Consider the following 72089-nt stretch of genomic DNA (forward strand, 5'->3'; position numbering starts at 1 on the left):
ATTTGTGGGGACACTGTGATGTTTGGGGGGGTTTCTCATTTTTTACCTTCTAATCAAAATCAAACCATTAAGCTAATGTGAGACCTAAAACCCTCCAAATGCTTCTATAAAGAAAGAAGCAGAAAGTTTTAACTTGTACACAGTGTGACTGTAAGATTTATTTACTTTGGAAATAAAGCTTTATATTCTTTCTGCTATAAAGTGAGTAATTTAAGTGTTATACAAGCAATTTTAATTACATTGGCATTTATTAACAAGTTAAAAACATACACATTAAAAAACCAGAATGCAGGTGTGTTCAGCCTCTTAGAGCATGACAGGAAGGGCTCCAACTTTCTCCCTACAACACTGAAGTGGATAAGCAAAGATGAGTGGATGGATGCAGGGGTTAAAAAACAAACAACAGTCTGGACTGTATCAGTTTTGAAAAACAAGCTACTGTGGCGATGTCCTTTCTAGACCTTGAGGTTCCCGTTAGATAACACACCACTACATTCACTGACACTTAGAATCTCACCTCCTCTACTCACTGAATACTGAACAGCCAGTATTGAGTCTATCCAGCCATTTCATTTATACAAATGTTTTTAGCCTTCTGATTTTTTTTGTCAGCTTTTTCATTTTTATCATGTAAATTTTTTATGAAAGGAAAAAATATAACTGCCATCTGTTTAACAATGCAAAACCTCCTCTAGCTCGCATTCTCATTGTCAAAACATCTGGGTTTTAATTGATTCCTGTTTTGTGGTATTCACAGTTACTCAGCTTCCTACTTAGACCACATGCATATATACTCAAAGGTGAAGTCATACTAATGTGTGCGAGCGCAGCACTGTCACACTAATTGCTGGGCTCATATACGTGATAGGGTTACAAGCAGCGTGGAGCCAATTTTTTTTCCTCAGTTAAATAAAAGCTGCAGCCTATCTGCGTCCTTCCTCTGAGGGGCGCTGCTTATTGTTTAAACATCTGTCTTCCTATTGCCCCCGAGTATTCAGCAATTTGGCAGCAAGGCTGTGTGTGAGTATGCATGTGTATACAGGCAAACTAGACGTGTGTAAATGTGGTTTGAGCAACTAAGTTTCTGAGGAAAAGAGGTTCTTGATATAACTGTTTCAAAAAGTGAAATATAGTTGCGCCTGTGCATGTGCACGAGTTGCCAAACATACATTATGCAATATGAAAGAGAAGAATTTAAGTATATCTATAAAGTGAGCTATTGGTTTTCTATCTTAATCGGAAATTTAATGACTTGACCCTTTTCTAAAAGAAAAAAACTACTTCCACATGTACACACGATTACAGTAAGCTTGCATACAACCAGTAAGTAGATGCACAATGTACGTGCTCACTCATGTTTCCTTTTTGCCTTTGTTTAAAATGCTAAAACACATCCTGGGTAGAAGCATGCTCTCCTCTGCAAAGGCTAATCATTCACAAGCCTAATTTTGCCTGATCAGTGAAGCAAAAAGGAACCCATCACTATTTTCTCCAGTAGTACCTTCTTGACAAGACATACTGCCACATGTAGGATCATAGAGATATGATGCGCTGTTTTCCCATTGTCTACTTGGTAGAAATGAAGACTTAAAAAAAAAATAATAATAATAACTGCTTTAATTTGTTTGGTTTACAAAGCTAAGAAATCTCAGTTTGTAACAGAGTTCCTCAAACTTTTCCAGAAATAGTGACCTCTAAGAACAAAAAAGTTTCTGGCTTTGGAAGTAAACAGTGACAATTATTTTTCCTGTAATGCTTTGCTTAACATAGTTACAACAGCACTGGCAATCCATGGTTTTCACATGAACTCAAAGCTACTGAACATGCCTACCTATTGATGAACAACATATACATAAATGTTTGGTGGTCAGATTCTGATGGCTCATCCCAGCTGTGAAGGGGATTAGAGCAGGACCCCCGGAGCCTAGACACTGGTGGTGGAGATGAAGCTCACTTGAATAGAGCTTGAGTGATGAGAGGTGTAGATGGGGAGGAAGTGGGTCGCACAAAGGCGTCTGCGAAGGAGAAAGACAGATGTGCAGTGAGATTTAAAGTAATGCTGATTGGCCTGGAGAAGGCCGGAAGCAGGTGATTGGACTAGACCAGTAATGACACAAACAGTTTGACAGCGTGGGAAAGTGGACGTGAAAGCTTTGATTCAGCCGACAGCATCTGGGAGCAGACAGATGTTACGCCATAGATCTTCCTTATTGAACCCATTAGATCAATTTTGTTGTTTTTCACCTCACTATTTTCCCCGTCATTCTGTCCTGTCTCTCTCCATCCTCACTAGAATTGTATTCTCTGGAAAATAACAAAAATATAATCTTATGATAATTATTATAAGAGCAGATCGGGGGATCCACAATTGATATCAGTACAGCACACTGGTTAGTTATGTGAAATTTGGACTACATCTCCACTCTTATTGTTTTGGGGTTTTTTTTGCTCTCTCCCTCTCTGCTTTTGACTTGCTGTCACTTGGATCTTGAACAAGTACAAATAAGCAGAAACTTTATAAGTCACACCAATGTCTCTGCATTATCAGAACAGTTTGAACTTTTGCTATACTTCAGTTAAAGTGTGTTTTAAATCTGCATCATCATCGTTGTGTCATGAAATTACCTCTTTATCATGTTTCTGCTGCAGCCTTATTGAAATAAGCCACACTGTTGAAGCAGCAAGACCTCTGCTAGTATACTGTAACCTGTTTTCATTCTGTCCTGTACTGTTGGCATAGACAAGTTAGGAAAATACAACATTTGAATACGATAAGCAGAAAATAATAATAAAATGCGTTATTATTACTGCTATTAATATTGTTATTTTTAGGGGTGCTCTGATGAAATTTGCTTAAACACTACCAAAAAGGGTCCAAACTCACATATGGCGTAGATTATGAGACTTACATGTGAGCACACACCTGCTAATCCAGGCTATCTGTGGCAGTTCATTTAAACTGAAAGAATGATTTACTTGACACATATACTTGGTCAATTTTACTATGACACAACATTAATGTGACAAATTAATGCTGCCTGAACTTTTTTGGTCCTGCACTGTACAGTTTTTGTCCAATTCAACAAAACGTAAGATCATTTACTTTTATTTGAACTATGAACACCTCCCACACAGCAGCATCATTCACTCATTTCGATTGAAAATACATGTAGCTGTCCTCACTAGCTTTCAGGGATTTACATAAAGCTCTGGGGCAAAATATGGATCACAAGTCCCCAAAATGTGTCGTTTCTCTTCTATCTTTATTTTTCCAGCATGGATAGATGTCCAAGTAGTCTTTGCTCGAGACAGGTGAAAAAATGTATCCTGCAATACTACCGGCTGTCTGCTATTGGCCATCATAATGGATTAATGTTTTTCCCACTGGGATCATACAGTTCATTTCTTGCGTACATTTGTAGGGTTGTATACTGATGAAACTATTTGTCTCACACTGGTGCCACAGTTTCTGACATGGGGGCTGGCTGGAGGGAAATTAAGAAATTACGGTGGCTAAGCTGATACTTTAAGGAGGTGGTGCACTTGACTGACCTAATGATGTGCTGATTACTTGAGTCTGATAAATGAAAGGCCAAGGCAAACTTTCCTTTTTTTTTAGCCAGTCTTATCTGGACGCTTTTGCAATCACAACTGTGATCTGAATGTGATGTAGTGCACCACATTTGCTTTCCAAGATGAGCTTTATAAATTCTGTCCGTCCACACTTTAGAGGGTGGGGTAATTTTGGACGGATGTGTGTCTCTGTGCAGTTTCTGTCTGTGTGTTTTTCCTTTATAAATGAACTGAGTTAGCTGGAACTACACTTCTATTTGAAGCTGTGGTTTTTAATATATTTTTTCTCTTATGAACCACTTTTTGTTGAGTTGTTTTTTTCCTTATTGCATGTTATTTAATAATCTGTCGAAAAACTCAGGGGCCATGTGACTAAGTTATGCATGAATCTATTGCAGGAGTTGATCTGAGTGTCTAACGTGATTTCTAAAGATAGGTCAAACCACTACAAGGTGTTGTATGTCATTTGAGTGTGCTTTGTTACAGGCGCAGCAGTTAAAGACCCAGCATTTTTGTTTTTTTCATCCTCGACTTCCCCCCACCCCCATTCTTTTCGCTCTCTTTTTCTATTCCTCCACTTTCTTCTTCCATCCTTTGCCTTAACACCCTGTCCACTCCAGCGCAATATTCACACAGACAGTAATGTGAATAATAAAATAAAATAAATAAATAAAATAAAACCATTAACAAGACAAGCCTACAGAGAGTCTATGGTGATCCTCTTGGAAATCAAATATGTTTGGCACAACGAAGCATTCAGACCATTATTCTGCTTACTACAACTGCTGAACAGGGCCCTATTTCAGGAAGCCGGTTTAGTGCAAACTCTGAGTAAGTATACCCTGAGTTAACGAAAACTCTGGGTTTTCGGTTTCACAAAGCGAGTTTAGATTAATTCTGAGTGAGTTACTATGACGACACACTCCGTGAAGCTAACCTGCCCCCTAGCAGGTTTACTTCAACTAACCCTAACTTTCTCCGCCTCTTTGTCGGAAACCTGACTGTAGGAAGTGTCAGACATGGCGTGCCCCTTCCTTGAAGAGCCAGTAGATGTTGAAGCCCAAATTCTCCGCAGAGCTCTCCGCCGGGAGAGAGTGATTAGAGCGCGTTTGGACATTTTATCATTTCCTGATGATTTCCTGTGTGAACGTTACCGTTTTTCAGCACAATCTACAATTTATTTGAATAACATCCTCAGGCCTAATATTGCTCATGTGACACATCGCGGACATGCTCTCAGTTCATTACATATTATTTGTATCGCACTTCGGTTTTTTGCAAACGGGAGCTTTCTGTATAATATTGGTGACGCTGAGCACGTTTCCAAGGCTACCGTCTGTCGGGCAGTCAGGAATGTTACAGTTGCACTGAAACGTCTCCTGCACTCGTCTGTGGTGTTCCCCGGTCATAGACCCACAAGATTTATCAAAGAGGGATGCCACAAAATTGCAGGTAGCAGGATGAACAAAACTTAATTCATGATGTGGTGATACTTGGACTACTACTTAAATTTTACATTTATTTTCACGGTTCCCAGGCGTGATTGGCTGTATAGATGGCACTCACATTCCAATCATTGCTCCTTCAGTAAATGAAGGAGACTATGTGAACAGGAAGTCTTTCCACAGCATTAATGTACAGGTACATAGTTCCCTGTAGCATTTCAAACTAACAAATTATTTCATTATAGTAATGGATGCTAATTTGTGTTCTCTGCACTGTGAAGATCATATGTGATGCTGCCAACATTATCACAAATGTGGAAGCCAACTGCTCAGCCTCTGTGAGTGGTGGTGGTGGACGACCTCCACCTGTTTTTCGGGCCTCCGCTTTTTTTTCTGTTGGCTATAACGGGTCACATTTGAGCATACAGAGTAAGCAAATATGTACTTGTAATGTGCTCAGATAATTTCAATAAGTGCTTACAGAGGGGAAATTAATGTAGCCTCTAACTGCAATTGATTTACATCGGACAAACAGACCAAGCACTATGGCTCATAATACAATTACACCTTACCTGTTTGGACTATATTTTTATATTTCATTTTTACTTGCTGCCAGGAACGTTTGGGGCCTGTTGGGTTGCACCTGTGCTCACATCACATCACAAAATAAAATGTATGAAATAAAAAATAAAATAAAATATAATAAAATAACGTGTTAAATGGGTGGAAATCCCTAGATCAATGTTTAAATTAACACTCACGCATTGACTCTGTCGGCTATGTTTTGCCATGCATGCTCCCTTTCTTTTGCAGCTGAGGCTGTGTTACTTTTTTTCTGCAAAATTTGCATGTTATCGGCATATACTGCCATCAGAATTTTGGCCTCAAGCGCTGTAAAATACATTGACCGCGCCTTCTTTCCCTCCGTCTCCATGGTGACTCGCTTAATCTGTGCTCCACTAATCAGGGCTTTGTGTATCCTCGTGCGTGCGCTTAACTTGGGGTTAAAGCAACTCCGCGTTGATTGAACTAATTGTTATCAGCCTTTCTGAAACCGAATATTCCGAGTTGGACAGTTCGGGGTTACTCAACCCTGAGTATCGTTTTTCACTCTGAGTTTTCTAAACCGGCTTCCTGAAATAGGGCCCAGGACAGGTAAAAAAAAAAGACAACAAAAACAAATAAAACTAAATAGAAACTCACAATGGATCACAAACAGCTGCATTTGTAAGAAAAAAAAACATAACCATACAACACCTGGAACACAAAAAAATAATGAAAAAGCATACACCAATCAACAATCTTGTGTTTTGTGCAAGTATGCGTGTGTATTTGTGTATGTGTCTGTGAAGCCCCAGATGCAGCGCCCGTGGCCAGATGGTGAGATCGCACGGTGGCAAAATCCAAGAACTGGGCGTCAGGTGCCCAAGAACTGCCCGGCATCCGGCAGAGAGGGTGAGAGCAGGCGCACTCGCAATTCAAAATATTTCTTTTCATCGTGCACTTTCACTTTATTTCTAAAGCACTGCATAACAGCTGGCCCAAGTACTGTACCAAAATAAAAAAATAAGAGAACAAAAGAATAAATCAGTACAAGTACATACAAAGGGTAATAAGTTAAACACATATGACAACTCACACTGGGTTAGCCAAGGAGAAAAGGTGTGTTTGTGAACTAGTTTTAAAAACAGCGAGGGATGGAGCCTGCCTGACCTCCAGAGGCAGCTTATTCCACATTTTGGGAGCCAAAGGTGAAAAGGCTCAGTCCCCTCGGGATTTATAACATGTCAAAAGCACCTGGTTAGCTGATGTAAGAGCATGTGACAGCATGTAAGGGTGATGCAGCAGCAGTTAATGTTTGGCAGTTACCTCAACAGAAAGAAGGACTTAACAACAGTATTGACATGTTGGTCAAGTTTTAGGCTGGGATCCATTTTCACACCTAAATTAGTAAAGCTAATGTTAGTCCCACACATCATTTGGGAGGGAAATAAGCAGATGGACACAGTCTCAGACCAATAGACCAATTGTTTGAATGGACTTCAGTATCAATGAAGGAAATCCTTCAGCGATGCAAGGTTTTGTTCCCAATCTGAAAAAAATTCCTACAATGAGGCTCCTGGGCTGCAGGCTGCTTAATCATGACACCACGACACGGCTGCACTGAGTTAAGTGATCTATAGCTACAGTAACGCCTGTTTCTTATTTTCTCCTTTCACTCTCATTTTCCACTAATCTAACATACTTCTATACATAGAACAACTAATGTTGTTTAACCCTTTAAGACCTACCATAGAACCAAGTCCGCCGGAGCTTATATTATATTTTTACATGGTGTGGTGCCATTTTTGGGGGCATTTCAAGTTGCTATACATCAATACAACAATTATAGCCCAGATTTTAATAATATGTATTCATTAAGTGCATAGTAATTACATAAATTGCAAAAAAGTGCAATAAACTACAAAAAAATTGAAAATCGTTTTTGCTTTTTTAACATATATTTCTAGTTAGAGAAATTTAAGAGGCTTATCCCTCAAAACTGTAAATACAAAAAAGTTGCACAAAATAGTTTCCTACCACAGGAAATTTATTTTGAGTGTCTTCATAGTTTTATTTTTGAAATACACCAATTTTTATATACTGCAGGAAAAACAAAAATAAATATTATACTGCAAATTTGCAAAAAAGCAGCATATGCATCAAAATAAACTATTTCCAGCAGTGCAATATGAGTCCTAAGCATCCCAGAAAAGACACAGAAAGTCATAAAGTCAAAAATAACTTTTAAAAACACCAGTATAGGCCCTGAGGCCCTGATGGTAAAAAAAAACTACATTTCCGGGAAAATGACGTCACTTCAAATCAAATCAAATCAAATCACTTTTATTGTCACATCACATGTGCAGGCACACTGGCACAGCACATGCGAGTGAAATTCTTGTGTGCGAGCCCCACAAGCAACAGAGATGTGCAAACACAACAACACAAACGAGCAAAATACAAGAATGGCCAACCTGAAACTAATAAATATATGTACAATATATAATAGTGTATGCATTTCTGGATGTGTATACTAAATATTTTCCTACGTGTGTGTGTGTGTGTGTGTGTGTGTGTGTGTGTGTGTGTGTGTGTGTGTGTGTGTGTGTGTGTATACACATTTTTACAGATTAAATAGTAAAAAATAAAAATAATAATAATAATAATAATAATAATAAAATATATAAAATATACAGAGTTGAATATGTGCAAAACAAGTGGCATTTATATACAGTGTGGAGTGCATAATGTTGAAACTTCCAGTTTCGGGCAGGTAATGGCGGACATGCAAAAGTTCGTGCTGACGTCTATTCCAACGTAGGAAGTGTTATGAACAGCTGATCGGATCGGCAAAGCGTGTTTCTGGAATATTATGTTTTTGTTGCTGCAAGTGCTTTTTATGCAGTTTTTGCAAAGCTATATGTGGAAGGAAACTGTGACCTAAGACAAGCTGATGGCATAAGATGTAAGTACAATTCCTCCGGTTTCATATGCAAAAAAAATTATTGCGCTAGCTTACGTGGTTGCAGAGCTACCGGGATTTAAAAATAGTTACGCAAAACAGAGCGTGCCTGCTCCGACCGGCTCTAAAGGGTTAATCTGTTTTTTCCTGTTGATTTTAGGTCACTTCGAAATGGTTCTTGGTCACTGTCTTATTTCCCTTGTCACAATTCTGTTTACATTATACAGAATTGTACATTATACATTATATACCCGGTTACTGCGTTTACCAGATATCAACACGATTCCGATCCACTCCTCACGTGTTAACCTCATCGACATGTCAATGGCTGTGAACAAAGAGGAACTTGTAAATAACTCATGAAAGAATAAAGTTACGTTGAAACCAAGCACACCATTGTTTTTCTTGTGACATTACCAATAAGTTTGATGTGTCACATGGCCCTCTTCCTATTGAAAAAAACCAAAGTTGTATCCAAGATGGCCGACTTCTAAATGGCCACCATGGTCACCACCCATCTTGAGGAGTTTGCCCCCTCACATATACTAATGTGCCACAAACAGGACTTTAATATCACCAACCATTCCCATGTTATTACTGTGTATCCATATAAATGGCCCACCCTGTACATGCTTCCCTTAGGCAGTATCATACGATCCGGCCCCTAGACGGATCCTAGGCCCCTAGTGGACATGAGTGAAGCTCTCGCTCCCCCCCAAGACCCAAGCTGTGACAGGAAACAAATCAGTTCGTTACAATGTCATTTATTTACAATGTGATAAAAAAGGGAGTATCAACACTTCAGGGTGAACGAATCTACACACCCCTTACCAAAACAAAAGTCAAAAATAAAGACATAGTCTGACCTCCTTAACTTACTCAAAACAGGGGAAAATGGGTGATCAAAATAAACGGTAGCTCACCCCTACCCGCTCCACTTCCTCAACTGTCACAAAGTGACGGCAGCCAGTGGCTGTCACAGGCATACTGCTCGGACATGGGGAGAAACGCGAGAACCTCTCTCGCCACGGCACTCCAGCCTCCATTTAACAGGCAGGTCCTTCAGATGGAACCAGTCCCTCCGGAGCTGTGCACCAATCACACTAGGGCCCCGGCACAGCTGTATTAACATAACTAGATGTGTTGATTGCACAAAACAAACACATACAATGCAGAGTCGTAACAGCATAGCATACATTTTCACTGCTATGCAGATGACACCCAACTCTATCTACCCATGAAGTCAGATAACACACACCAAGTTAAACTGCAGGAATGTCTTAAAGACTGTCACGGCTGGGGCAGCAGTCGTGTGGTGAAGTAAAGGAGGACCCAAGTTGCAGACAGTGGCGGTGATGCAAGTGAGTTTATTTACAGTAAACGACAAATAACAAAGGCGAGGGCAGAACTAAACAAACCTAAACTGGGGGAAACTAATAATAAACAAGATCCAAAACCATAACTCACAAAGTCACATACAGGGAAAAACATAAGGAGGTTACGCAGGGGATGAAGAGCTGGGAATGGAGAGCAGAATGTGGAGCAGAGAGACGCGGAGATGAGCAAATAACACAGATGAACCAACCATGAGCACAGGTAGACACGCACTATAAATACACACGGAAGGGAATAAGGAATTGCCCAAACAGGAGGGAGACACAGCTGATGCTAATTGACATCATGAGACACGAGCCTCAGACGTTCAAAGTAAAACAGGAAATTCACAAACTGTTCTACACACTAACTTAGGGACACGAACAGAGCACAGAAGGGAGAACACTAAAACACTAAACACAAGAACCAAACCCTAAGAACTAATACAAAATAAGAATTAACACAAAACACAAGGTGATACCAAAATGAAACACAAAACGCTGGGTCAAACGAACCAGGACCATGACAAAGACATAAGGACCTGGATGGCCTCTAACTTTCTGCTTCTTCATTCAGATCAAACTGAGGTTATTGTACTCTTAGAAAATCTTAGAAATATGGTATCTAACCAGATTCTTACTCTGGATGGCATTATCTTGGCCTCCAGTAACACTGTGAGGAACCTTGGAGTGATTTTTGAACAGGATATACTCAGTGCAGTGACCCACAAGCTAGGCAAGTGTCTCCAGCAGATCTGAGGAACAACATCCAATATCTCTGTCCAGAAGAGTCCAGTCCTGGGAACAACAAAGATACTGGGCAGGACCCATAAGCTCCCAGACCTCTGGTAGAGGATCCAAGCTTGAAGGATAGACCGGCCGCAGGGGCGAGAGGGGAATTTTATGCAGCTTTTTATTGTGGAAAAAAGTTATGAGAAATAACATTTCTGGTTGCACACTGGCACAAAGTTTTACTAATAGCTACACTGTACTTTCACATAATATCTGGACATTTACTTGCAGTATCTTCTTGTGACAATTTAAAAGGAGGTTTGTCCCCTTTGGAAAACCTGTATTAGAAGACGTAGATGGGGGAGTCGCGCTGGTGCGCTGGTGAAACTACGTCGGCGAGGAGTCCGCACGGCACTCCCCTCCATTCACCTCGCGAATCTCCGCTCTCTTCCAAATAAAGTTGACGAATTACTGCTCTTAAACCGGACTAACAAGGACTTTGCACGCTCTGCTGCCCTCTGCTTCACTGAAACTTGGCTCAGTGAGCGAGTCCCAGACGCTGTCTTAAATCTGCCGGGCTTCCAACTTCACCGTGCGGACCGCGAAACAGAGCTCTCAGGGAAAACAAAGGGTGGTGGAGTCTGCTTCTACATTAATGAAGGTTGGTGTACTGATGTCACAGTGTTACAGAAACACTGCAGCCCACACTCGGAAAGTTTTTTCATCAACTGTAAACGTTTTTATTCACCGCGGGAGTTTTCTTCCTTCATGCTAGTCGGAGTTTACATCCCTCCACAGGCCAACGCGAACAACGCACTGTGCGAGCTGGCTGACCAGATTACTACCCTGGAGAGGAAATTCCCGGATTCCTTTACAATTATTCTTGGGGATTTTAACAGAGCAAACCTAAACTACGAACTCCCTAGATACAGACAGCATATAGACTGCCCCACCAGGGACAACATCATACTGGATCACTGCTACACTCTAAAAGATGCCTATCACTCTGTGCCCCGGGCAGCTTTGGGACATTCTGATCAATGCATGGTCCATCTTATTCCAGTTTATAGGCAAAAACTCAAACGTGCCAAGCCTGTAGTCAAAACTGTGAAGAAGTGGACTAACGCAGCAAAGCAGGAACTGCAGGACTGTTTTGACTCCACTGATTGGACTGTTTTTTAAAGCTGCATCTGAGAACCTAGATGAGCTCACGGACACTGTGACATCATACATCAGTTTCTGTGAAGACGTGTGTGTGCCAACAAAGACCTTTTGCACATACAACAACAATAAACCATGGTTCACTCCTAAACTCCAACATCTTCGTAAGGCCAAGGAGGACGCCTACAGAAGTGGTGACAGGGCCCTGTACAAGCAAGCCAGGAACACACTGACCAAGGAGATCAAAGCAGCTAAAAGCATCTACTCCCAGAAGCTGGAAGAACGGCTCTCAGCCAACGACCCTGCGTCAATGTGGAGGGGCCTGCAGGAAATCACCAGCTACAGACGCCCCCCACCCACTATTGAAGCAAACAAAGACCTGGCCAACGAGTTAAACACTTTCTATTGCAGGTTTGAGACGGACAGACTCCCACGCCCCACCCTCCCCTCCCCAGGGACATTGCTTCAGACATTGACCCCCAACACAGCTTCCACCTCTCCTCCCTTCACCCTCCCCCTCCCCAATCCAGTCTCAACGACCACCCCCACCCTCCCCAATCCAGACCTAACGACCACCACCACCCTCCCCAATCAAGACTCAACGACCACCCCCACCCTCCCCAATCCAGACTCAACGACCACCACCACCCTCTCCAATCCAGACTCAACGACCTCCACCACACCTCTCACCCCCCTTTCCTCCTCCCTGAAACTCAAAATACACACTCAGGATGTGAGCCGACTATTCCAGAAACAGAAGCCCAGGAAAGCCCCCGGACCAGACGGCGTCTCACCCTCCTGCCTCAAAACCTGTGCTGAACAGCTGGCTCCCATCTTTACTCGCATCTTCAACAGATTCCTGGAGCTGTGTGAAGTTCCCTCCTGCTTCAAACGCTCCACCATCATCCCTGTTCCCAAGAAACCCACCATCACATGACTGAATGACTACAGACCTGTCGCCTTGACGTCTGTGGTCATGAAATCCTTCGAACGACTGGTGTTAACCCATCTGAAAGACATTACAGGCCACCAGCTGGACCCTCTGCAGTTTGCCTACCGGGCAAACAGGTCGGTGGATGATGCAGTGAACATGGGGCTGCATTACATCCTGCAACACGGGGAACTTATGCCAGGGTCCTGTTTGTGGACTTTAGTTCGGCTTTTAACACCATTGTGCCTGAACTTCTTTCCTCCAAACTCTCCCAGCTCAGCGTGTCACCAGCTACCTGTCAGTGGATCACCAGCTTCCTGACAGACAGAAAGCAACAAGTGAGGCTGGGGGAGATCACCTCTGAAACTCGGTCCCTCAGTATTGGTGCCCCTCAAGGATGTGTCCTCTCACCACTACTGTTCTCCCTCTACACTAACGACTGCACCTCCAAGAACTCGGCTGTCAAACTCCTAAAGTTTGCAGATGACACCACTGTCATTGGCCTTATTCAAGATGGTGATGAGTCTACATACCGGCAGGAAGTTGAGCGGCTGGTACTCTGGTGCAGTCAGCACAATCTGGAGCTGAACACTCTTAAAACTGTAGAGATGACAGTGGACTTCAGGAGACATCCCTCAACTCTGCTCCCCCTCACCATATCAGACAGCCCTGTGTCAACTGTGAAGACCTTCAAGTTCCTGGGTACAACCATCTCCCAGGACCTGAAGTGGGAGACCAACATAAACGCCATCCTCAAAAAGACCCAGCAGAGAATGTACTTCCTGAGACAACTGGGGAAGTACAGTCTTCCACAGGAGCTGCTGATCCAGTTCTACACTGCGGTCATTGAGTCTGTCCTGTGCTCCTCCATCACAGTCTGGTATGGAGCAGCCACTAAACAGGACGCGCAGACTGCAGCGGACTGTACGGGCAGCAGAAAGGATCATCCCCCTGCCCTCCATCCAGGATCTGTACCTCTCAAGAACCAGGAAACGGGCAGGGAAAATCAACACAGACCCCTCACACCCTGGACACAGACTTTTTGATCTGCTGCCCTCTGGCAGACGGTACAGAAGCCTGCAGACCAGGACCACCCGACACAGGAACAGTTTCTTTCCCCTCGCCATCTCCCTTCTTAACAGTTGACCTGTCACACTGCTCCCACTGCCAGACTGCAGCTGCACCTTATGTACATTTTGTAGTATTCATTCCACCTCATTCATTTCTGTATTTTATGTATATAAGTTTAGATTCGTTATTTATAGTTGATTTACACAGCTTTGTGTATGTATGTGTAATGTGTATATATAGACACGTGTGTGTGTGTGTGTGTGTGTGTGTGTGTGTGTGTGTGTGTGTGTGTGTGTGTGTGTGTGTGTGTGTGTGTGTGTGATTTACATTGCTGTGCTTGAGAGCCACCATCTACCGGAACCAAATTCCCTGTATGTGTCTGCACATATACTTGGCCAATAAACACGATTCTGATTCTGATTCTGATTCCAATCAGAACCACAGTGGAAATTGATAGCATATCGTGATTAAATACATAGTACTTAATATCCTGTGAACAGTATGTCAGAGAATCTGAAAATGAAGTGCAATGGATAATAGCAAAAAGATAAAGATGCTGGGAAAGTGGATTAACTCAGTTTGTCCTTTTGAAGACAGCCTCTTGTTGAGCATTAAAGAAAAACCTTGGTTTGAGATCCTGAATGCTCTCATACATGCTGGGTCTCTGCATAGGAAACAACCGTGGTGTTATATTTTCATGTGACACTGTCAGCTGCCCAGATAAAAGACTAAACTTGTTAAGCGTTACTGTGGGGAATTTCACAAGTCTGATTGACTGTGTGTCACTGCAGAAAACTTAACATGAGCTTCAAATGACTGTCTGTTAACTGGCTTTCTGCTTCTAAACTGCTTTTTTTTTTTTTTTTTTTTTTACTCCTTTAAGATCTTATTAGACATCACATCAGAGACTCCAGACTTACTCAGCTGTGTCACTCCCACCAGGATAGCCACTTATCCTGTCAACCCCCCCTGCCCACTGGACATGGCAGGACCCTTATTAACAGGCAAAGCTCCAGTGGGTCATACCAAAACCCCCAAGGGGGGGTGGTGGTCATCAACACTGTGCTGCTGTGCTGGTGAGTGACAACTAAACGGCTTAAAATGTCACTTTGAATACAAAGCAGGCCACACACAAGGGCTCACATGTAGTGCACACAGGAATGCACACACACACACACACACACACACACACACACACACACACACACACACACACACACACACACACACAATTTGTTTTGTCTGTCTGCTGTGCGTGGTTCCTGCGGGGTGTGCACTTGTCTTTGTTCAGCCATGGAGTTCATTATTAAGTATGTAAGCAAACCACAAAGTCAATGTAAAACTAAACAGCTCCGATAAAAGTTTAAATCTCACACATAAGAAGCAGCATTTTGCTGCTTCCATTCACATGTTTTGGTTCCATGCGCTTGAGCTCTACTCACCGAACTCCATGAAGTGAGACTTCCTCTGCTGCACATTCTAAAAAGTATCCTTACTTCTCCTTGTGTTATGGCACGGTTAACCAAAAACTGGTCTTCGTTTGTTTAGTGAGTCTTTTTTTTTTTTTTCCTTTTTATGCCTTTTTTTCTCCCAGTATGAGTTCAAAAAGAAAAAGGAATATGAATGTTCCTTTTATTAGACAAAGAAACTGGAATGACAAGCAGATTTGACTGCAGAAGGAGAGGTTGAGGAGAGTAATTCAGGGAGCAGGGACGATTGGTACAGGTTATATGCATTCACTTTTCTGCGTAGTAGCTCTGGATTTTGTATGTATAAGAACAATTTATCAACAACAACACCTCTCTCAGCATGTTTATATTGTTTTAATTTAAGTAATGCAAAATAAAGCAGAAAAATATTTATAAACATGAACATTTATTATCACAAGCAGGATGCTAAATGATGTAAAATGTATTGTAAACAAGTTGCTAAAGTAGAAAAATAAATGCTTCACGGGTATAATTACTTCAATTTAAAAAAGTTGTGTTTGTTAGGATGCCTGGGTCGTTGACCCAGGGTTTTGAGTTTATTGTATTATTTATCATTTCTATTCTTTGGTTTCTTCATTAGAGTTATGTCTTATGGTTTGTCTCTGTGTAATCCTTAGTTGCTGTCTCCCCTGTCTGCTATATCCCCGTGTCCAGTCAGTGTCTGTGTCTGCCCTGGTCCCACGTCTCTGTTCCCTCTGTTGCAGTGCGTGCATGTTAGTCTGTGTCTTTAGTTCAGTCTGTGTCATGTTTCCTGTTTTATTTTGAAGGTCCTTGTCTGATGTTAATGTATCTGGTTTCGCTTCCCCTTGCCTGATTTGCCCCAGCTGTGTTTCCCTCCTGTTACCCATTCCCTGATTGCTCCGTCTGTGTATTTAAGCCCTGTGTTTCTCTGTGTCCGTGTCGTGATCTACTGTTTATCTAGCTGTGTGTTCTGTCAGTCTTCCGGTGTAAGTTTGTTTTGATATATCCAATTATGTTACATTTGAGTTTAGCATTAAAGCTGTTTTGAGTTCAAGTTTTGCCTCCGAGTGTCTGCACCTTGGGTCCTATTCCTGCCTGCACACAGCCGTCCCATAACAGAAGATCGCGACCAGAACATGGACCCAGCAGACGTTGAACTGCACGAGCGCCGGCAGGTAGCTCTCTCCCAGCTAGAGGAGGAGCTCCGGTGGAGGCCATGGCTCACCCCCGACTATGGGCACATTTTTCATGGGACTCGTTTAGCTCTGGGGGGTCCCCGGAGATGCCATGCGGCTTCACCTGCTGCTTCGCCTGCACTTGTGCTACCTACACTACAAGTGGGAGGTCTTCGTTTAACTTCGGACACGCATTCCTTGCTGGAGCCACAGTGTTATGATGATTTCTGATATGAGGTTCAGTTCTACGGTGGTGATCGCAGGGTGTGCACAGGTCAAGTGCCATTATGACCCTCCAGAAAATAACGAGGACAGGGGATGATCGTTCAGCTCTTTAATGGCAGATTTAGCGTGGGTGTGGATATGTGTGTATGTGTGTGGTTCTACAAACAGAATGGAAAAACAGAACACAAATTACAATCAAATTATAGACAACAATAATCACCATATAACATATTACAGCCACATACTTGTCTTATAGGCCCTACTACTAAGCTGGCAAACTTTACTTATAGCCTGAACCATATTTGGCAACAAAGAAAATAAACATCTTTCCATCACTTAACTCTTGTGCCCCACTCACTTATGATGCCAACTAAAGAAGGCAAATACACATAACAAATCACCAACTCAAACCGAACTCAGTATGGCCTAGGTGAACTTAGCTTAGCTTAGCCCGCTTATCTTAGCGATAACTTAGCTTATAGAAAATGTACAAACAGAGGATGTCCAGAGCGATAAAACATACAGGCTATCCTTCTTACACAAGAAATATCCTGTAACTCACCAGTCTTATGGACGCACACTCTCATTGAACCCACATAAACTGCTCCCGAGCATAACTTGTGATTCACACTGCCTTCATGAACACCATTTTCCATCCCAGTCAAAATATTACTCACAAAACGCCCGCGCCCTCTAGTGGCGAGGCAGAAAACTGCATCACAGGCTTGCCTTCAGAACACACAGCGTTGCTCCTCCTGAGGAAAGCGGCGCCAACGCCGCCGTCATATGGACAATTCTGAGCAACTTGTAGTGGTGAGTCGAAATGACAACATTTCCCACACTCCTGAGCCAATACACAGAAAGGTCTATAATCTCACCTCAGACACCTTCGGGATCTCTTTTCTCGATGATGATTTGGATTGGGAGGCCAGTTTTGGTTTAGCTCCTAACAAGCTAGGTAATGACAATATACATTCCTCTGAGATTTTTAGTCCTAATACTGTTCATCGTGGTGGAAATAAGCTAAAACCCACTTTTGCCAAGTCTGTTTTTTCTAAACCTGGCCATGTAAAGTCTGAGACTGTGAAAACTGTTAAATCAAAGACTGTTGAGACTGTTGAGACTGTTAGACGTGGTGGTGGTGGTAGGAAGCTAACAAACATTTTAGATGAGTCTGTGTTTGCTGAGCCTGCTCTTTCGCCCCGTTGTGTTCCTGCTCCCAGGGCAGCTCGGGCCCAGCATTACCATGCACCTGTTTCAGTGCTTCCGGTGAGGGAGGCTGAGGTCCAGCTCGTCCCTGCTCCGGTGTCCAGGCCGACTGAGGCTCTGCCTGTCGCTGCACCCGTACTAGCTCCTCGGGTGGGGACAGCAGCGGCCCAGCCGTTGACGGTGCCTTTCCCGGCTCCCAAGGTGAGGATGACCGGGAACCAGTTAGCTCCACCACCCATACCTGCACCTGTTTCTGACCTCGCTGGAGGCTCAGGTGAGCCCGTCCAGCAGTTTTCTTCAGGTTCTGGAGGCTCAGGGGAACTAGCTCAGCTTACTGCTAATCCACCACCTTACCCACCATTACTACCATCTTTACAACAGTCAATACATCTTAAACTTCTCTCCATAGCTCAGACTTTAGCTCACCTATCAGCTCAGTCACCTGCTCAGTTCTCACCTCAGTTGTTTACTCAGCCGCCTGTTCCGGCTGGGGGGTCCGAGGGGCCCGTCCAGCAACCTGCCTCCACTGGGGGGTCCGAGGGGCCCGTCCAGCAACCTGCGGCTCCCACGCCATCGCCGGCAGTGCCACCACCTGCGGCTCCCACGCCGTCGCCGGCAGCACCACCACCTGCAGCTCCCACACCGTCGCCGGCAGCACCACCACCCTCGTCTGGTCCAGCCTCCGAGTCTTTACCCTCATCTGGTCCAGCCTCCGAGTCTTCACCCTCGTCTGGTCCAGCCTCCGTGTCTTCAGCTTCGCCTGGTCCAGCTTCAGCCTCTGCGTCGCCTGGTCCAGTCTCCGTGTCTTCACCTTCAGCGTCGCCTGGTCCTGCCTCACTCCGTCTAGCTTCGTCTGCACCTGAGGTCTCCATGCCGTCTCATCCTGCCCGTTCTGTCCAGCCTGCTCGTCCTGTCCGGCCTGCTCATCCTGCACGTCCTGTCCAGCCACTTTCCAGGCCGATGACTGGACGTCATTGCCGTCATGGACGGCCCCCTGAACTACGTCGCCGCCGGTGCCTCCCGCTCGGCCGGCCTCCTGACCTGCTCCGTTGCCGCCGGTTGCTCCCGCCTGCCCGGCCCCCTGAACTGTTTTCTGGGCTCTTGGGCCATCAGCCTCCGGGCCGGCCCCCTGAACCTTGGGTGAACTGTTTTTCCTGGCCGCCTGCGCCTGTCGTGAGCCTGTTTTTGTTCTGTTGCTTTCCGGGCTCCAGTGTTTGCAACTTTTTTTTGTTTCTGGCTCCTTGTGTTTGGTTTGTTTTGGTTTCGGCACAGATGTTCCTGTACACTATGTCGGCCACTTGGTTATGGCGTTCCATGTATGCCTTGCCTGCTAGCATCTTGCACCCTGCTGTTATGTGCTGGATTGTCTCTGGGGCATCTTTACACAGCCTGCACCTGGGGTCTTGCCTGGTGTGATAGACCCCAGCCTCTATGGATCTTGTACTCAGAGCTTGTTCTTGTGCTGCCATGATTAGTGCCTCTGTGCTGTCTTTCAGTCCGGCTTTGTCCAGCCACTGGTAGGATTTCTGGATATCAGCCACCTCCGCTATCTGCTGGTGGTACACACCGCCTCCTAGGGTGGTGGAGAATGACCGAGCTAAGATCCTGTGAGACTTCCAGATACAGACGGACAAAATGGTGGTGGCTAACCAAGCAGATATAGTAGATAGATAGATAGATAGATAGATAGATAGATAGATAGATAGATAGATAGATAGATAGATAGACAAACTGAAGAAGACAGCCATAGTGATAGATGTAGCGGTTCCGAATGACGGTATATCATGAAGAAGGAACATGAGAAGCTCGAGAAATACCAAGGGCTCAGAGAAGAGCTTGAGAAGATGTGGAGGGTGAAGGTAACAGTGGTCCCAGTGGTAATAGGAGCATTCGGTGCGGTGACTCCTGTTAAGATTCAAAATTGAGGAAGGAGAGTACACACCACCCATGGTCCAGTAGGTCTTTGGTCAAACAATGATTTTAATGAACACACGTGTGGGAAGACACTCTGTACGCAGACAGCCAGTAGTCCTCGACTTAATCAAAGCATGAACAGATATTTTATAGCATCAGGGTTTGTTTACTGACGCCCCTTCATGCGTCACCGGTACATTTTATACATAGATCAGATCAACATCATCATGACTTTTCACCCAGAAAATCATCTTCTATTTTCATGGCTTGGTACTTTCCGTTCTTATCTTAAAATGAATTGTTCCTCTTTCTTGCCGAGACAACAAGGACGGTTCCTCTAAATAAATTTAACTCTATGTGTGTGTGTGTCACGACCTCACATGCTCTTTCTCAATTCACCTGTTGCACTTCTGACCTTTTACCAGACCAGAAGCTCACTGAGACTATGTGTATGTCTTCTACTAAATAAATGTTTTAACCAAGAACCTCTACTAAAACCTTAATATAAAATGATCTGATATATAAGTGTTTTGTAAGCATGTATTGCAATTCCTTCTATGGCTCCAAGTCACTTGCACAATAGATTGTCCGAACATCGCGCCGAACAAAGCTTCCGACCCCCAATTAATTGACCGAGCTCCAACTCTTTAATAAGCACAGATATGCATTGTGTATAAAATAGTCATAACTGCTTAAGGCCTTCTTAAAGCTATCTGTTACATTGTTAAAGCCTCGTCTTAGCCTGCGGCTCAAAATAACTATCTGCTTTCACTTCTGCATACAACTTCCTGTCAGCCTGCAACTCAGTCTTTCTGAAAGAGACACTGTTTAACCCCTGAATGCAATATAAACTCCAGATTTTATTATTAATGCAATGGTAATGATGACAATTATTTAACAATAGCAGTAAAATAATTTCCCTGCTCCACACTCCCAAGCTAGGCAAGTGGCTCCAGCAGATCCCAGGAACAACATCGGAGATCTCTGTCCAGAAGAGCGCAGTCCTAGAAACAGCTAAGATACTGCACAGGACCCTCAAGCTCGAGCTTGAAGGATTGACCACCAGCAGGGGAGAGCAGGGAATTTATAGACCTTGAATAAAATCACACATTTCAACAAAGCTTTAACAGAGGTATGCATTTTTAAGTAAATGATGAATTATTTTCATTACTATTTTTAAAAATCTTGGTTAATGGATGTTAAAACAGCTATGCATACACAAGGCTTTAAATAGCAGACCAAAAATAGTATTTACAAATTTAGCTCACAAGCCAAATCTCACTTTGTTAATCTTCTCTTGATGTATTGGATTGATGTATAAAAAAGGCCTATACCAACCATAGACTGTTTAATGACAAACATATATTAGCTAATACTTTATTGATGATAATAACAATAATGATAACAATATTAATAATAAAATCGGAAAGTAAGTTGACATTTACAATTTAAAAAGGTGAAGTGAAAAAAAACATTTATGATAACATCATATGACCCCCTATGAGCAAGCACTTTGGCGACAGTGGGAAGGAAAAACTCCCTTTTAACAGGAAGAAACCTCCGGCAGAACCAGGCTCAGGGAGGGGCGGCCATCTGCTGCGACTGGTTGGGGTGAGAGAAGGAAGAAGAAGTGAGTGAGAAAGGTGACTGAAGAAGAAATACTCAATCCATCATGGGAATCCCCCGGCAGCCTACATCTATTGCAGCATAACTAAGGGAGGATTCAGGGTCACCTGGTCCAGCCTTAACTATATGCTTTAGCAAAAAGGAAAGTTTTAAGCCTAATCTTAAAAGTAGAGATAGTGTCTGTCTCCTGAATCCAAACTGGAAGCTGGTTCTGCAGAAGGTTCTTTAAAAAAACATTTTAAAGAACCTTTTCTGAGTGGTTCTTTAAAGAACCATTTTAAATCTTTCAAAAGAAAATGTATCAGAAATTGAATTTGAGTAGGGTAAAATAAATACGAGCACAGCATAGACATATATTAATGGTTATTGCCATTTCGTAATATACCAAAAGACAAAAAGGCATTTTAACCCTCAGCACAAATCACTACTAATACATGTCACATATTAGTCATTTAAACAATAATAATTAAATATTTTTACTACACTATAAATAAATATATATATATATATAAATTCTATATCTATAGATAACACAACAATTAATATATGTATTGTTAATTAATAAAACATCAGAAAGTGATAAAAACACATTAGAAGTATCAATAGCTTCATAACAGACCAATAAATCAACACATTTTCATCTGCAGAGGTTTGCATGTTCAGTAAAAATATTGAACTTCAGCCTTACATTATGTAAGATAAGTTTCATGTTGGACTCATGGTCCTTTGTTTGTCCAGTTTAGGACAATGTCTCTGACATATGTATCATATCAAATATATGTCATATCAAAACAACCCCACACCTGCCATTGTTTCAGTTTTTCACAGGTGTTTCCTGTCAGCTGGTCAACCTCACTCAGGTGGACATCCATATCAGCCAACCAAACGACAAGCTCCTCCATTTGTGCTTCAAACCCCTCCCACTCTGAGACAAGGAGCTGAGAGAGAGAAAAAAAGAATCAATTATGAAGAAGAGAGAAAACTGAAACCCTCCTCACAGGGTCTGACTCGCATACCTGCAGTTGACCTGTGATGGACTCCGGTTTGGCGTTTACGTCATCCCAGCGGCGGTTGCACTCCCTCGCCAATGCCAGCAGCCGAGTCTGCAGGGTGCCCTGGAAGAGCCGAGTTAATGTTCGACTCCTCCTGGTCAGGCTCTCCAGCTGGTTGAGCCGAGGTCTCCCCTCTTGCCGCAACCTCTAAACACACAAACACAAATTGCATCTGAAGCAGGAGGTGCAGATTTTTTTTGCTATTCTTTTCTAAATCCAAGCTTGATCATGAAAAAGAAAACTTTTTTTTGGCCAGCGGCCAACTGTTGTCTTGCAGAAAGTCAAATCAAATACATATGATACACCATCAATTCACAAGAACACATAAAGAAAGTTCCGTTTTTGCCTCATTTCAAGTGAATTCTGCATCAAAACAGGGTGACAGAATTAAAAAGAGTATTTGCAGGGGAGTCCTGTGACGTAGGCGGTCAAGATGGCAGCTTGAATGGGGAAGCTCCGTCGCAGCGGCAGCTAATTTGCATTGGACTTAGAGCATTACGCTACACAGCACTTACAAAATATAACCTCAGGACAGTGGGAAGCTTGAAGACTCTTTGTGAAAGCTCAGAAATGCCGAGTCACCAACAAAAACTTATGCTTCGACGGCAAGAAGGTGCTAGCAAGGAAACCTCGGTGAAAGCTAATGTGCACCCGCCCTCACCTCCAATGTCGGATACTATTCAGACTGCTACAACTGAACAAATGGCCAAAGACATTGCAAGTATTTACGTGCTACTTAAGGAAACCTCCGAGACACAAGAGAGCAAGCTGAACGCTATCCAAACTGCTACGAGGGCAGGGGAGGCTAAGCTAGCGGATATGGCTACTCGAATAAGCAACACTGAGTCTCGTTTAGATTTCCTTGAGGATGCTAGCAGAGCGCTAAAGGAAAATCCTCCTGCTACTAGTGACGAGGTGAACGCTCTACGACAGAAATTAGACGACATCGAAAACAGAGGACGGAGGAACAACCTGCGCTTCGCCGGCTTTCCAGAAGGCTGCGAGGGATCGGACGCTCTAGCATTCGTGCGCAACGCGATCCCACAACTCCTGAAGGTCGACTTCCCGGGCGGGCTGGAGATTGACCGCGCACACCGCAGCCTGGTGAGACGCAAACCTGACGGTCATCCCCCGAGGGTCATCATCGCCCGATTTCTGCGGTTCCAGGACAGGGAAGAGATCATGGAAGCTGCGCGGAGGCTGGGACAGCTGAACTGGAACGGCCACCGCATTATGATCTTCCCTGACTACTCCAAACTTGTCACGGACAAACGAGTGGCATTTAATCCCTGTAACCGGCTGCTGCACGAAAGGAAGATAAAGTTCTCCCTACTGTTCCCAGCAGTGCTGGTGCTGAAAATGACGGAGGGCAGACGTGAGTTTACTGACCCCAAAAAAGCCCAGGACTACATTCTGTCTTTACCTTGAATTATTTACAGTCAGGGCTTGGATTTAAACACTACCCTTTTTTTTTTCTATTTCTTTTCGCCCTAGCGTTAATTAACACGCTATACACGCTATACTTTGCACCTCTTAACTGTTTAGTTTCAATATTATAGAGCTTCACAGCTTTATTTGATTTATTCAGTTGTGCTACTTTTGAGAGTACAACACAATCTGCTTGGTAGAGAAGCTCACTAAGACTGTTAAATTCCTCTTTTAGTAATTCAGTTGTCATAAAGCCCTTTTCAGTTTGTCAGGGGACAGTTCTAACCAACCTGCATAGAGGTCTGTTCAGTTAGCTAAGTCCCAGAATGACTGTTTTCCTCATATTACGATGACTTAATATGCTGCTGCTGCTGGTGACGGGTCCTGTTTATGACTGTTCGACTGGTTAGAGTCACGGACCATAAAGTTTATGTTTTGCTTTCTGGGGCTCATAGCCCACCTGAGGGTGACTAGTGTTCTCGGTTGCCCCAGACGTATCTGTTTAAATGTTTATCAGTTGTTATTTTTATTTACTTCCAAACCCCCCCAATTTTTTTACAGCCAGCCTTCCAAATATTGTCCACTCGGTACTGAACTCCTGGTTCTAATAATAAGTTTCCCCACTGCTATGCGTCTGATACGTATTGCATGATGGCGAATAAGCAACAAAGGGCCCTTACTTTGATGACCTGGAATGTAAAGGGCCTTAACCATCCAATCAAAAAAAAGAAGATGATGACATTTATCAAATCAAAAAAAGTTGAAATTGTCTTTCTTCAAGAGACTCACTTGTCTCCCCAAGAGTCAGATAAACTTTGCCGTGATTGGGTGGGTCAGGTATTTTTTTCGTGTGGCAGCAGTCAGAGTAGGGGTGTCGCAATTTTAATTCATAAGCAGTTACAGTTTAAATGCTCCCGGATGGTTAAGGATGAAGATGGGCGGACATTGCTACTCTTGGCTGAGATTCAAGGCCATAGGATGATTTTAAGCAATGTCTATGCACCAAGACTACCCAATCCTGATAGCAGGGGACTTCAATTTGGTCATGGATGATATACTGGATCGAAGCACTCCCTCACAGCGACACTCTAGATCAGCTTCGGTCGCTATAAAAATGTGTAGGACCTTGGGTTTGGTGGACGTATGGAGAGTATTCAACCCATCCGCAAGAGATTACACCTTTTATTCTGCCCCCCACAACAGTCTGTCAAGAATAGATTATTTTCTTGTGTCAAATTCTATCATGCCCTCAGCAATGTCCTGCTCTATTGGTAGTATACACGTTTTTGACCACGCCCCGGTGCTCCTACATCTGAGCTCATTTGGTACCCCCCCCCCCCCCAAGTCTCCCAGATGGAGGCTAAACTCAAGCCTTTTACATGATCCCAACTTTTTCCACTCCTTGAGAGAGCAGATCAATTCTTATATAGAAATGAACCTCTCTACAGCTCCCAGTGCGGGTGTAGCATGGGAAGCTTTGAAAGCTTTTATTAGAGGTTTCATCATCCAGCATGCCTCATATAAGAAAAGAACTGCTCTGTCCAAGCAGATAGACCTGGAGAGGAAGATTGCTATAGCTGAAGCCGCTTTTAAGGCAGACATGAGCTCGGCAAATCTGACCCACCTAACTAGACTTAAATATGAGTTTAACTCAATTTTGACTCAGAAAATTGAGTTTTGTCTATTTCGGGCTAGGCAGAAATACTTCGAAGATGGAGATAAACCTGGCAAACTGCTTGCAAGATATATTAAACAAAAAGAAGCTCAGACTATCATAGCAGCAATTAGAGCACAGGATGGCACTATGGTGTCAAAACCCTCTGAAGTGAATGAAGCCTTCAGAGATTTCTATATGCAACTCTACTCCTCAGAAATACAAGCAAACTCTCAGGAAATTAACAGTTTTCTCTCCCCCCTCAACCTCCCAACTCTCTCTAGGACACAGGTGGACTCCCTGGACGCCCCAATTTCAAAGGATGAGATCTTAAGGGTAATCAAAAATCTCCCAATTGACAAGGCCCCTGGGTTGGATGGGTTTACAGCAGAGTTTTACAGGAACTTTGCAGAGGAGCTCTCCCCTTTACTCCTGCAAATGTTTGAGGAGGCCCTGGATAAGGGCAGCCTGCCACCAACACTGTCAGAGGCACTTATTTCCCTTGTCTTAAAGAAAAACAAAGACCCGCTTGACTGTAAGAGTTACAGGCCAATAAGCTTGATCAATTGTGATTGCAAAATTTTAGCCAAGTTACTAGCAACCAGATTAGATAAGGTCATGACTTACTTAATACACCCCGACCAAGTTGGTTTTATTCGGACTCGCTGCTCTGCCGATAATATTAGACGCCTAATTGATATTATGTGGGCAACCCAGAATAAATCCCCTACGGGGGACTTTTCTCCAGCTATAGCCCTCTCCCTAGATGCAGAGAAAGCATTCGACAGGGTAGAGTGGTGTTTTCTATTTTGTGTAATGGAAGCATTTGGCTTTGGCCCAAAATTCACAAGGTGGGTCAAACTTCTCTACAACAATCCAAGAGCATCAATACTTACAAACCGTATTATATCACAGTCCTTCGACCTCCACAGGGGTACAAGACAGGGCTGCCCACTGAGTCCTCTGCTTTTTGCTTTAGCTTTAGAGCCTCTGGCAGCGACAATACGTAGAGACCCTGATTTTCCAGGTATCCAGGTCCACAATAATAATCACAAATTGATGCTCTATGCTGATGACGCCCTGGTCCTAATATCACAGCCAGAACGATCTCTACCTGCTCTCTTAAGAATTATTAACCGGTTCTCTAATATATCAGGATATAGAGTAAATTGGTCAAAGTCTGAAGCGCTCCCTCTGACAGCCTTCTGCCCCAAAACCCTGTTTCAGCCAGGGGATTTCAGCTGGCCTCAGACTGGTATTAAATACTTGGGCATTACATTCCCCCGTTTGTTACACAACATAGTCCAGGCTAATTTTGAACCTCTATTGGACAAGTTCAGAACCGACATAATTAGATGGTCCCCTTTGTTCCTCACCCTTTGGGGTAAAGTTAACATCATCAAAATGAATTGTGCTCCAAAATTTAATTACCTACTACAAACACTCCCGCTAAAAATCCCATTAAAATATTTCCATCAATTTGACAGATTATGCAACCAATTCATATGGAATAACAGACGCCCTAGAATAAAGCTTAAAAAGCTACAGCAACCAGTGGAGTCGGGTGGCCTGGGGGTCCCAAATCTACTATTTTACCATTATGCTTTCAGTCTGAGACACATGGTTCACTGGGCTCTCCCTCCAGAATGAGCCCCCCCATGGCTTAGTCTGGAGAGTACTTTGTGCTCACCACTCCCTCCGATGCACACTTTAACCACCAAGCTCCCACCAGATATACAAACCCACCCCATTCTTTCTTTCCTGCAGACGGTCTGGAAGAAGGTGGCCTTGCTACTAAATTTTGACTCCCACCTTCATACTGAGGCTTCCATATGGCTCAATCCCAAACTCTGCATTAATAAGTCGCCGTTTTTCTGGAGACTGTGGGTCCAGAGAGGGATACTTGTTCTCGGAGACCTGTATCAGGGGAGGATTCTCAAGTCCTTCAACGACCTTAAAGCACAGTTTCAGTTGCCACAAAGTCAGTTTTGGAGGTACTTGCAGCTCCGGCACTTTTTGCTCAAAACCTTTGGATCCTCCTTCACACCACCTCCAAATATTGAATATCTCAGCTACATCAAAAAAATCTTTGGGGGGGGGGGGTCATGAAGTCTCTAAATATTACTCAATGCTTGTTACGGGCACGAGTAAAGGACTACCCGCCCTCCGGTTAGCTTGGGAATCTGACCTTGGTGTGGCTTTTACAGATCAGGAATGGACTGCAATTTTGCAGAATAGTAAAAAGGTGTCCAGGGAACTTAGAACGAGACTAATCCAATTCAAATTACTACACCGAATTTACTGGTCGCCACACAGACTGTATAGGGCGAACCTCATTCGGTCCCCTGAATGCTGGAGATGTCAGACTGGGGTAGGCACATTGACCCATATGATTTGGAGCTGTCCTAAAACCCAAATCTTTTGGACTGAGATACATGACTTTATCAAATCAACCATACGATGGGATATTCCTTTTTCACCAAGACTATTTGTTTTGGGAGACCCATCACTCCTTAACTATGCTCCACCTAAGGCTGCTGAGTGGGTACAGACTGCATTGATGCTGGGGCGTAAACTCATTATTTCCCAGTGGAAGGCCCCTTCCACCCCACCTGTCTCTGTATAGCATATTCAACTAGGGAGACTTGCTGCACTAGAACAACTCTCATACAGGCTCCTGAATAAAGTGGAGAGTTTCCATCTGAAGTGGGATCCATATCTGTCCAGAATAAAACGAACAGACTAGACCTTAGAGTGGGATAGTCATTGGAATTCTGATGAAGCACTCTCAGGGATGTCAGAGTGTGGCATGCAGTAAGACCCACATAGTCAAAGGCTGGCTGTTTTTGTTTCTTTCGTGTGTTTTTTTTTGTTTGTTTTTTTTTGTTTGTTTTTTTTGTTTGTTGTTGTTATTGTTGTGGTTGGTTTTTTTCCATGCTTTTGTTTATCTCTTGTTTTTTTGCCCCCCCCCCCTCATTTTGGTTTGGTATTCTCTACTGTTCTGCTGCTATGCTGATGTTTTTTTATGTGATGTAATCTGTCTCCGCAGTGGACTGTAGTGTTCTAAAAGTACAATAAAATATTAATCACAAAAAAAAAGAGTATTTGCAGCAAATGTGAGCACAAAGCCTCACTTTGTAGAAGCCTGCTATTAAAGTTCTCCTCTATGCAGACGACTTTCCTGTTGTCAAGGCACAACTTGGCTCTATTGTACAAATCTTATGGATACACACTAAACGAAACAATAGTGTGCACAACTCCAGATTCTGATCCCTCATCCTACCAACATAGCAATAGCAATAAAGCAAATGTTGAGGCTTAAAAATACAAAGTCCATAAAGCAATGGCTGGCATGGGTTTTATCATAAGGGTGATAAATGTACAACATATGGTCTTAAGACTAAAAGTATAATACAGATTTTAGTCTAAGAGATTTTATGTTCATTTACCTGCAAATGCACTATACGTGCCTGCTCTGTGATCTTGCACAACATTTTGCAAATCGCTATTTAATACAAGAAGTAGGTGAACTAAAACATGGTCATCTTTCTTTGTGAGAGGACAATATTAATTAAACAAATCTCAGTGACATCATAGAGATTCCTACAGATTGTCCTGAGGAGGGGTATTAGGCCCCTTATTTCAAACAGAGTGATTTGTGGCCCCAATAACTTATTCGCCCCGCTGCCAATCACATAACAAGTGGGCGGCTCCCCTCGCACCCCGGCTAGCCAATCAGATACAGGTCCGATTTTTATGATCTCCCGCTGAGGTTAAGACTGGCACGGCGCTCCCACAAGACGTCTGACTTCAGCCACATCAACAACTGGCGCCGCTTAGGCTGCTTGTGAGCTCGCATAAGGACCAGCCGGTTTCAACAGCAACTGGCGCCTCTTGCCTCATGTGCATATCAATCGGTAAGTGTTAATCTTCCTTTCTAACTACATTTTGCACTTTCCTTTTTAACCATTCTCTCAAGCCTTTCATCTTAAAAAACCATGTAAATAGGGTTTTTGTCACACTTCGAATACACTTTTTAAAATATATATAAGCTCGAGTTTAACACTCGGAGTTAAAAGTGCTTTAGTATACTATACTGTAGCAGCAAATCATGGCCTCGTCAGGTACCTCATTTCTTACTCTTTGTTCATTTTAATGCTTTTATTTTTTACTGTTTTTCCATGTCTTTAAATACTCGTTAATTCTTTTTTCGACTCTGAAATAAGCGTGCTCAACTCTATTATCGGTGATTCTCTTTTGGCTCTCAGCGAAGGCGGTCGCACTTTTCTCCTCTCCTGCCCTTATCTTCCCTGCTTAGCTTCTTATGTCCTTGTCTTGTCTTGTGTTTTTACTTACTTTTCCCTGGAACACTCTCTCACAGTCTGTTCTCTAAAACCTAAAAGAGGAATTATGGATTTGAACAAATGGTCTCTGAATGCAATTGACACCCCTTCTCAACGAGAAGTCTGGGCTCGGGTGAGCCTGAGTGCTGAAGATATCTACCTATTCGGAACCATGATAACAGGGTTCTTGCTGATTGGAGCTGGCTTGGCCCTGGCTTATCGAAGAATTAAGGAAGCGGAACCGGCTGTTCAAACCCCCACAAGGCTGTCCGCTGGGATTGAAATGATGGGATGAGGCGTGAGTTTCTCAAAATGGGCTCATTGAGTGCAGCACGGAGAAGATCTTGGAGAACGCACGGCTGCCATGAATACTCAGAACAAGACCTCTGAGTGAAAAACTGGATTACAGTGGGGCAAAAAAGTATTTAGTCAGCCACCAATTGTGCAAGTTCCCCCACCTAAAATGATGACAGAGGTCAGTAATTTGCACCAGAGGTACACTTCAACTGTGAGAGACAGAATGTGAAAAAAAAAAATCCATGAATTCACATGGTAGGATTTGTAAAGAATTTATTCGTAAATCAGGGTGGAAAATAAGTATTTGGTCAATAACAAAAATACAACTCAATACTTTGTAACATAACCTTTGTTGGCAATAACAGAGGTCAAACGTTTACTATAGGTCTTTACCAGGTTTGCACACACAGTAGCTGGTATTTTGGCCCATTCCTCCATGCAGATCTTCTCGAGAGCAGTGATGTTTTGGGGCTGTCGCCGAGCAACACGGACTTTCAACTCCCGCCACAGATTTTCTATGGGGTTGAGGTCTGGAGACTGTCTAGGCCACTCCAGGACTTTCAAATGCTTCTTACGGAGCCACTCCTTTGTTGCCCGGGCGGTGTGTTTTGGATCATTGTCATGTTGGAAGACCCAGCCTCGTTTCATCTTCAAAGTTCTCACTGATGGAAGGAGGTTTTGGCTCAAAATCTCACGATACATGGCCCCATTCATTCTGTCCTTAACACGGATCAGTCGTCCTGTCCCCTTGGCAGAAAAACAGCCCCATAGCATGATGTTTCCACCCCCATGCTTCACAGTAGGTATGGTGTTCTTGGGATGCAACTCAGTATTCTTCTTCCTCCAAACACGACGAGTTGAGTTTATACCAAAAAGTTCTACTTTGGTTTCATCTGACCACATGACATTCTCCCAATCCTCTGCTGTATCATCCATGTGCTCTCTGGCAAACTTCAGACGGGCCTGGACTGGCTTCAGCAGCGGAACACGTCTGGCACTGCGGGATTTGATTCCCTGCCGTTGTAGTGTGTTACTGATGGTGACCTTTGTTACTTTGGTCCCAGCTCTCTGCAGGTCATTCACCAGGTCCCCCTGTGTGGTTCTGGGATCTTTGCTCACCGTTCTCATGATCATTTTGACCCCACGGGATGAGATCTTGCGTGGAGCCCCAGATCGAGGGAGATTATCAGTGGTCTTGTATGTCTTCCATTTTCTGATGATTGCTCCCACAGTTGATTTTTTCACACCAAGCTGCTTGCCTATTGTAGATTCACTCTTCCCAGTCTGGTGCAGGTCTACAATACTTTTCCTGGTGTCCTTCGAAAGCTCTTTGGTCTTGGCCATGGCGGAGTTTGGAGTCTGACTGTTTGAGGCTGTGGACAGGTGTCTTTTATACAGATGATGAGTTCAAACAGGTGCCATTCATACAGGTAACGAGTGGGGGACAGAAAAGCTTCTTACAGAAGACGTTACAGGTCTGTGAGAGCCAGAGATTTTCCTTGTTTGAGGTGACCAAATACTTATTTTCCACCCTAATTTACGAATAAATCCTTTACAAATCCTACTGTCGCGGGGTCCTCTTTTAACCCTCTCCCGGACAACAAACACAGGCGTAGTCGGTAAGGTCTTTTAGTGTGGATAATTTATTTAGCCGGCCTCCCCAGTGCACAGAAAATTATTTACAGCAAATAGAATTGACTTGGGTCAGTGTCAACAATCATTTCTTTATTATTACTTTAATCCTCACTGTCCCCCCTCAGCTTCTTTCCCACTGTAGTCTCACAACACACATGTATATACAGACTCTTAGGCAACTTCCAATCAGCCTACAATGTTTCACAAAACATTAAAACAATCCAAACAAAGGACCCCGGAACACCATACCATCGGCTTGCATCATCCCGCATCATTGGAGATCACAGCGCGTCTCCTCGACCGACTTTATTAACAAGGTAAGGGGAAATAAGTTGGCCACCCTCTATGCTGCTCCAAATCCCCCCCCCCCCCCCTTCACCCCTTTTTGTTTATTGGTGTCTGTTAGAACTAATGATGGCGGTGCGTATATGCGCCCCGATCAGCTGTCTGCGGCTGGGCGATGTAACTCCGTCACATCATCCCCTTCCACCCGGAGGTGGCCGATGTGCGGCAACCTGGAAAGATAACCTGCCACCACATTGAGCTTGCCTGGTCTATGACGGATGGTGAATCTGAAAGGCTGCAGTGACAGGTACCAGCGGGTGAGTCGACTGTTATGATCCACAGGAGCTACTGGTGCATGTTATGGCTTTTGCTAGACAGGTACAACCTGTCTATATAAGGATATTTTTTATTTGTTTTTACCCAGTTGGTCATGTTGGAAGGAAATGGGTTAAAAATGTCCATCTGCCGTGTGTCGGTATCACAGCGAGTGATCCCGATTATTGTCCCCAGTCTTTCTTAATGACAGCAGATGGCTGACAGAGAAATGCAGTGAAGTGCAGAACTGTCTGGGCACTTTGTAACCCTTTATAAGAAGAAATATTTTTAGGCAATAACACAGAATTAAAAACAAAAACTGCACATTTCAACGATGGCAGATTTTCCTTGTTGGGCACTTCTTTTTCATTCTACACGCGTCAATAACAATACACAAGCCTACACAATGGATTGAGGGCAAATTTAAAGGCAACATCAATCAGTTTCTACTACTGTAGGATAATATAGAAAATGAGAATTAAAATGAAAAATAGTTCGGTATGCGACAAAAAAAAAGTGGTTTCAAGACACTGACCTATGAAATCAGGGTGTCACACGTCACATGGAATTAACCACTGGTTGGTTGGTTGGAATCATAATAAATAAGATGGTATGTTTGGTTCGCAGCCATCCCTTCTTCATGTGAATAGTGTTTACACTCCATCATTAAAGAGGCTGTTTGCTTTCAACATAATTCAGTGGCTTCGCCAAGCAGCCGACCTTACACGCAGACAAAGAACTCAAAGATGGAAGAATAGTCTGTGCTAGAGGGGCTCTGAGGGGAAGTGAGATGAAAAACAAAGCACAACAGTAACACATTGATATGTCTTTGAGTTTCATGTCACTGCATTTGACTAGGCCTATGATCCTCTATCCAGCAGGTGCCCCTGTGTTAATCGGTTTTCTTCTCTTCAGGATCCTTCTCTCCAACGTCCTCATCCTCTTCTTCTGGGCCCTCCAGCGCCGCAGCACGTTGCCTCTCCTCCTCCTCCTCTTCCTCCTCCTCGTCAGTCAGGCCCTCTCTCTTCGGCGCATCTATGTCATCCGAACCGTCATCAGACTCAGCTGTGCAGATGCCATAGCACATCAGGCTAATTACGCCCAGCGGTAGGCCAAACAGGAAGCAGCCCAGCAGTGGAGAGACATGTGAATTCATGGATTTTTTCTTCACATTCTGTCTCTCACAGTTGAAGTGTACCTCTGGTGCAAATTACTGACCTCTGTCATCATTTTAAGTGGGGGAACTTGCACAATCGGTGGCTGACTAAATACTTTTTTGCCCCACTGTAGGAATCGTGCGAGCCAGCAGTATCTTTGTAAAACAGACCTGCACTAAATTGAGTTTTCAGACTTTCTTCTGAGTAATTTAAATATGTCTCTATTATAGCCCTATAGGGGTGAGTTGAGCTGGCTTGTGAAATCAGTCTGTCGCCCAATGTGACGTCACATTGCGAGAAAATGGTGTTTAAAGGGTAATTTATAATTCCAACATTAGCGTCCGCTTCAATGTCGCTACCATCTGGGTTTGTTATTTTCAACCTTAAACTCAGCAGTGTGTCATTTAAATCCAGGTAATGCAACCCATTTCCAGGCACATAAAATTCCAGAGGTCCCCGATCTGTGAGCGCTGTTACTGGTAAAATTTCTGAATAACATTTGTCCTCGATCGAAAACTGCGTGAGCGGTGCTGTAAACAGATCCAATTCGCTTAAGGTGCATTCGCTTGATCTCTCGTGAAGTAAAGACATTGCTGTTTGTTTCATAGTTGTTGTTTTTTAGAATATATCAGCTTTAGACTTGTGTCCTGTCCGTCTGACGGTTTTCCCACTCTGTCTCTTTTTGACCGCTTTCCTCTGCTTTTTAAACTCTGTCAGCCTCCGACCCGGAGGCCATTTTAAGGGTCTACGTGAAATTATGCTCAGCCCCGAGCCCTCTTGCTGTTCTGGTGTGTTCGAACGAGTCAAATTTGAGAGTGAGGAGGTGACAACATCTGAAGCAAAGCCTTTGACAGCCGCTTTCAAGTGAGGTTTTGCGATGCTCACACCCCACTTTATGAACGGGGTTACAAATCTAAACAATTTTGAGAAAATAGATGCTATTCCTTGTCCGTAAATTACAGGCGCACCTAAAAATCAGCCTGGGTTTCGTAATACCGTATAAATCTATTATTATCCATTTTTTTATGAGTTATGCCAGATCCTTGACAAGCCAGAAATGTAGCTTGACTATTGTTTTACCGTAGGTAAAGTTTACAGGCTCCTTCTAATCGGTTTTGATTTCAATATGGATATTTTCTATGTGTTTGCGAGCCACAGAAATATAGTCTGGTTTGTTACAGCTCTGTGTGATAATATCTCCGTAATTACCCTCTATTTTGACAGTACGCAGCAGGGGCGAGTAGCTATCACCCACGAGCTGTAAGGCAGCTATATCCGAATAACAGAATAGATGATAACACCCCGCCTTTATATCTGCAGGATATGGGGCTAATTTGCGCTCGAATCGCTGCCAGACACCTGCTGGTACACCAAGCATATATGCAAGAGGCGGAAAAAACCTGAGTTGATAAATTCCCCCAGCTGTGAATTCAAACTTTTTAACAATTGGGTGATATTTTAGATAAATATCCAAGTCGATACGCCTGAGGCAGGCTTCAATCTCTGCTCTCAACGTGTTAGCGTCCTCATAAAAGCCAGCGCGTATTTTCGTTTTAACCACGTCATCAGGCCTCTGCTCAGCATCACCCTTTTTCCTCCATTCAAAATAAGCCTTATCATTCGGGAGATTAAGCCATTTATAGGGATGTGAAATTTCAGTGAGAGTCACCTCCCACGCCCCATCGAGACTGAGATGCTGGGCGAGATCCACACGGAAGCAGCTACTGGTGTTATTTTTAAATACATTCAAACTTGCGTTTGATGGAAGCGTGATGTAAAACCCCTGCGACCTGACAGTCATGCTGACCCGTTACCAAGGTTACCAAGGTGTGTGTGAGGTCCGGCGTTTGTTATGCAATGTTTTTAAGCTCACTGGCTTTACCCAGCTATTAAACTTTTCAGGCCAGTTCCTCCATTTGACCAGGAAATAAACCTGTCCCCTCTGTTTACGTTTTGAGAGAATTTTGTCTATGTGATAGAGCTTATCCTTGACAAGAGCGATTTTCTGCAGCTCATGCTCGTAAAAACTACCGATAGTTTCTTCCCCATCGTAATCTTTGATTTTATAAACAGGAGGGTCTCTAGGTATGCATTGGTCAATAGTAAATGCCTCGTTTGTGAATGTTTGCTCATACCGCTTATCAAACACACCTCTAACGTGATCTCCCTTTTTAAATTTCATGGGCTTTTTTTTACAACGAGAAGAAGTGCCATATAGGTTTTGAAATACTAATGCTGCGTTGTCTGAATTTACTTGATTCGGGGCCATTTTTATGGAACGATTATATCTACGCGTATTTGCAGCAGTGAAATATCTATACAGGGAGTGCAGAATTATTAGGCAAGTTGTATTTTTGAGGAATAATTTTATTATTGAACAACAACCATGTTCTCAATGAACCCAAAAAACTCATTAATATCAAAGCTGAATGTTTTTGGAAGTAGTTTTTAGTTTGTTTTTAGTTTTAGCTATTTTAGGGGGATATCTGTGTTTGCAGGTGACTATTACTGTGCATAATTATTAGGCAACTTAACAAAAGACAAATATATACCCATTTCAATTATTTATTTTTACCAGTGAAACCAATATAACATCTCCACATTCACAAATATACATTTCTGACATTCCAAAACAAAACAAAAACAAATCAGCGACCAATATAGCCACCTTTCTTTGCAAGGACACTCAAAAGCCTGCCATCCATGGATTCTGTCAGTGTTTGGATCTGTTCACCATCAACATTGCGTGCAGCAACAACCACAGCCTCCCAGACACTGTTCAGAGAGGTGTACTGTTTTCCCTCCTTGTAAATCTCACATTTGATGATGGACCACAGGTTCTCAATGGGGTTCAGATCAGGTGAACAAGGAGGCCATGTCATTAGTTTTTCTTCTTTTATACCCTTTCTTGCCAGCCACGCTGTGGAGTACTTGGACGCGTGTGATGGAGCATTGTCCTGCATGAAAATCATGTTTTTCTTGAAGGATGCAGACTTCTTCCTGTACCACTGCTTGAAGAAGGTGTCTTCCAGAAACTGGCAGTAGGACTGGGAGTTGAGCTTGACTCCATCCTCAACCCGAAAAGGCCCCACAAGCTCATCTTTGATGATACCAGCCCAAACCAGTACTCCACCTCCACCTTGCTGGCGTCTGAGTGGGACTGGAGCTCTCTGCCCTTTACCAATCCAGCCACGGGCCCATCCATCTGGCCCATCAAGACTCACTCTCATTTCATCAGTCCATAAAACCTTAGAAAAACCAGTCTTGAGATATTTCTTGGCCCAGTCTTGACGTTTCAGCTTGTGTGTCTTGTTCAGTGGTGGTCGTCTTTCAGCCTTTCCTACCTTGGCCATGTCTCTGAGTATTACACACCTTGTGCTTTTGGACACTCCAGTGATGTTGCAGCTCTGAAATATGGCCAAACTGGTGGCAAGTGGCATCTTGGCAGCTGCACGCTTGACTTTTCTCAGTTCATGGGCAGTTATTTTGCACCTTGGTTTTTCCACACGCTTCTTGCGACCCTGTTGACTATTTTGAATGAAACGCTTGATTGTTCGATGATCATGCTTCAGAAGCTTTGCAATTTTGAGACTGCTGCATCCCTCTGCAAGAAATCTCACTATTTTTGACTTTTCTGTGCCTGTCAAGTCCTTCTTTTGACCCATTTTGCCAAAGGAAAGGACGTTGCCTAATAATTATGCACACCTGATATAGGGTGTTGATGTCATTAGACCACACCCCTTCTCATTACAGAGATGCACATCACCTAATATGCTTAATTGGTAGTAGGCTTTCGAGCCTATACAGCTTGGAGTAAGACAACATGCATGAAGAGGATGATGTGAACAAAATACTAATTTGCCTAATAATTCTGCACTCCCTGTACATTTTACTTTTAAGAGTTTTATTAAACCTTTCACAGACTGAGGCTTTTAGATCGCTCCCTGTAGCAAAATAATTTATACCATGCTTTTTCATTAAAGATTGAAAACTGGAATTAAAAAATTCCTTACCACTATCTGTTTGTAGCTTTTGAGGGATTTGGCTATCTTTTAAGACAGCCTCAAAAGCCTTAGTGACTTGAACGCCTGTTTTGTTTTTCAAGACTCTTGCATAAGCTTTTTTAGAGAAAACATCTATAACTGTAAGTAAATATTGATAGCCATCATTATGCTCGGATAACGCTCTCATATATCACAAAGGTCTGCTTGGTATTGATTAAGAGGTCTGGGGACAAACACGCGATTTCTCGGAAAGCGCAGGTGTGCAACTCAGTGTAAGGTGTAAGCATCCTGTTCAGAGAGGAGTTTCTGAGCTGTTTGCGCATTAATCTTTGTACCAGTTTCATCCTGTACGCTTTTAATCAATTTTTGCACACCGCAAAAACTACGAGGGTGAGATGGGTCATAATATGCACGTTTCAATAGATTCTGCTCTGCCATGTGTGATCTTTGAAGTTATGTTTAACTATGGTTTTATTTCATGATCGAGCGGTTAGTTATGTCATGTAACAAGTTTACAAAAATATTTTTATTTGATGTAATTAATAACATTACACTTTGATTCTAGTAAAACAAAAATAATGAGTTTGATTCTTGCAATGCTTTTCCAAAAAGGTTTTATTTCAAGTAACGGTTTTCCCTAAACAGTTTTATTTGATGTAATGAAAACAATACATTTTGAATGGGTAAAAAAACAAATAATGCGATTGATTCTTGCAATGCTTTTCGAAACAGGTTTTATTTGATGTAACGGTTTTCCACAAACAATTTATTTGATGTAATGAAAAACAATACACATGAACGAGTAAAAAACAAAAGACTGGAAAGTAAGAAAAACAACAAAGCTAAAAACAAGAAAAATAAAATATGTTAAGAAAAATGGTAATAGGGGAGAGAAGAAAAAAAACGATTACTAGGACAGCCAAAGGGAGTAATTCTCATCTAGTACTTTATCAATTATGGTCCGGGTAACTTCTGTAACGCTTGCGTCAATTTCTTACAGTGTGGTCTCTATATCGTGGGCATCTCTGACTTTAAAGAGATACGCTTGGGCCACACCTCTGACTTGAGCCGCTGGTGGTGAAAAACCCTCTAACCGTAAAATTTGTAATATTGTGTTGGTGAAATGTCCATTCCATAATCTTTTGCAGAGTTCATCATAGTACTTGAAAAGTAAATGGCCTGTATTTATATAGCGCTTTACTAGTCCCTAAGGACCCCAAAGCACTTTACATATCCAGTCATCCACACACACATTCACACACTGGTGATGGCAAGCTACATTGTAGCCGCAGCCACCCTGGGGCGCACTGACAGAGGCGAGGCTGCCGGACACTGGCGCCACCGGGCCCTCTGACCACCACCAGTAGGCAATGGGTGAAGTGTCTTGCCCAAGGACACAACGACCGAGACTGTCCAAGCCGGGGCTCGAACCGGCAACCTTCCGATTACAAGGCGAACTCCCAACTCTTGAGCCACGATCACTGGAAGTAATATTTTTCCAGCGGGAAAAGGCAAGAATGTCATTTCTGTGAGGGGTGGGAGACCTCACATCCTTGACAGACATCCTGTCTATGTTTCTGGAGCAGCGAGTTAATAAGGTACTTGAGAGTTAATTTTCTAAGTTCAAAAACAGCGGTGGGGAGTAGAGTCGCAGCCTCGTCGTTGTCCACGGGCAAAGGCTGTCAGCGGCTCTCGCGGGGGTGGGGATCGATGTCTTCGGGCTCTCGGAAAAGGGCCAGGCATACAGGGTCGCCCAAAGCCCATAGCGATGCACCAGAGACTGCGGTGTTTGAGGGGGTCTGCTCCGGTGATTGCCAACCGAGTTGAGGGTGGCTTGGCGAGTTCCATCCTTGAGGTGATGAGGCCGGAGACGCTGAGGCCTGATGTGGGCTCTCCATCAGCGGACTCGGTGGTGGAGTAGCAAGATCCATCGGAGGGCTTGAGGGTGGCGTAGAAGCAGCTGATGGTCGGAGGGATGATGGAGATAGAGCACAGGGGGTTCCGAAGCTGTGGTGAGTCATGGTTGTTTTTAGACGATGTGGAGGAGAGAGTGGTTGCGGTTTTTAAAAGGACAGGGTGAGGAGGAGGTGGGGGTATGTAGAGCGTTGTGTGTTATTTCCAACCAGGACCAACTCAAATGTACTTTTACTTAGCTTAAAAAGCTCTAATATTCTTGCATTCTTCTCACCCACCATCTTCAGCCAGTCCTGAGTGGGAATCCGAAGCAATGTGTTGAAAACACCGGACTGGGTGTTTGTAAGGTCCAACACAAAATCATCTGTGTGAGCATCGTCGGTTGTTTGACGACTAGTTCTACAGATCCACCTGCAAAGCGGAGTGGTCTTGGTCTCCCACTGGGTGTATGTCACAGTTTTTCTCACCATGTTTAAAGGCCGGTGTCGATGGGGTTGTTGGTTGAATGGTGGAAACGCGTGGGCCTCTTTGAAAACCAGATGTGTCTGCGTCTGCTGGTCCCTAGTTCACGGTTGCGAGCTCGTTTCCCGCAGGCTCTTCTGGATTTCAGGCATTGTGATGAGGGTCAAAACAGCCCAGTCAGAGCAAGTAAAAGCGATCCGCCGTGTGAGCGGACCAAAACTTTCACCTGCTTTTAGCTGGTAGAAATAGATTTCGCTCTCTGGGAGGCTGAAAGCATAACCCCAAAACCCTCCAGTGCTGAGACGGAATCTTTCCTCCAAGGGGGTAGCCGATGTTGACTGCACTCTGCAAAGATGCAATCGTCTGAGTTCTGCCAGCGTGGCGGAGGCTCTGTAGCTAATTACTGGGGTCTGAGAGACCACAGTGAGGTTGGTAGGTCTGGCGGCCATGTTGTTTGTGAAAAAAAGAAAAAAAGTGCTTGTTTTTTCTGAGAGAAAAAAAACAGTTAAATTTAAGCTGAAATGTTAGATTATTTATCCTGAATGCCAGCAAGAGAATAAACCTATCGCTGAGAAGGTAAATCGGACCTGTATCCGATTGGCTAACCGGGGTGCGAGGGGAGCCGCCCACTTGTTATGTGATTGGCAGCGGGGCGAAGTTAGGCGGAGTTGGCCTCCGGCGCAAATTTTCAACCTGGGTAAGCCAATTTTCGGGAGCTGAGCCGGGGAACGAACAAGAAGGAAAAATTGTGTGCTGGCTGCGGTCCGGTTCGAGTGAGAGTGAAAGGAGAACTTAGGCTTTGCTGAATTTGAGACGGAGCTAGTAGAGGGCTGGTTTGAAGAAAAAAAATTAATGTAACCCATATCAACTATTCCCTGTCACATGACCCACGTCAGCTGATTTGAGGTCCCTCTTCTGATTGGCTCTGCAATTCACCACTGTCCACAATCTGCCAGAACCGTCACCCGCCGTTCCAGCCACTGAACCTTTACCATCTGATACGCCAGTCTGTGAACCTGCTACGCTCCCTTTGCCTCCTCTTGAGCCAGCAGAGAGCGAAACCCCTGACTCAGAAACCCCTGTCAAGGAGGAAGCTCCTGATACTGTGGAATCAGAGGACAGTCTGTCCTCTGCTGCTGATCTACCATCTAACTCTGACACCTCCAGCTCTGAACTAGAACCTCTGAGAACATCAACTCGGACCAGGAAACCACCAGACCGGTTACAATACTCTAAGCTTGGTCAGCCCATCTTGAAGAGTATTCAGGCACTAGTCCATGGCTTAACCACTGCCTTTACTCAAGCACTGGAGGATGAAGAGGACCATCTACTTACTGCCACTGAACAACCTGTCATCCGGAACCAACCACCATGTACAGGGACGTACATGAGATCGAGGGGGGAAACTGTAACCCATATCAACTACTCCCTGTCACATGACCCACGTCAGCTGATTTGAGGTCCCTCTTCTGATTGGTTCCTTCGACGTCGCGGCAACTCTGAAAACCGGCTGTGGAGGGATACTTCCGGGTTCGACTCCTGCTGTGGCTGTTAGCTTATGGCATTTAGAACGGTGTTGGAAAACAAAGCGTTTTCTCCCCTCAATTCATCTATAAACTCATTTCACCTCAGCGGTAAGTGTCCTTAATATCTTTCAACCTTTGGTTGTCAGTAACCAGCCGATCGTTTTCGCGATTAAAAAATGACTTTGTGCGGCGGCGTTCCCACCACGAGCAGAACTCCAGTTCAAAAACCGCTGTTTTTGAACACCTTTATTTACTTATTTATTTACCGGTAAACTGAATCGAACTTGATGTTCTAATGGACATTTTTCTGACCTACAGGTCAGGTTTTTTTCCCCCCTTTCAATTGATCTTCTTCATAGTGAAGTGGCGAGCCGGTAGGACCATTCTTTGTTTTCCCTTCTTTTCCCCCACTTAGCCGTCTTTGGATTACGGACATATTTCCCCATTGCATGAAGCTGGACCCTAAGGAGGAATACCTTGAAAGTGAACTTTAAAAAGAAAAGGACCAAAAAGGACTCTTAGCAAAAGGACTCTTGCACAGAAAAATCATAGCATTGATTTATTATTTAATTGTGGGCATTTATGTGGTGAGTGGTATTAATTATTTTGTTCCATTTCCCCTGTCCCCTATTTATTCAATATATTTTCTCATCATTCACACCATCTAGGCTCTATAAAGGACTATTTCTTCTGCGCGTCAGTCAGTAAACTCATCCATTGAAATAAACTAGTCCTTAAATAACTTAGTGTTACACTAAGGGTTTTTTCAGGAGTTTTTCCCCTGTTTTCGAATATAAGGTTTTGGGTATATTCCCCAAGTTATTCTAGGGGTTTTTTTGTTGTGCGTTTTTGGAGAAAAGACGGAGGGTTTTTCAGAAGTTTTTTGCTGGGAGCCGCGGTGGGATCGCGAGAGTCTTTTGCGACTCGGACTTTGATTCTAAATCTCCTTGTTCGTATTAAACAAATGCATGTAAATTGAAATAAAATTTTGCCCCGAGGCATGCAACCTGTATGTCTCACCATACTGAACGTTACAAAAGCACAAGTTTAACTAAGCACTTTTACTATGGTTTAACACATTTTCACACACACAAGCACGGACCTCCGAGACACAGGCGCGTGCCCTGAGCGGGCACAGACACGCGGGCGCGCGCCCGTGCGCACTCACACGCTGACCCACCACCGGATGGCGTTTTTTAAGCATAAAAAGTAAAAGCTTTTTTAATGGCTTAAAAATAAAATAATGCTATTTGATATATAAAAAACTTTCTAAATAATCAATTAGTTCTTTTTTTGGGGGGGGGGGAGCAATGAGCTATGAACTAGGATATTTTGGATGACTATCATATTTTTTGATGAATATCATAATTTTATTAATATCATATTTTTTATGAATATCATATTTTTGTTACTGTGGTGGACCACTAGAGGGCTCCACTCACACCTAGTGTATAGGAAGTGTGTTCCTGTGTTTTGTGGCGCGATATGCGCAGTTGATGTTGGAGACAAATAAAGAAGGAGTGAGAACTGAGAGCTCTGTGTCGTTGATGCTTACCTCCACATTGGTGACCCCTGACTCGAGCATGCAACGGGCCGCAGATAACGCAGATTCCGCTATGGATGCATCAGCGGCCGCCGGACCTCCGCCTTCTGTTGCAGCTACGTTCGCTGTGGCGCTGAAACTGCTGGACTTTTGGCTCCATGACCCCCCGTCATGGTTTGTACACGTGGAGGCTCAGTTCGCCCTTCGTGGCATCTCGGCTGACGACACGAAGTATCACCATGTGGTGGCCTTGCTCGACCCGCTGGCCACCCGTCGCGTGATGGTGCTCCTCCAGGACCCACCCGCCCAAGGGAAATACGCCGCCCTCAAAGAGCTGCTTCTTCTGCGCTATGCCCTCTCCGACGCTGAACGAGCCGAAAAGCTCCTCAACCTGTCAGGCTTGGGTGGCGGTACCGCGCTCGAGCTCATGGAGAACATGCTATCGTTGCTCGGGCCGGATGACGGTGGTTTCCTCTTCGCCCACCTCTTCCTCCGCCAACTACCGGCCGCCGTGAGAGCTGTCCTCGCAAACTCCCCGCTTCTGCCTGCGAAGGATTATCGCTCCCTGGCTGAAGAAGCGGATCGCATTCTCCTGGCTAGCCGCACTTTCGACGTTCACGCCCTGGCTACGGACTCGCCGGCGAAACTGTCTGTCGCTCGGCAAGACTTTGCAGCCATGGAGCGCCTTGGCATTGTACAGCATTCGAACAGTGCATGGGCCTCTCTGCTTCACATGGTGCCCAAATCGGACGGTCGGTGGCGGCCATGCGGAGATTTCCGCCGTTTAAATAATGCCACGGAGAATGACCGTTACCCCATCCCCCACATTCAGGATTTTTCTGCCAATCTCGCCGGAACGTCGATTTTTTTCTAAAATTGACTTGGTGCGGGTGTATCACCAGGTTCCCGTGTGCGCCGAAAACGTTCCTAAAACCACTGTCATTTCCCCCTTCGGCTTGTTCGAGTTTTTGCGCATGCCATTTGGCCTGAAAGGTGCCGCCCAGACCTTTCAGGGGCTGATGGACTCCGTTTTGCGTGGGCTGCCGTTCGTTTTTGTTTATCTGGACGATATATTGGTGGCCAGCTGCTCAGCGAGCCAGAACGAGTCCCATCTGCGCCAGGTTTTCCAGCGTTTGGCAGCACACGGCCTGCTCATCAACCCTTCCAAGTGCCAGTTTGGGTTGCCTGTTCTGGATTTCCTCGGGCACCGCATTTCCGCTGAAGGTGTGGTTCCGTTGCTCGAAAGAGTCCAGGCTGTTTCGGCTTTTCCGCGTCCCACATCGGTTAAAGCGTTGCAGGAGTTCTTGGGGATGATAAATTTTTACAACCGCTTTCTCCCCAGAGCTGCCCACCTGCTACAGCCACTCTATGCTGCCTTAAAAGGTAAAACTGCCAAAGATCCGGTTGACTGGCTGCCGGAACGCGTCCATGCGTTTTCAGCAGCCAAGTCTGCGCTGGCTGACGCCGCCCTGCTGGCCCACCTGCTTCCATCGGCGGAGATCGCGTTGACCACCAACGTGTCCGATGTGGCAGTGGGTGGGATGTTGGAACAGCGGGTTTCAGGTCTCTGGCAACCGCTCGCCTTTTTCAGTTGTACGCTCCGGGATGCTGAACGCAAGTACAGTGTTTTTGACAGGGAGTTGCTGGCCCTGCACCTCGCGAAACGACATTTTAGTTTTTTCCTCGAGGGTCGCAACTTTACTGCGTACGCTGACCACAAACCTTTGACGTTTGCGATGTCCAAGGTCTCTGACCCATGGAGCGCACACCAGCAGCACCAGTTGGCGGCCATTTCAGAGTTTACCACAGACATTCAGCATGTGGCTGGTAAGTCCAATCACGTCGCTGACTGTCTCTCACGTGTGTTGGTTTCTCCGGTGTATGTCGGCGTCGACTATGCTGCCATGGCCGCTGAGCAACGTCCTTGCCCTTCAGTCAACAAAAACAGGCCTCGTGCTGGAGGACACCCCGGTGTGGGACGGCGGTCCGCACCTTCTTTGCGACGTTTCCACTGGCCGCCCCCACCCAGTGGTTCCCCTTTCGTGGCGTCGTCGTGTTTTTGACTCGGTGCATGCCCTCTCTCATCCTACCGTCCGGGCCTCGGTCAAGCTGGTCAGTGCCAGGTTTGTTTGGCCGGGCCTTCGGAAGACGGTGAAAGAATGGGCGGCAGTTTGTATCCCATGCCAACGCTCGAAAATCCACCGGCACACACAGGCACCCCTCGAACCTTTCCGTGTCGGGTAGGCGTTTTCGATCACGTTCATGTGGACCTGGTTGGTCCCTTGCCGCAGTCACAGGGTTTCAAGCACCTTTTGACTGTGGTGGACCGCACGACCAGGTGGCCGGAGGCAGTACCCCTGGCGTCCACGACAGCGGTGACGGTGGCCAGGGCATTTTTGTCAACGTTTCACGTTTCAGCCCCCTTGCTGACATTACCTCGGACAGGGGCCCCCAGTTTGTTTCTGAGCTTTGGTCTGCTATGGCTGACGGCCTGGGAGTCAAGGTCCACCGCACCACAGCATACCCGCAAGCTAACGGGATGTGCGAACGGTTTCACCGGTCACTTAAGGCCGCGCTCCAGGCTTCCTTAACAAGTGGCGACTGGGTCGACCGTCTTCCGTGGTTTTTGCTGGGATTGCGTAGCACGGTTAAAGAAGACCTCGGGGTTTCCCCGGCTGAACTGGTCCTCGGCCAGCCTCTCCGGGTCCCCAGGGAATTCGTACCTGAGAGCCCTCCCCCATGTTTCGATACCTCTTTGTTGCCTTTTCGCCCCCCAAGAGACTCATTTCCTGTTCCTGGTCCTGTGCACCACTGCCTGCCTGACACATTTGTTCCGAGTTCGTTGGACTCTGCTCGTTTCGTTTTCGTCACGCACAATGTCCATAGGACTCCGCTGCGTCCACCATATGACAGGCCATACAGGGTTCTTAAACCAGGCAACAAACATTTCATTTTGGACTTTGGCGGTCGGCAGGAGGTTGTCTCTGTTGACAGACCTAAGCCTGCACATGTTATGCAAGAGGATCAGGTGGTCCCGCCCACCTGCCACCGGGCTGATGGATTCTGTTTTTTCCCCCAGGAGCGACCCAAAATCAACGGAATCCGAGTTGTCTGCAGCTTTTTCTGACCGCCAGTGCCAGCCTCGCTCCCGGGCTGGGTTGCCCTCTGTCAGTTCCCCACCCCCCCAGTTCAGCTGTTCCGGCCGTTTGCTTAAGCCCCGGGTCCTGGACTAGTTCTGCTGGGTGTTCGGGGGGGGCATGTGTGGTGGACCACTAGAGGGCTCCACTCACACCCAGTGTATAGGAAGTGTGTCCTTGTGTTTTGTGGCGCGATATGCGCAGTTGATGTTGGAGACAAATAAAGGAGTGAGAACTGAGAGCTCTGTGTCGTTGATGCTTACCTCCACATTTCTTCCTTTATTACTTCCTTTACTTCCTGAGCTCATGAATAAGTTAACAAATCACTCTGTTTGACATAAGGGGCTTAATATCTCTCCTGTCCTGCTGCTTCTCTTCCTCCTCATCCTAAGCTTCCTTCTCATCCTCAACTTCCATCCAATTGTAATTCAATCTAATTGTATCTCTCCCTCTCCTCTTCCTTATTTTGTTGGAGCTGTGAACAGAATTAGTGTGAATCTGAATTAATTTGTGCAAACAAGAAAAATCTACAGCTTTTCGGTCAGAGATGGTCTTGTGATTTCAGCTGGGTAGAGTAGATTTATGTGTTGATACCGCCTGCTTCAGCTCTACGACCGGCTGCTTTAACCACGTGCTGAACTTTGGCCCAGCATTGAATGAATGAATGAATGAATGAATGAATCAAGGCTTTATTGGCCACATGCAGGTTGCCCCGCAGTGGAATAGAAACCCAGAACCCCCCCCCCCCGACTTACACACACAACATAGACATCACATGGGAATACAGGTCGGAGAACGGCAGCGTTACAGAAAAACACTGAAAAAGTAAAAAGTACACAACAATGGGAATGTAGAAGAGGAAAACGAGACCTCTACTCATGCTGGGCTCCTATGGGAGGACAGCATGGGGACAGGAAACAAAAAAACTCCTCTGCACAGAGAGCACATAAATGTCCACAACACAACATTATAGAACATGTGACAAGCCACAGGTACGGTGTACATTTTAGGACATCGTCAGATCTCAGGAAAAAAGTTGTCAGGTCTCAGACTCACACGAAAAAATGTCAGGTCTCAGAATCACACGAAAAAATGTCAGGTCTCAGTCTCACACGAAAAAATGTCAGGTCTCAGACTCACATGAAAAAATGTCAGGTCTCAGACTCACATGAAAAAATGTCAGATCTCAGAATCACATGAAAAAATGTCAGGTCTCAGACTCACATGAAAAAAATGTCAGGTCTCAGAATCACATGAAAAAATGTCAGGTCTCAGACTCACATGAAAAAATGTCAGATCTCAGAATCACATGAAAAAATGTCAGGTCTCAGACTCACATGAAAAAATGTCAGGTCTCAGAATCACATGAAAAAATGTCAGGTCTCAGTCTCACACGAAAAAATGTCAGGTCTCAGAATCACATGAAAAAGATGTCAGGTCTCAGTCACACACGAAAAAATGTCAGGTCTCAGAATCACATGAAAAAATATCAGGTCTCAGAACACGAGTAGTGTGTGTGAGAGGTAAAAGTTCAGTAGTGTTTGAGAGCGTTTCAGTAGTATGTGTGAGAGGTAAAATTTCAGTAGTGTGTGTGAGAGCGTTTCAGTAGTGTGTGTGAGAGCTAAAATTTCAGTAGTGTGTGTGAGAGCATTTCAGTAATAATGTCCCTTACGGCACCTCATAGTGTTTAAATGAGACACAGAGACAAGAATGTAACTCAAAAGAACCAGCCAACTTTAGTGAAATAAACCATAAGGTTGACAAGCACAGGTTAAAGACACTTTACAATGGTAGAAAGGAAACTTACAAAAATTAAAAGAAAAGTAACACACATAAACTACTAAAGCAATGACTTGGCCAAGTGTTACTTTTGGTTTTCAATGTTCGGGTTTCAATGTTTGGGTGCACCCTAGTAACTTGACTCCTTAACTCTTATAGAAACAGATTACACAAATCCAATGTACATTCAAATGAAAATCTCACACTCTTTTCACATGTGAAGAATGTTCTACACAACAGCTCATTATTTAAAGTCCCAAATAAAAAATGTCCAAGTGGTAAAGTCCAAAAAATTCCCAGGGTGTGAAAGAAAATAGGGGTGAGAGAATGTCAGTCAGTGGTCTTATGTATAACCAGCTGTGCGTGAAAGTGTAAGTGATACAGTCCTACCACACCGCAAGGTGCAGCAGATCATCAAGTGGAAAAGAAGCGACTCTCAGTCTCTCTAAGTCCAGGTGGGAAGGCTCGCCATCTATTTCACCGGAGGAATCCACCTCAGGAACAATTCAGCATACAAAAAAAACCTGACCTGTCAACAGACAGGGTCAGAAGAGCAATTCAAATATGAATTATGTTGTTCTAGCTATAATTCACAACTTGGGATTTTGTTGAAATCACATTCAACATCAATTTGCAATAAAAATACTCAAATTTGCAAAAATAAAACATTTCTCTTACACAAACTATGCATTAAACCAAGTAAAGTCAGTGCATATGCATATATGTCGCATAAGCGACAATTATTAATCAAACAATTGAGATTAATTCAGTTTGAAACAGTGTGAAACAGACGTGAACTAACTGAGACATACAACATGTGCTCACCGATCTCAGTGCATCACGGCCGAAGACAATGGCATGGTGTCTCTCGGTCGGAAAATGAGGGGCTCTAAATAACGTAGCAGGAAGTGTTGTTTTTCTCTTTAATAACCGTAATACAACGTGAAGGAAAATAAACATAAGTTGCGCTTCAAGTGTTACCTTACTTCTGGAAGCAGATTGAGATGAACTTTCAGGCAGTTGATAGCAACCAGAGCTAACAAAGGCTAACAGTTTAGCTCCACGCGGTACTTTCTAAAGTCACCAGAAAACTGCAGCATTTGCCTGTCTACTCACTGCGGCTACTTTTAACATGAAAGGTAGCTGATAACCAGTGAACTTATGTGCAGCACAGTTGGTTGCAACTTATATCTATATACTTTATACTTTTTCCAGCTCAAAAGCTTCAGTCTCTCTTTTCTCCTACCAGCACGTGACTACCTCCACACATAGCAGCGAACACAGAGCACGTGGGTGAGACATACAGCGGCAGGCTGCTCTCCCATTGGTCAAAGCATACTGGGACCTGTGCATTTTAATTGGTTGGGCAGGCTGTCCATCTCTCCTCATATCAGTCCTTAAAGTGGTACCCTCATTGTATGCAGTGTTGCCAACTTAGCGATTTTGTCGCTATATTTAGCGAGTTTTCAGACCCCCTTAGCGACTTTTTTTCTAAAAAGCGACTAGCGACAAACCTGGCGACTTTTTCTGGTGTTATTGGAGACTTATTTATGACGACTTTTTGACGTGAAAGGGCGTGTTGCTCTTACTCTCAACAAGCAGCGGTTGCTGCCGTGAGCACCTCACCCGTGCTAAAGCGCTCATAGTCCTCCCCCAGCTGCAATCAGGGCAGGAGACGTTCACACCTGTGCGTCCAAACTGCAAATGAATCGCGCATGAGCGAAGCTGCTGCTCCCGCACTGACTGTAACGCAGTCAGTTCTTCTTTTACTGTTATGCTGTTTTGTGGATCACAAGGTTTAAAACTACTTATAAACACACACACACTCACACACAAAGTAACTCCACCGGAGTGCCTATTTCGGGCCACTTTTGCCGTTCGAAGCCCGGATAAAGGAGCAGGGTTGGAATTGTGACATTAAAAAACAATAATTGCTAAGAGAAATTAAATTTGTAGTTCTAAATAAATTCTAAATGTATTTAGGATGTTTTTTGCTGACTTTATGTCTCTTCCACGATGTTATTTCTCTCTCCAACAGCATAGGTTACAATTATATTAGCATGACCAATTATGCAAATTAGGTGATGATGTCATTTAGCGACTTCTAGCGACTTTTAGGACAGCCAATAGCGATTTTGCTTACTGAGGAGTTGGCAACACTGATTGTATGTGGGTTACATTTGTGTCTTGTAGCATCTCATATGCTCCTGCTCAAAATCATGTTCATGTCATTCCTGGTTATTCCCAGTTCAGGTTTTAGTTTTAGTTCTCACCCCCTGTTCACGTTGCTTTGTTTTTGTTTTCATGTTTTTCAGCCAAATAAATGGCTCGCTTTTTGTTAACCTTAGTTTGTTTTCCCCCATGTCTGCTTTTGGTTCCATTCCTTAAACACCGGCTGCGCAGCCGTGACACCCCGAGACTTGGGGCCAATCTGCATGCTCTAAATAACCCTTTACGGTGGGGACAGTGGGGGCTGACCTTGAGCACTTTGGTTCCCCAGGGTTTTGTCACTGGGTGGGTTGTAGGAAATGAAGGTCCTTATTGAGAATGTTGGTTAGCTGGCTCAGTAAAAGGAGAAGAGAACTTCTTGGTCTTCTTCATAGGGCAATTCACGTGGCTTTGCTCATGTTGCATGTTGACTCACCTCTCCTTTTTAATTACACTAGTTATTGCAGGTTTTGGGGAGGAGGTGTGGATGAGCACTGTTGAACAGCAGTCTCACCTCACATCTGTTCCTCAGTTATAAAAGGAATCATGATTCACATAGTGATACTCATCAATTTGACCCCTCTGGCTACCTATTTGGTGTGTCCCAGAGATCCCATGGGTTATGTTGTCAGGGTCCTTTTGGCCTCGTGGTAGGGTCTCCCATAACAAATTGGTCCTGGGTCAGAGACCAGACAAAGAGCGATTAAGAAGACCCCTATGGGTACAACATCAAGGGAACAGTTTACCCTGCCCAGGATAGAGTTGTGGGGGCTAAGCATGCTGGAGCCAGGCCTGGGGAGGTTGCAAGTAGGGCAAGTGCCTGGTGGTCAGGCACAGCCCAAAAAAGGGACATGAGACCATCTTCCTGTAGACCCACTATCCGCAGGGGGTGCCATAGGGGTCGGGTGCAGTGTGTGCCGGGCAGGAGCCAAGGTAGACACCATGGTGGACCGATCCCTGGCTACCAAGGCTTACAATAGGGACATAGAACGTCACCTATCTGGTGGGGAAAGAGCTTGAGTTGGCGTGTGAGGTTGAGCAGTACGAGCTATATATATTTTGGGTGGGTATCCTGGTATCCCCCCAGCTTGCTGTGTGTTTTTAGCATTTTTCATGGTGGACAAAAGAGTTTGTTCCCTGCACCTTCAGGTCAGGGAATGGCTCATGACTAGAGTTGGGTATCAATTTTGATTTCTATAACTGATTCGATTCCATTTCACAAGGTCCTCACAAAATTCGATCCAAAATATAATTTAATTTATTTTAAACACTAACAAGAGGAGCCTATAGAGACATGTTAACTCAGAAAGCGGATACAAGAAGAGAATGAAAATGCTCTGTTTCCTGAGGAAGATGAAATCTTTCAACATCTGCAGTAAAATATTTGCTCTGCTACACACTGGATATTTTTGAAAGTGTAATAGAGACAAGTTCACTAAATAAACTGTTGTCTCATTATCTTTTTCTTATTTAGCTGGTCCTTTAGAGGTCACCACAGTAGATAATCTGCTTCTATCTCACCCTATCCCTAGCATCCTCTGTCACACCAAGCCTCTGCATGTCCTCTTTCACCACATCCATGAAATTTCTTTGGGATCTTCCTTTTGTCCTACTGCCTGGGAGCTCCATATTCAACAATCTTTACTCCGTATATTCACTATCCCTTCTCTGCACATCTCCAAACAATTTCAACTTTGCATCTCTAATTTTGTTTCCAAAATGCACAAGCTGAGCTGTCCTTTTGATATGCTCATGTCTAATCCTGTCCATTCTGGTAACTTCCAATGAAATTCTGTGAACATCATAGTCCATGAGACTTCCACCTGACTTCATTTGTCAACCTGTCCATCACCATTGCAAACAAGAAAGGCTCAGAGCTGATGCTAGGTATTATCCCACCCTCCCTTGAACTAATGTGTCACTCTTACTGCACACCGCACCACTGTCCTGCTCTCCTCATTCCTGCATTACTGCCACATACTTCTCTTCCACTCCTGACTCCCTAAGACACACACACAGTTCTTCTTGGCAGCGTATCATCTGCTTTCTCTAGATCCACAAACACAGGGTGCAGGTCCTTCTGACCATTTCTATAGTACTCCATCAAACTGACCAAACTGTTATCAATCATGAATAATTCTGACCACTGTCTGAATGCAGGCAGCAGCACCTTCTCTAAGAGCATGATTCAGCTCCACTGCTCAAGGACAGAAGCAGTAAATATATCATAATACTTTTAATAATTGTCTATAATACAATTTATCTGTCTGGCAGAGCATCATCTGTCAGACAATAATTTATTTGTACTTTGAAAGTAAATATATATAAGCACAGTATACAAAGAAAAAGAAGAAGAAGAAACAGCTGAAGAAACAATAGAGAAATAATACATCATAAATAATCAATAATATTACATTATCATATTTATCCTTTCTTAAAGGTAGGACCTTATCAGGCATCCACAAGATAATCAATTACTAATGGCTTGAAAACACAGAAGTCCTCCTTTCTTTGTTTCTCCTTCTACTGCTTCCTGATAATACTAGTATTTTAGAAATGGTTGAGCTAAGTCCTTTGGCTAAGTGGATTGAATTTAACATCCTTGTCAGATGTGCTCTTTTTGTTTATTCAGGCACAGTCTTAGCTTTTCCATGGATATTTCCATGGTGATGAAATTAGAAAAAGCAGAAGAAAAAACTACTTGTGTTCCTGTCAAAAACCTCAAAGATTTACCACATGAGAAAAGAAAGAGACAAGGAGAGAGAGCGAAAAACAGGGCAGATAACTGTGAGCTTGAATGTCTGTGCAAAGAAGTGTGTCTTTGGGTGATTGGTAATGTAGGGGAACTAAATATTCTTGTGGTTATTCTCCCGTAGGAAAAAAGCAAGTCTGTGGAGTGTGTAAATGCTCAGTCTATGTGTGTGTGTGTGCGTGTGGTGTTGTGATTGACAGGCCATGACGAGGTGCCTCTCATTCCTATCTGCAAACTGAACCTTGTATCCGACAGTTATTTGGATCAATCAAAAACTTCCAGGATGGGAATGTTGAAGAAGCAGGCAAACATGACTTGCTTCCCTGGTTTTACACAAATCGAGACAGACAGATTGAGCCAATCTTCTCCCCTCTTCTCCACAACATTAGACAACTGTTATGCCATGCTACCAAATTCTTTTTGCAGACATTCTTCTTGAAGCCCTTCCGAACACGTCATACATATTCAGTCTTTTACTAAATGTACTCTCATGATCCCTATAGAAGCAGTAAGGGTATAGTTAGTTTTACTGTAAAAGAAAGTTATTTTCACATGACTATCATCTTAAATTAAATTAGGCACCAAGTGTGGCAGCGTGTGTGGAGTTTTGGAGCGAGTGCGGCTGAAGAGGAGTGCGTGTGTGCGGAGGAGCTGTGGCGGTGACTGTGTGGAAGAGGAAGCGTGTGTGTGGATTCTCCCCCCCCCCCCTTTCTCTCCCTGGAGCCCTGGACCCCCCCTCCCAACTCACTGTACATATAGGGCTTTGGAGCGTGATGTCACGGGGGTGGGCGTGGAAAGGATTTTGGCCCGATCCGCCATTTTGGGGGTCTAAGTAAGGAGCGAAAGCATAGACATGGTTCGTACTTGCTGTGTGGTCGGTCGGCTGCAATGTTCGATCTTACGACCGGCACGGGAATAAGTTTCGATTGTCTTTTTATGCTTTCCCAACCTGGAAGCAACATGAAGGAGCTCATGTATCGGATATTACCAAACGAAGGCGTCTAGCCTGGATAGCAGCCGTGAGACGAGCTGATATCAAGTTCTGTTACGTCTCCAGATATCAGTTGGTGCTCAAGACATTTTCATTGCGGTAAGTTCTAAATATGTTCACATCACACTTTATAGCTGAATAATATCATCGTTGGTGGTCTCGGAAGTTATAGAAATTGCGATCAAACATAGAATGGAGTGACTTGATTGGTTGATGTAAGGACAATAAATGAAATGAGACAGGAAGGACACAAATTGGCGTTAATAATTTACCCGATTATCAATGTGTTAATTTGCATGTACTTTACAATTATGGGCATATAATATGATAACGATATTTTAGCAGTTCAATGATAAATGTGTAACATTAATTATGGTGGGGGGTGGAAAATGGCTATTTCACTCGATGCACTCCAGCACTCCAGACCCTGCTTGTGTTTATGTTTTCTGTATGTGTGTTTGCTTCTCCCTCCCTGGCCCTCGGGGTTGTTTACGGAAGTGCGCGCCGTGGGAGAGGCGTGTCCTAGCGACTGTCGTCATTGGGAGTCCCTCTTCGCTGTTGCCGGCCCACCTGCAGCTGATTACCTGACCAGTGGTTGGTAATCATTCCTCCAGGCTAGAAAGGGGTATTTAACCTGGACTCGCGGCGACAGTCGACGTGGGATTATTACTCCGAACTGGTATAGTCTGTGCGAGCAGTGTGAGTGTGTTATTCGGCTAGCGTGTGGCTAACGCTGGATTTTCCTTCTTCCTCCAGGAGGGGCGAGCGGAGAAGCGAGTTGGGGAGCACACACACTAAGGGAGTTACTACACGGAACGCACTGGGAGCAAGGGACGAGCACGATTGGAAAATTGCACTTTTGAATGGATTGTTGGACTTGTCTGTTTCACTGTAAAAAAACGCACTGTGTTTCTGTGAGCAAGAACCGCACCTGGGTCCCTCTTTTCCGTGACAGAAACTCAGAAACCAGTCTTACTTGTTATCATCGATTATCCACCTGGGCCTTACACTGAGTTTCTGTCTGATTTCTCAGACTTTTTATCTGATTTAGTTCTCAGCTCAGATAAAATAATTATTGTGGGTGATTTTAACATTCATGTAGATGCTAAAAATGACACCCTCCACATGTTATTAGACTCAATTGGCTTCTCTCAAACTGTAAAAGAACCCACCCACCACTTTAATCACACTCTAGACCTTGTTTTAACATATGGCATAGAAACTGAACATTTAACAGTGTTTCCTGAAAACCCTCTCCTGTCTGATCATTTCCTGATAACATTTACATTTACAATAATTGATTACACAGCAGTGGGGAGTAGACTTCATCACAGTAGATTTCTTTCTGAAAGCGCTGTAACTAAGTTTAAGAATATAATCCACCCACTATTATCATCTTCAATGCCCTGTACCAACATAGAGCAGAGCAGCTACCTGAACGCTACTCAACAGAGGTCGATTATCTTGTTAATAATTTTACCTCCTCACTACGTACGACTCTGGATAATGTAGCTCCTGTGAAAACTAAGGCCCCAAATCAGAAGTACCTGACTCCGTGGTATAATTCCCAAACACGCAGCCTAAAGCAGATGACTCGTAAGCTGGAGAGGAAATTGCGTCTCACAAAGTTAGAGGATCATCATTTAACCTGGAGAAATAGTTTGTTGCTTTATAAGAAAGCCCTCCGCAAAGCCAGAACATCTTACTATTCATCACTGATTGAAGAAAATAAGAACAACCCCAGGTTTCTCTTCAGCACAATAGAGCTCTGACAAAAAGTCAGAGCTCTATTGAGCCAATCATCCCTTTAACATTAACTAGTAATGACTTAATGAACGTCTTCACAAATAAAATTGTATTCATTAGAGAAACAATTACCAGTAATCATCCCACAGATGTAATATTATCTACAGCTACTCTTAGTACCATTGATGTTAAGTTTGACTCTTTTTCTCCAATTGATCTTTCTGAGTTAACTTCAATAATTACTTCCTCCAAACCATCAACGTGTCTTTTAGACCCCATTCCTACAAAACTGCTCAAAGAGGTCCTGCCATTAATTAATACTTCAATCTTAAATATGATCAACCTATCTCTAATGATTGGCTATGTACCACAGACCTTCAAGCTGGCTGTAGTTAAACCTTTACTCAAAAAGCATCTCTAGACCCAGCAGTCTTAGCTAATTATAGGCCAATCTCCAACCTTCCTTTCATATCAGACATCCTTGAAAGAGTAGTTGTCAAACAGCTAACAGATCATCTGCAGAGGAATGGTTTATTTGAAGAGTTTCAGTCAGGTTTCAGAGCTCATCACAGCACAGAAACAGCTTTAGTGAAGGTTACAAATGATCTTCTTATGGCCTCTGAAAGTGGACTCATCTCTGTGCTTGTCCTGCTAGACCTTAGTGCAGTGTTTGATACTGTTGACCATAATATTCTATTAGCGCAATTAGAGCACCCTGTAGGTATTACAGGTACTGTGCTGCAGTGGTTTGTATCATATCTATCTAATAGACAACAATTTGTGCATGTAAATGTAGAGTCCTCTTCACACACTAAGGTCAATTATGGTGTTCCACAGGGTTCAGTGTTAGGACCTATTCTATTCTTCCCTTAGGCAGCATCATTAGAAGACATAGCATACATTTTCACTGCTATGCAGATGACACCCAGCTCTATCTATCCATGAAGCCAGATAACACACACCAATTAGTTAAACTGCAGGAATGTCTTAAAGACATAAAGACCCTGATGGCCGCTAACATACATTTTCTCTTTGTGTGTGTTTCTCATTTTGTGATCCTGACTCAATTTTCCCACTTAAAGCAGTCATTTTCCTTTTTCCCAGGATTGCTAACCCAATTTTGATTTCCCACACTAAATAACAGCCATCCTCTGTGTTCTCACCTGCTCCTCTCACTCTGTTCTCCTCTCCGACTTTACAGTCCAATGGCAGTTGGTTCACTTTAGCTTTGTCCTGTGTTTTCCACTGTTACCATTTTACTCCAAACGTGGCACATGTCACTCAGACACTACCCTCAAAAGTCCTCTTCACACACAGTGAAGTTGCAGCTTGCTGGAAACGCATCTCCATTCATTCAATCAAGATGATGGATCTTCTCTTTGTCTTTCTGATGCCGTTTGCCCATAGCGTTGCTGGACCTGTCTGCTCAGGACTCTGCTGTTGTCTCTTGACCTGCTGTCGACAGTTGATGTTCATGCCTGTGCTTCTGGAACTGCACTTCAAGGATAGGTTAGCTTCCTTGGAGCTTGCTTTTTTAGGATGAGGAACACAGTGAAGCTGTAAACACAATTCAGCCAAAAACTCGGCCTGAGTGCTTCATAATGATGTTTAACCTATAATTTTCCTCCAACTGCTGCATGTGGAAAATTGATCCAGGTCTGCTCTTCACCTGCAAGTGACACACTGAGACATTTTCATCATTCTCATCACTACTGACACAACACACATCTCCCCTCTCTGGTTTTTGAACTCTCCTTTCTTAAAAACAGAAAGTGAGATTGTAGTTGTTTTAGGCTGAGAAACACCAAACACTCTTCATATTATTGTTACTTCTTTCATCAACAACACAACTATTTTATTTCTTTTGTGTCCACTGGGGTAGTTGGTGACCTGCAGAATCATCACTGCCCCAGCTGGAGACTGCTTCACACACACACCGTGACGTCAGACACATTCACACTCACTGTTCGATCTGCTTTGTGCACAAATTCTTCAACAATTCACATACTACGTGCTGCCCGGTGAATACTTTTCAGTGTATTCCATCCCCTTTCAATGCAGTCTTACTCAGTTTATTCCCCATTACAAGACAACAATCAGCCACACACAAACCACATCTGGTCCACACTCACTCACACGCTCGTTCACACACAAAATAGGCCTATGATCTCCCTTAAAGCGGAGTCACCAACGAGAGCTCTATCCTCCTTACATATTGGTGGAGAAAACAAACACTCAACGCCCTCAGCGGCAGAGAAAAAACCGCCTTTCGGTAGCGAAACCATCCTTAATAATCCTTTAAAAAACTGGCGGAGAAACCAGGTAGCTTGCGTCTGCACGCACAGTCATGGTGATGCATAAGACCTTTTCTACTTACTGTTCGTGTTGCTTCTCGTTCACAGGAAGAGTCTCTGGATTCCGTCAATCGCCATCCAACTCGAGGGGAGTTCAGATGCTGTATAACTGGCTCGGCCACAAAATTAAGTACCGGGGCTTTCATCAGGCGTCCCGGACGTCCTGGCTGCTAGGAGACTTCGGTGTCTCGTCTCCCCCTCCTCAGTGGACGCGATGTGTTGGGCTCTGGCTCGGAGGGACAAAATAAATGTTGGGTCTGCACTTCCACAGGCCCTGCTGGTTTAGAAACTTATTCCCGTTAACAAAGCAAGGAAGCAAGACGAACAGCTTTAACCGGTTTTTCCTTGCTAGCAAGGGAGGCTGGTCGGAACCAGGCTCTTGGAGCTGAACGCTCCTCACCTGTCTCCTAGCCAACTTCAAATAAACAGCCTTCCTTGAAGCCTTTTTATTGAATACAGTGAATACAAGCACCACCCTTTGTAAAAAAAAAACAACCCCTATGGTCACACAGGGTTAAAAAACTGCGTGTGTGTGTGTGTGTGCATGTATGCATGTGCGAGAATGTGTGTGTGTATGCATGTGAGTGTGTGTGTTTGTGTTTGGGGGTGCGTTTGTGTGACCTCCTGCCCACAAAAGGGTCATCTCCCCCACCCTGTATATGGCTTAACTTCTCTAACGGTCTCACCAAACACGAACACAGGTGAGATCATAAAGGCGGGAAGTAAAACATCCTCACTAAATAAGAAAACAGAACCCTCACATAGCATGTGCCTATAATAAAACACTGCAGCCTCCCCCACCAACAGGCTGGGGAGGTCAACAGAAACAGAAGAATGTCTTTGATCCTATAGTTTGAACCAAGACTTACAAATTTAAGTAACACAATAACAACATTTAACAATTTGACTCCAACAATAACACATATTTCGAATTATTAAAAAATTTATTTGATGTCTTCAGTTTGTATCTACAATGTAGAAAATAGTAAAAATAAAGAAGACACATTAAATGAGAAGGTGTGTCTAAAACTTTGACTGGTAGTGTATGACAGAAACAGAGAGAGACATAGAATTATGTCTCTCTCTGTTTCTGTCTGGAGAGTTTATTTTATACTTCCAGCAACAAGTTATGTGAATGCTGGGAGGTGTTCAAGGTTGGAGGCCCTGGTGGTTTGATCCTGGGTTGAGGCTGGCTGTTGACTGCACATTAGGACATGGAATGCAAGTAAAGAGAGATACTGACTAAATATATCGATGCATGGCTTAATTGGTGGTTCGGTGTATACTTAGTTTTTCACCGGAGGGATGGCTCCAGTTATTGGGGGAATCACACTAGTCTCCCTGGGAAAAGACTGGGGAGTCTGTTCATTAGTTGAACCTGGATAGATTAAGTCTCTTGGCTGGCCAGGGTAGGCCTCACTGAAGGGGTGAAGGAGGCGGTTGTGGAGAGGGAGATCTGTGCTTCTTTAATTAGGCTCCTCCTCCTGTAACCCAGCCCTGAATCAGTGGCAAGAAATGGATGAATGGCTGATCATTTTAAAGACCAGAACAGAAAAAGGAATTAAGACAGTTAGGAACATGTCATAAATGTTTGTTGAATGGAAATGAAACTGAAGTGATGTGCGTTATTTGCTGATGCTGATTACATGTGACTGTTTCCATCACCGAACCACGAGAGCATCATAGACTCACCCTGCTGAAATGAGCCTACAGCAGCCACAAAAATAGCATAAAGCATAAATGAAAAGTTAATGCAGTACTTTTGTACATTAAAGCTGAATGTTAGCACTCGAATCGCTTGTTTGATTTAGAATAGACTGAGACTGTGTACTGAGACAGAATTACTACACTTGTGATATTGTCCAAGTGTTTATATAACTATCTGTATGTATAGTCAGTGTTTAATGGCAAGTTTAAAGAATCAAACTATAAGCAGGGTCCAGAGGTGGGAAATAATGAAGTACAAATACTTTATTACTGCACTTAGTAGATTTTTAGAGGGTAGAATTAATAAGTAGAATTTTCAGGTATCTGTACTTGAGGAGTTTTTTCTGACAACTTTTTACTTTTACTCCCTACATTTTTAAACAAATATCTATGCGTTCCTCCTCCTCCTTGTTACTTTCGGTTTAATGCATTTGAGGGGCGTTATTATTTCACGTCACTGCGAGCCTTCACACATCAAACTGATTTAAACCGAAACAGTAACACATGAAAGGCATATTAATCCACAGGAGAGACGAATCACCAAAAAGACATCCTTAAGTTGTGATTTTCATACAAGATGAGCAACCATAAAGGTGTAACATCTTGTGGCAGATAATTTTAAATGCAACCTTTCTATCAAGTTGACAAACATCACTGTTCGTGTGCAGTTTGTTGCACAGTGTGCTGCAGCTAAAGGTCCAGCTGCTGTATTTCACAGGGAGAGAAAAGAAAGAGCTAACTTCACTCAGAGATGGAAAGAGATAAGAAAGACAAGACAGGAAAGGAAGAAGAGAGCTTAGCTTTAAAGGGAAGGACTGCTCAGTGGGATTTGACTAACTGTGACTAACTGACTAACTGTGTTATTTAAAGTTATCAGCTGATGTAGATCAGCTGACCACAGCCTGTAAATTAAGAAAATCTATAGGAGCTCTCATTAGAAGTGATTGTGCATTATGATTCTTTTCTGCACGCTGAGCCACTTCATCTGATTTAAGGCGTCCTACAAGTGCTGAATAGCACTTTAACCTCTTGTGTACTCATTTTCTGTTTAAAGGCAAAGTCCCCCTCTACAGCAACAGAAAATAGAGATTTTTTTATTTTCCTTCTTTTTTCTCCTTGTGTTCTGCTTACCTGATTTAAGCTGAGAGTATCTGTTAGAATTAAAATTTAGACTAAAATAATTTTTGCATTCCCATCTGATAGGTGTGTGTGTATGTGTGTGTGTGTGATCTGTGTGAGGTCAAGATGTGACCCTGTGAAGAGTCTAGCGGGTCCATCTGAACAAAAGGCTCTTATACTTAAACAGATATACGTGTGTTTGCTATGCCATATATCAACAAGAGAAGATACGGATCTATGCCAGAACACTCTGTAGAGGAGTGAACGCACTCCCCTCTTCATGCTGCACAGAGTTGTTACAGACCTCCTAGGATGAGACATTCTTTCAATCTACAAATGATTATACACCTCTAAGCATATATGGTTAAATATTTCTAAGCATAAATGACAATGAACAATACAAAACCTAACACCATCTATTAATATTAATTTATTTTTACATTAATATAGGAAGGTTCCGTTTGCTTTCCATAAAAATAGGAGGTTGAAACATCCCCCAAAGAGCTGTTTCTTACTTTCTTACTTTGAGTATTTCTTTGAATTTCACAGCAGGTACCTTTTCACTTTTACTTAATGATAAAGAAGTTGAATCAGTACTTCAACTTTTACTTGAATATTTTTAGCATTAGTATCTGTACTTCAAACTGAATGTCTGAAAAGCAGTCTCTTAGAACTAACAGGGCATGCCTCACAGAAACATGCAGATGTTCAAATAGACTTTTGTGTAGTGAATCGTTCCACAATATGCCAGCTACCTTCTCTTCAAAAAACTCATTTGAGAGGATTGTTGAAGGTGGTTAAGACGACAGAAATGACTCTGACCTCTTAACACTCGATTAGACTGTGTGGAAATGAGAAAAGACATCAGCAATCAGTGATCTGTCAATATAGGAAGTGTTCTATGGTTATTTCCAACAATTCCAACAACTGAAGTACTGAATCTATTTACTTTTGCCACCTCTGGCAGGTCTATGTGTTTTTGTGCTGGTATTTAAAGGTAAAAAAAAAAAAAATCAAATAAAGTTTCCTCCAGTCTGGTAAATTAATTGTATTGTCTTCTAGATGAACAGCTAGCCTTGCCATAATAATGCTTATTATCACTCTTTATCTTCTCTCTGCAAAACACTCAGTAGCATCCTCAGAATTAAAGCTTAAGGGATGTTCTGTTGCCGTTTTTCTAGGGCCGCACAGGATGGTGTCTAGTAACTTAGATGAAAATTAGAGCTGCTTTTCAGACTAGAAAATGTTTGACTGTTACTTTATTGTACTTGTGTGTCTGCTAATGTAGCCAATATTAAAGGAATTTAGCTGATTCAATGATCCCCTCTCATGTGCCACTCACTCCCCATAGCTTAAAACAAACAGCAACAAATTTGACGCTACTAATTAACCCAGCAGGTCAGATAAAAAACTGCTAGTACAAACATAAAAACTGAGATACCACCTGCTGTTTAACAGAAAATACAGTCGCAGACATCCAGGTTCCCTTGCAGTGTATTAACTTTCATCAGTCAACCATAGAAGAGGTTAATGCTACCAAACAATGGTCTGAATCTAAAAAGCTCTTAGTCAGAAGACTCAGCCTTACAGAGCAGATATGGGCTGAAGGTTTTCCAAAATATTGTTATGACCATTTCTCAAATGTTGTTTTTTTCCTGAACAGCGCACTTTGTTATGGCAACTGTCTTAGCTCTGCATGTTATGGTAATTCAACGGTGCAGGGGCCCAGCTGCAATTGGTGCCCGGATGTACGGGCACCACCGGGAGGGCCCAGTGGCGCCAGTGTCCGGCAGCCTCGCCTCTGTCAGTGCGCCCCAGGGTGGCTGTGGCTACAATGTAGCTTGCCATCACCAGTGTGTGAATGTGTGAGTGAATGGGTGGATGACTGGATATGTAAAGCGCTTTGGGGTCCTTAGGGACTAGTAAAGCGCTATATAAATACAGGCCATTTACCATTTACGGCTCCTGCATGACTGGTTCAAGCCTGAGGACATGCCTTATATATAAAGCTTGGAAGGCTGCCTGCCAGAGAGGTTCATGTGCTTCCTGTAACGCCTGATCACCCAAGCCTGGAGTAGGTAGGGGGGAGCTGCCATTACCTTTAACACATCCTTTTCTCCTGTTTTTGATTAGGACAAGGAGGTCAGACTCTGTCTTTGTTTTGGTTCTTTTCTCCATGAGGTCATTCGTATGGGCATCGGAGCTTAGCTTTGTTTTGTTTATTATTTTGGCCTCGGCTCACCCTGAAGTGTTAACACTCCTGTTCTGTTGATTTTTCCTCACTGCTTTATAATAAACCACATGTAATGACCAGTGATTGTTTCCTGTGGCTGCTTGGGTCTTGGGGGGGAGCAAGTGCGTCATCCATGCTATGACCTGGCCCGTAGATGGGTTATAACAACATATTTAGCCCACAGCTTCCATGACATTATTACAAACTATAAAGAGTTGCTTCCCAATTTTCATTTAACTCATATAGATATCATATTAAACATGAACGCCTTCAGTGTTAAAGCCAGTAAGAATCCTTTTTTTAAAATTAATATTTAAATGAATAAAACTGATGCTAAAAGTCTATGTTGCACTGAGTTTGATGATGACCACAAGCATGATCCTATCATTTTGTCATTTTTTATTCAGACCACGAGATGGCAGCATTGAGTTTTCCTTACTCAGTAGTTGCTGCACAACTGCTGGGAACAGTGCATCACAATAAAAACCACTGGTGCTCTGTGACAATTCAATTTGTTTCAGCATAAACATATGATATATAAATAAATATATAATATATTTTTGTTTAGCTCTGGCAAGTACTTCTTAACATCAGTAAATAGTAGTGTTAGGCTGGTAGGTGTACGCAATATTGAATGCAAATCAACTAATGTAATATTTGACCTTCAAGTATTAGAGTTAAATGACAGCATTTAGTTGTTTTTATTTTTGACTCCTTAGCTATTCATTTGACAGTGAAACCTGTCTTTCTTTTGGAAAGCCAGTCATCTCTGTTGGCCACAGTTTTGTTTGAGTAAGAGTTGTGATATTGAAGTATCTGGAAGTATTTTAGGCTTTGAGTTGTTCAGCCTTTGTTTTCTTGAGCGACAGTGTGTTGCTAAGCACCCTAAGCTGGGGCAGTTAGTTGTGATTTGGAACCTTTAAGTTATCAAACTCAGGAAATGTAGGGGCCCCACTGAGGGCTGACCAGACATGGAGGAGGTAAACACTGGTCATGAAAACAAAGAATATTGTAATATGATCAGTTTTTATAGAACGTTTTTCTTTTTGCAGTACTGTATACTTACATTTTGTGAATCATGGGATTTCTTCAGAATGAAAAACAGTCTTGTAAAAAACAAAAAAGTTAGACAGTGGTGAGATAAATGCAGCCTCAACAGAACAACATATTACATATTACATACATATTAATTTTTTAACAAAAACTAAGTTATACAACTGCCAATGAAGGGGACAGTCCAGGAAATATAGCCCATGGTCAGAGAATGCAATGCAAAAAACAAAACAAAAAACCTACAGTCCTCGCCAAGTGTTAAAGTTCATGACAATATAATTAGAAAAAGACTAATTGACCTTTAAGTATTAGACTTAAATGATAGCTTGTTTGGAAGGATTTCCAATGAAGAGCTTCTTTTCTCTTAGAAACACATGGCAGCACAGTTTAGCTTTGCAAAGATGCATCTAAACAAAGTACAAGACTTTTGGCCAAGCCCTCTAGACAGAAAAAAACAAAGCTGACATTGTGGCCTTGACACACAGCACTATATTTGGAGGAAAATAAACACCAGGAATTTCGGATTTGACTTCTTTTATAGCCAGAGGATCTGAACATTTTGCAGCCATTGAGTCAACTGAGTGAACTCCTCTGCATATCAAAGTACTCTGGAGTCAAATATCAAGATAGCTGGAGTTTGGCCAAAACTGGGTTATATAAGTGGAAAATGATCCCTGGCACACCAGCAAATCTACAACAGAATGGCTGAAAAAGAAAAGAAAGTGTCAAGATAGTCCAGTCAAAGACCAGACCTCAACCCAATCGAAATACTATGGTGAGAGAGCTGTTCATCGAGCTGTTCAAACCTATTCAAACCTCACTGTAAAGAAGAGTGGATCAACTGGTACAACGTAAAGAAATTTCACAAATTTCACCACAGAGACTAATGAAGTCAAAGAGAAAATGATTACTTCAAGTTATTGCTTCTAAAGGTGGTTCGACAAGCTACTGAATCATGGGGTATGCATGTTTCTTAACAAGTTGCTTTTGAATTTTGGCGATTATTTTAATTTTGGCAGTTATTGAAAAGTATTATGTCATGTGTTCTTTGTTAAATTGAGGTTAAAAGGTATTTCTTTTTTTCTTGCGTGTCCCATTAGCAACTGTAGCAATCAGAATTTGTTAGGTGTCTCTAATAGGTTGATATAGTAGTATGAGGTGCCGTAAGGGACATTATTACTGAAACGCTCTCACACACACTACTGAAAAACCAAGGCATTTCAGTTGAACAGGAAGGCGTTTCAGTTAAACAGGAAGGCGTTTCAGTTGAACAGGAAGGCGTTTCAGTTGAACAGGAAGGCGTTTCAGTTGAACAGGAAGGCGTTTCAGTTAAACAGGAAGGCATTTCAGTTGAACAGGAAGTTAATTCTTGACAAGGAAACTGAAGGAAAAAGTGGTAGATTTCAAACAAACCACTACACAGATGTCTACTCAGCAACCTGCTAGTAGCCTAAGTGAAACAGCTGCATTACTTAACAATATGTTAGCCTCAGCATAAGTCGAAATTTAGAATAGCAGGAGACGGGCATTATCCTGTTGTTGTTGTTTTGTTTTTTTGCATATGTGCTTTATGTCTTTTTTAGCAAAGAAAAAAATATCTTAAAATCATCAATAAAACCAGGGAGAGAAGGCTCAGAGTTCCTCCATTTAGCACAATGGATATGATATTTACTCAAAAGTATGATAATGTTAATAATGTCTGAGACACCCAATGCTAGATGATCCATATAAAAAAATATATATATGATGTAATTCAAATAGTGGCACATCATTAATATTTAGGGAAATCCATTTTTTTAAGTTGCACCAAATGCATTGTGTGATAGGGCATAGAAAAAAAAAGATGTTCTAGGGTTTCATTTTCATCAGTACAAAAAGAACACCGATCCACCTCAAAGCCAAATCTCTTTTTTTAGAAATTCTAATTTTTATTTTTTCTATTTTTTAGATATTATCAGCCCTATATATTTAACTTTAGATTCAACTCTAACCAAAGCTATTGAGGAGTCAGAGCTTGTATGAATCGGGAGAAGTTCACATTTTTTGATACTGAGAGATAAATGAGAAGCTTTAGAGAAAATTTAGTTTTCTCTGCCACGTATTTATCTTTCAAAAAAATAGATGTATCATCTGTGAATTGACTTATTTTGAAGTCCATCCATCCATCCATCCATCCATTCGCTTCCGCTTATCCTTCTTTTTTCAGGGTCGCGGGGGGCACTGGAGCATATCCCAGCTGTCATAGGGCGAGAGGCGGGGTACACCCTGGATAGGTCGCCAGTCTGTCGCAGGGCCAACACACAGGGACAGACAACCATTCGCACTCACATTCACTCGCACATTCACACCTAGTGGCAATTTGGATTATCCAATTAGCCTATCCCCACATTATTTTGAAGTCTTTATTAAAAATTGATATTCCTTGTATGTCGTTAGAATTTTTGATTAGCACTGTTAACAACTGAGTTGCCAATATAAAAAGCTTAGGGGAAACAGGACATACTTGCCGAATTCCCTGTTGTACCTTGAATCAATTCCTTGATTCAAGGAAGCTAAAATATTGTTAAGTAATGCGGCTGTTTCACTTAGGCTACAAGCACAGCCGTCCCCAACCCCCAGGTGAGTCTGTGGTACCGGGTCGCAAGAGTTGAGGCTTGAGTTTGAAATTAATGGATTTCAGGGTATTTATCTTTTCTTTTCTTTTTATATCGTTTACGTGGTGTAAAAAAGGTTGGTGACCGCTGTACTAGCAGGTTGCTGAGTAGACATCCTTGTAGTGTTTTGAAATATACCACTTTTTCCATCAGTTTCCTTGTCAGGAAACGCCTTCCTGTTCAGCGGAAATGCCTCTGTTTTCAGTGGAGTGCGTGAGTGCATTTCAGTAGTGTGTGTGAGAGCGTTTCAGTAGTGTGTGTGAGAGCGTTTCAGTATTAATGTCCCTTATGGCACCTCATACTCACGTGCTCGTGCACATAGACACAGAGTTTGCAGCACACCATGGGGGGTTTATGATGGGGTCACTTCTATAAAGCTGGCTGTAACTAACAAAGAGGTGAAGATTTTGCAGAGGGGCACCGGCCTGGCAAGTCTTCCCTTCTAGAAGAATGCATGCTTAAATGAGGATAAATAAAGATGAGTAAAGATGAATAAAGACGAATAAAGTTTTTGTGAAAATGACCACTGTCTCTGGATGCTCGAGGAATAAAAAAGAACCGGGGTAAAACTGATTTTCCAACAAAACACACACGGGCTCGGGATTGCGGTGACTGCTGTTTTATTTACAGTGATATTTACAAGGTACGGGGCTATGTACAGTGATTGGGTAAACGTGCGAGGAGACGGAGCTTAGGGGATGGAACAGAGCCGAGATATGCGGGGGGATAGGTGGGCCCCGGTGCGACCTGAGGATGAGGGACAAACAGAGTTAGGGGATAGCGCCTAAAGTTGAGAGTTACATTTAGGTAAACGGGGAGAGTTGAAAAGCTTACTTGAAACACAGAAAATACAGGTGTGGGCAGTGTCACAGGCAGGCGCGAGGTAAATCTCTGTCACCGATCCGAAAAGACCAAGTCCAAACAAACAGGCAGGCGAGCAGGCGGTGAGACAGGCTAATGCAGAGGAAAAGCAGGCAGGGAGACGGATCTTGATCATAAAGCTCAGTAGCATTAATCTGGAGACTTGTTCTGCAAATCACGTTACCACTTGTGGAAGCGACAATACTCTGACACCAGACGTCCATCGCACAGCTCTTTAAATGCTCCCTCTGATGATGTCTGATGCACCGCAGGTGTGCCGGAACGCCATCAACCACTGCCCCGCCTACCTGTGCCGAAAAGGGGACACAAAACCCAAGAGCACAACACACGTGCCCACCAGCTCCTAATAGTATCACTCTCCAATGAGGGCTACCAAAAGGAGCGTCTCAACAGGGAAACCGTATGACACACACCAGGGTGACAGGCGAAGCAAGACGTGTGCACCCAGTGCAGGACGTGTGCGCACATGGCAGACGGGGCAAACAGCCTGCCAGGTGGACCGGAACCAGGGTCTGGTTCATTCCATTATGCACGGCACACCAGGCTCTCGATTTCAAATAGACTGTTGACTATCAATTATGATTCAATGCAGAGAGGTCTATTAACCAGAGTTGGGACTAACGTGTTATTAGGTAATGCGTTACAGTAACTACGTTATTATTGTGGTAATGAGCACGGTAACTAGTTATTATGCCAAAAACAGGAACGCGTTAATCGTTACTGGGATTTAGATAGGCTCCTTATTCATTACTTGGTGTGGTGGCTATCGCGGAGCTTTCACAGATTCAGTAACATTAGCAGGCGGTTTCATTCAAAGGCTTGGTCAGTCAAAACGCCTGGGCCGTTTTTTATTTTCCCAGTCCAGCCCTGTATGCAGCTCATCTGCAGTCTGGTGTTACCTACATCTTCCTATTCAGAAGGCAGAATTTCCGAGTTCTGAGTACAATCGAAAGCACCACGACTGCAGTTTTTGTGTTGAATGTAATAAGCGCACATGACGCTGTGACGTAGGTAGACTAGAATCATGGCGGTGGTCAACGACGGTCCAGGCGTGGGATTTCTCTCGTGGAAATGTGCACATTATCTTTTCCTTTCTATTGGTAGGTGGCACAGTGCACTTGTGGCAAGTAAGCAAGCTAGAAGACTGGCAATCTTGCTGGGTATCCAGTTACGGAAGCAACACATTACAAAGAGAATTCAGAGTAAAAGCAAAGTTACTTTCCCCTAGTAACCAGTTACTTTGAAAGTAACGAGTAACTTGAAGTAACGGAGTTACTTTTGATAGAAGTAACTAGTAATGTAACTAAGTTACTATTTTAAAGTAACTTACCCAACACTACTATTAACACATAGTGAGTGAGAAAGGTGACTGGAAAGGAAAAACTCAGTGCATCATGGGAATCCCCCGGCAGCCTACGTCTATTGCAGCATAACTAAGGGAGGATTCAGGGTCACCTGGTCCAGCCCAACTATATGCTTTAGCAAAAAGGAAAGTTTTAAGCCTAATCTTGAAAGTAGAGATAGTCCAGTCCGCGAGATCTTCAACGCACACCTCCGGCAGAGCTTCAACAGCATTCCGAGGGAGACTGGGGACATCGAGTCCGAATGGACCATGTTCAGCGTCTCCATTGCCGAAGCTGCTGCATTGAGCTGCGGCCGCAAGGTGGTTGGTGCCTGCCGTGGTGGTAATCCCCGAACCAAATGGTGGACACCAGAGGTGAAGGGAGCCACCAGGCTGAAGAAGGAGTGGTTAGCCTGTGGGACTCCGGAGGCAGCCAACAGGTATCGACAGGCCAAGCAGAATGCGGCTCGGGCAGTGGCTAAAGCAAAAACTCGGGTGTGGGAGGAGTTCAGAGAGGCCATGGAAAAAGACTTTCGGACTGCCTCGAAGAGATTCTGGCAAACAGTCAGGTGTCTCAGGAGGGGAAAGCGGTGCTCTACCTGCACTGTGTATAGTGCTGGCAGAGCGCTGCTGACGTCGACTGAGAAAATTGTCAGGCGGTGGAAGGAATACTTTGAGGACCTCCTTAATCCCACTGACGCGTCTTCCGAGGAGGAAGCAGAGTCTGGGAATGAGGGGAATGACCCGCCAATTTCCGGGGGCGAGGTCACTGAGGCAGTTAAACAACTCCTTGGTGGCAGAGCCCCTGGTGTTGATGAGGTCCGCCCTGAGTTCCTGAAGGCTCTGGACGTTGTAGGGCTGTCCTGGTTGACACGCCTCTGCAATGTTGCGTGGAGATCAGGGGCAGTACCTGTGGACTGGCAGACCAGGGTGGTGGTCCCCATCTTTAAGAAGGGGGACCGGAGGGTGTGTTCCAACTACAGGGGGATCACACTCCTCAGCCTCCCTGGGAAAGTCTATGCCAGGGTGCTGGAAAGGAGAGTTCGTCCGCTAGTCGAACCTCGGATACAGGAGGAACAATGCGGTTTTTGTCCTGGTCGCGGAACACTGGACCAGCTCTTTATACTCTCGAGGATACTTGAGGGTGCATTGGAGTTTGCCCAACCAGTCTACATGTGTTTTGTGGACTTGGAGAAGGCATTCGACCGTGTCCCTCGGGGTGTCCTGTGGGAGGTGTTGCGGGAGTATGGGGTGTCTGGCCCATTGCTACGGGCCATTCGATCCCTATACAACCGTGCAAGAGCTTGGTTCGCATTACCGGCAATAAGTCGGACTCGTTCCTGGTGGGTGATGGGCTCCGCCAGGGCTGCCCTTTGTCTCCGGTTCTGTTCATAATTTTTATGGACAGGATTTCTAGGCGCAGCCAAGTGGCGGAGGGTTTTCGCTTTGGTGGCCTCAGAATCTCATCTCTGATTTTTGCAGATGATGTGGTTCTGTTGGCTTCATCGGGTGAGGGCCTCCAGCTCGCACTGGAACGGTTCGCAGCCGAGTGTGAAGCAGCAGGAATGAGGATCAGCACCTCCAAATCTGAGGCCATGGTTCTCAGCCGGAAAAGGGTGGAGTGCCCACTCCAGGTCGGGGATGAGTTCCTGCCCCAAGTGGAGGAGTTCAAGTATCTCGGGGTCTTGTTCGCGAGTGATGGGAGAAGGGAGCCGGAGATCGACAGACGGATTGAGGGTGCAGCTGCAGTAATGCAGACGCTGCACCGGTCCGTCGTGGTGAAGAGGGAGCTGAGTGTAAAAGCGAAGCTCTCAATTTACCGGTCGATCTACGTCCCTACCCTCACCTATGGCCACGAGCTGTGGGTAGTGACCGAAAGAACGAGATCGCGGATACAAGCGGCAGAAATGAGCTTCCTCCGAAGGGTGGCTGGCCTCTCCCTTAGACATAGGGTGAGAGGTTCGGCCATCCGGGAGGGGCTCAGAGTAGAGCCGCTGCTGCTCCACATCGAAAGGAGCCAGTTGAGGTGGTTCAGGCATCTGACAAGGATGCCCCCTGGGCGCCTCCTGGGTGAGGTATGTGGTTCCTCACAGTGTTACTGAAGGCCAAGGTAATGCCACCCAGAGTAAGAATCTGGTTAGATACCATATTTCTAAGATTTTCAGGGCCGAGTACAATAACCTCAGTTTGATCTGAATTAAGAAGCAGAAAGTTAGCGGCCATCCAGGTCTTTATGTCTTTAAGACATTCCTGCAGTTTAACTAATTGGTGTGTGTTATCTGGCTTCATGGACAGATAGAGCTGGGTGTCATCAACATAGCAGTGAAAATGTATGCTATGTCTTCTAATGATGCTGCCTAAAGGAAGAATAGAATAGATCCTAACACTGAACCCTGTGGAACACCATAATTGACCTTAGTGTGTGAAGAGGACTCTCCATTTACATGAACAAATTGGAGTCTACTAGATAGATATGATACAAACCACTGCAGCGCAGTACCTGTAATACCTACAACGTGCTCTAATAGAATATTATGGTCAACAGTATCGAACGCTGCACTAAGGTCTAGCAGGACAAGCACAGAGATGAGTCCACTGTCAGAGGCCATAAGAAGATCATTTGTAACCTTCATTAAAGCTGTTTCTGTGTTGTGATGAGCTCTGAAACCTGACTGAAACTCTTCAAATAAACCATTCCTCTGCAGATGATCTGTTAGCTGTTTGACAACTACTCTTTCAAGGATTTTTGATATGAAAGGAAGGTTGGAGATTGGCCTATAATTAGCTACGACTGCTGAGTCTAGAGATGCTTTTGAGTAAAGGTTTAACTACAGCCAGCTTGAAGGCCTGTGGTACATAGCCAATTATTAGAGATAAGTTGATCATAGACCAAAGAACTCATAATTGACTACAGAAGACACAAGACAGAAATCCAACCACTAATCATCAGCGACGACTGTGTGGAGAGGGTGGCAGACTTCCGCTTCTTGGGAGTCAGCATAGAGGGAAACCTATCCTGGAGTGTGAATACCTCTGAGCTACTGAAAAAGACACAACAGAGACTGTACTTTCTGAGAGTGCTTAGGAAGAACAACATCACACAGAGACTGCTGGTGTCTTTCTACA

The 72089-nt window shown here is 43.8% G+C and overlaps 1 protein-coding gene across 2 annotated transcripts; it reads right to left on the reverse strand.

The window, feature by feature from the left end:
- Window positions 1–19818: 19818 nt before the first annotated feature.
- Window positions 19819–58436, reverse strand: LOC146667327 (nesprin-2-like). 2 transcript variants are annotated; one of them, XM_085408445.1, is made up of 4 exons: window positions 57997–58436; window positions 22408–22590; window positions 22195–22329; window positions 19819–20857 (listed from the first exon to the last, which is right to left on the reverse strand). In XM_085408445.1, the coding sequence occupies exons 1-4, from the start codon at window positions 58117–58119 to the stop codon at window positions 20801–20803; spliced, it is 498 nt and encodes a 165-aa protein (XP_085264571.1). In that variant the 5' UTR covers window positions 58120–58436; the 3' UTR covers window positions 19819–20800. The 2 variants fall into 2 exon arrangements, with proteins under 2 accessions (XP_085264571.1, XP_085264572.1); XM_085408446.1 differs by having other exon boundaries at window positions 19819–21367.
- Between the last annotated feature and the right edge of the window lie 13653 nt (window positions 58437–72089).

This window comes from Rhamphochromis longiceps, linkage group LG6 (genome assembly GCF_057381845.1).
Source record: "Rhamphochromis longiceps isolate RC_006_pf linkage group LG6, R_longiceps_female_GT1.1, whole genome shotgun sequence".
NCBI classification, from domain to species: Eukaryota; Metazoa; Chordata; class Actinopteri; order Cichliformes; family Cichlidae; genus Rhamphochromis; species Rhamphochromis longiceps.

Coding starts and splice junctions, on each gene's coding strand:
- LOC146667327 (XM_085408445.1), bottom strand. CDS start 58,119: ATGAAAGCCCCGGTACTTAATTTTGTGGCCGAGCCAGTTATACAGCAT. Junction 22,591..57,996: donor AACGAGAAGCAACACGAACA/GTAAGTAGAAAA, acceptor TTGTGTGTTTAG/AGGTTGCGGCAAGAGGGGAG. Junction 22,330..22,407: donor CCATCACAGGTCAACTGCAG/GTATGCGAGTCA, acceptor TCTCTCTCTCAG/CTCCTTGTCTCAGAGTGGGA.